Source organism: Bactrocera tryoni, unplaced genomic scaffold, assembly GCF_016617805.1.
Source record: "Bactrocera tryoni isolate S06 unplaced genomic scaffold, CSIRO_BtryS06_freeze2 scaffold_7, whole genome shotgun sequence".
In the NCBI taxonomy this organism is placed as follows: Eukaryota; Metazoa; Arthropoda; class Insecta; order Diptera; family Tephritidae; genus Bactrocera; species Bactrocera tryoni.
The window spans coordinates 8,516,697-8,588,785 of record NW_024396366.1 but is presented as its reverse complement, the minus strand read 5'-3'; the positions used below and the strand labels follow the sequence as shown (position 1 = coordinate 8,588,785).

Genomic DNA, 72,089 nt, shown 5'->3' with positions numbered 1-72,089 from the left:
AATTTGTCAAATTAATTGAATAATATTTGAACATTATAAAATGTTTTATATCATGCGAAATACTCACAATTTTTATTGTATATTAACATAACCATCATCTACTACCAATGTATTAGAATACTCTATTACCATGAATTATGAGATTTCTGAATTGAATTATAACTACATACCTATGTATACTTACCCCTTTTTTTGTATACATATATGTAGTACTTACCACTAGTCTAAACCGTTAGGTTAAGGTTTAGGCTAACTAATAAACCTACTGTAATAAAGAATTATATTGTATAAAGACTATAGCCGCGAACGGACGTTCTTCTTTTTTAATCGGAATTCTTAAATTCGACCAAGGCACAGGCAATTAGCTTTTAGTTGCGCATCTCAGTGAGTCAAAAGTTTTTAACTTCAATCTTAAAAAAAGCTTAAGATGTTTTCATGACGCCCGAGCAGGGACTCAGTGCGTGGCTATAAAAGTGTACTTAATTTTCGAAAAAAGTAATACTTAGCGTATTAATTTAATTTCTAACTGTGCATTTTCCATTTCTTCCGGTTTCGGTCGAGTGCAAGTGATTAAAGTGACAAATACTGAAAATAAATGTCTGGACAAAGCCATAAAAAATATATATATAAAAAATTCAAAAAAAAAAAAAACATTCGAATAGTGGCAGTGGCTTGTGAAAAATATAGCACTTTGTATATACATATATAAAATAATTGCGAAGTGCATACACGCATATGTACACTCAAGTGAATAAAAACGAAACGAAGTGGTAAAATCAAACATAAAGAAAATAAAATATAAACTAACCCAAACTAAAAATTTAAAAAATTGAAGGAAAGTTTTGTGAAGTGTGTGGTGAAAAAATAATACATGACATACGTACGGTAAAATTCACCAATCTAATAGTGCGCAAACAAAAAGAAATAGAGAAACCAAAACGGCATACAGTGAACTGTTAAAATAAAAGCAGTGTTGAAACAAAAGCATTTGTATTTTTTCTGATAAAGGTGGTTTCAATGTTAGTGCATGAGATTTATTGCGGTAAAGCAGATTTATTAAAAATTACCGCCAAAACATAAAGTGCCGTTGCAAAACAAAAATAAAAGTGTCGCGAGTGCCGCTAAAAAGTCCGGAAAAGAGGTACAAACCCGTTGAAAAAAAAGAGCCGTAAAGACAAAAACCGACAACTTCGGCCGTTAACACACCGTCAAACAGCTAGCGATAACGCGATTTTGGGGTAACACCACATCGGTACCGAACGGGCTTGCGTCAACACCATCGTCCCACTGCTGCTGCGTCAACGCCGACTTTCTCGCCGCTGCCAAGTCAACGTCAACACCGTCGCTGCTAACGTCGACGCCAGATCCTGTGCTCTCCCTCTTTTCACAATTTTTCACATATGTATATATTTATATTATTGCATATATTTATCATATCTTAATATTCACTTACGTATATATACATACAATTGCGGTAGCATTCTTAATTTGACATTGAGGTGCGTATTTTTATATATTACAGACAAAAAATGTTTAAGGAAATAAAATTTTACAATCCGGATCTTTGGAAAATTTTCTCGTTAAAAAAAAACATTTTCAAGAACATTCAACTGTGCTATTGCTCATTTTGCATACCTCATCGGTTTGGCTTTCGTATACTTGGGAATCGATATTATTTTTTCTCGTTTTCATAACCGATTCCAAACATATTTGTTGCCAACCTTTATTTCTATTGTTCATTTCTCATACGGTATTGGTTTAGCTTTCGTATATTTGGGAATCGATATATATATATTTTCGTTTTCGATTCTTAATATATCTGTTGCCAACCTTTATAGTCTTTTTTTCGGAAATTTAATTTAAACAAGCAAAACTGAGCAAGCCAAAGCCAACTATCGCCAACCTCTCTCCAAGTAAGCAGTTGATCGACTTAAAGTCATTAAAGCATCAAAGGATGGTGGCGAAAAGTAGCATTTGTGCATAAAAACGGGTCTTCTAGAAAAGACTATGTCATTAGATCCAATCGAATTTTTTTTAACTTCAACTGGAATGTCGTCTTGAGTTTAGTATAAACTCACATAGTGAGAAATTGATGAAATGTCAATCTAAAATTGAAAAGATTCATGAAGACGACATGGTCAGAGGGGAGTTAGAGGACATAATTGTATAAACAAAATCTATAATTAAAACAATTTTGACCAAAAATAGAACATCTATTGCTGAAACATCATTCGTAACGTCGCACAGCTCAAGGCTCCCAAAATGAATTTGCCGAAATTCAAGGGAGAATATTCGGAATTTAAAAATTTCATGAGTTTGTTTGAGAGTTCACAATGATCCAAATATCCCAGATATTGAAAAATTTAACAATTTGGTTAATTGTCTATCTGGAGAGGTTCTGGGCACGGTAAAGGCGTTTCAAATGTCGGATGAAAATTATCCGAAGGCGTTGGCAAGTCTCAGAAAGGCTTACGACAATAAATGTTTGATTTTCTTTAATACGATTTCAAAACTTTTTGAGCTGCCAACTCTCCCTAAGCCATCAGCCCCTTCATTGCGCGCGATGATTGATGAAGTGTCGGCTGGATATGACTCATTGCTATCGCTGGGCGATGAGAAACAAATCAAAATGCGATAATTATTCACATAGTCATGATAAAAGTTGACTCTGCCACCCGATCAAAGTGGGAAGAACAGCTGGATTACGGAAGGATACCTTAAATGAAGCTACCTTAAATAGACGGTACCAGCACCTATCAGCTGAAGGCGCATCATCTTCGAAGACGAGACCCATAGCAGCTGCCATCGCGAACCACGTGAAGCAGCCTCACATTAATGGACCGAAGTCCGCTTTAGTTGCAGGGAATACAAAGCAGCCGATATGCCAGCAGTGTAAATCGAAGGACCGCTATTTAACAGCTTGCCCCACTTTTAAAACTCTCTCTGTTCAACAGAGATTTGAGTTTGTCAACTCAGTGCCCCTTTGCATAAATTGTTTTCGTAAGGGGCATATGGTATCCAAATGCAGAATCGGTCCCACCACACATTACTGCATCAGTATCCTGTATCCTTCGCTGCTTAACCTCATCCGCAACCAACAACAACTACACACGCAATGCATACAACAAGTGCGCCTGACCGGGTAATGTTGGCAACAGCAGTTATTCTTGTGAAATCATGCTGTGGAGAGTACCTACCCGCAAGAGCCTTTCTGGACACAGGTAGTCAAGTCAACTTCATGATGGAGGATTTGGCCCAAAAACTGCGGATTCGACGACAAAACAAGACTTTAAATATTATAGGGATTCGAAATTCAAGTACAAAAGTCGGGGCCAAATTAAGCGCATTTTTTAAATCGCGCGTAAATAATTATGAATTTTCGGTGGAATTCTGGATTATGCGATGTTTTTCGGCTAATCATCCAGACCATACCATTAATATTAATGGTTGGAAAATTCCGCACAATATTAAATTGGTGGATCCAGAATTCCAAAAATCTCAAAAGATCGATATGTTATTAGGAGCAGAAACCTTTTTCGATTTGTTAGCGGTTGGTGGCCCTAAGCTACAGAAAATTCTTTTGGGATGGATTGTGTCTGGCAAATATGTCAGCAGTCTTAGTCCTCTTCCCGAAGTAACTAGTACATCATGCCAAAGTAAAGAAGATTTAACGTCAATAGATTAGATAGTAATCCAAAAATTCTGGGCTCTGGGGGAACTTTCTTCAAAAACAATTGGCAACAAATTCACACCTGAACAAAATGAGTGTGAACAATTTTTCGTCAATACAACTGAAGTATTACCTTCAGGAAGGATTCAAGTCAGAATGCCCTTTAAGGCTGACCGTAAGTTACTCGGTCACTCCTATGAAATCGCAGTTCGGCGGTTTCAGGCCCTGTAGAAGAAAACATTGAAAGATCCAGAACTTCGTAAATTGTATCTGGACTTCATGAATGAGTATAAAGCGCTGGGTCACATGAGCCCAACAAATAATAAGATCCCGAGTGAACCACACTATTTCATTCCGCGTTTTGAGGCCCGAAAGCACAACAACAAAATTACGAGTTGTCTTTGATGCGTCGAGTCGTACTTCTTCTCAAATTTCATTTAATGAATTTTTGATGGTAGGCCCAACCATCCAAGAAGAATTGTACTCAACTCTTCTTCGTTTTCGTTTACATAAGTACGCTTTAACGGCAGACATTACTAAAAATAGAAGAAGACAGAAACTGTCAGCTCATTGTGTGGAGAGAGCATACCTCAAAGCAAATTCAGATTTTTCGACTTAACACCGTCACTTACGGCACTGCGCCCGCACCATTTCTTGCAACTCGGTGTTTACAAATGCTCAGCGATGCTAATACAACTAAATACCCACTCGGTTCAGTGGCCATTAAAAGAGACTTTTATGTTGATGACTTATTAACAGAATCTGAAAATTTTGAGTCTCTAGATCTTATAAGAAGTGAAGTAATTAAAATATTAAACTCGGCCGGATTCACCTTAATGAAGTGGTTTTCGAACCACCCTAAATTTTTCGACAGTAATTGTACTGAAAAGTCATTAAGCTTAAATGACAAAAACTCAACTAAAACACTAGGAATCCATTGGTTGCCGAAAGAGGATTTGTTTCGATTTGTTTTGGATGCCAATTTTCATGAGCTGCGAGCTACTAAACGAAACATACTATCAGTCTCTGCTCGCCTTTTGGATCCTCTTGGATTATTAGCCCCACTAGTTACCAAAGCAAAATTCTTATTGCAAGAGCTTTGGATCCAAAAACTTGATTGGGATGAGTCGATTCCATTGCTCCTTGATACTAGCTGGCAGAATTTCAAAGCCAACCTACTGCAGCTGTCACCACTTAGCAGTCGAGTGCTATCTGTCAAATACATGGCTTCTCCAACGCTTCAATAAGAGCGTACGGATGCTGCATATACATACGAAGCTAATCTGCTAGTGGTGGCAAATGTACGCTGCTTATTACAAAGTCTAGTGTGGCTCCGCTGAAGATCAAGTCTCTTCCGCGTCTCGAGTTCTCGGCAGCACATCTTCTTGCCAAATTATGGTCACGAATTGCGCCAATGTTTAATCGGCAATTTGAAAAAATTACATTTTGGACAGACTCTGAAAACGTATTGCATTGGGTGAAAACGCATCCACCTTCATTACAAATCTTTGTTGCAAATATAGTGTCGGAAATCCAAGAATTGTTTGACAATATAAATTGGCGACATGTGCCAACATAACAAAATCCTGCGGATCAAGTGTCTCGGGGTTGCAACGTGGATGAATTGAATAATTTAATATGGTTTGGCGATCAACAGTTCCTTCTAGAAGACCCCGCTTTATGGCCAATTAACACTCACTTCCAGCTCTCCCCAGACGATGAAGCATTAGAGAAGAAGAAAAATACTTTCACACTAGCTATACATGTGAAAAAGAATAAATTATATAACCATCAAAAATTGCTTCGTGTGGTTGCCTATCTATTACGGTGGAAGGGACCTGACATCTGACGAATTACACTTGAGTTTTTTGAAAATTGTTCAGGTGCACCCCGCAAAATTGCAAAAACTCAATCCGTTCTTGCATGAGTACTCGGATATGTCGCTTTCATTCAAATTAACCCGAGTAGGATGTCGCCTTTTACATGCACCTCTCCCATACGATGCCAAATTCCCACTATTACTAAATAAAAATTCGCACTTTGTTAGCAATTATTTACGGTTCCTGTACTTTCGAAATCACCACGCAGGGGCAAAAGCGTTGGTTGCGCTTTTTCGAGAACACATATGGCTGATTAATGCAAGAGAAGCATGCAGTAGAACCGTAAGAAACTGTACACACTGCTTTCATTATAAGCCGAAGTAGCAAACCCAAATAATGCGAAACTTGCCAGTTGAAAGACTTCGAGCGCTACGACCCTTTCTTATATGTGGCGTAGATTTTTGTGGTCCAATTTATACTACATTAAAAATACGCGGTCGACCACCCGTAAAAACTTATATCGCAGTTTTCGTTTGTTTCAGGTCAAAAGCAGTACACTTAGAATTAGTTTCTGACTTATCAACTTATTCCTTTATTCTTGCCATAAAAAGGTTCATTGGTCGCCGAGAAAAGCCACAGTCGATATACAGCGCCAATGCAACCAACTTCGTCGGCGCCGATCGCAAGTTGCGCGAACTCAAAGAGGCGTTTCTGTCCCAGTCTCCGGAATTAATGGGATTCGCCTTTATACCACCGAGGGCGCCGCACTTCGGCGGATTATGGGAGGCGGAGTGAAGTCCGCCAAACACCTCACCCTGCGCGTAATGGGCAACGTGCTGCTCACCGCCGAAGAACTGGGAACACTGCTGGCCGAAATGGAGGCCATCCTCAATTCGCGGCCCCTCGCACGGTTGAGCCAGGATCCCAACGACGGCGAAGCATTGACTCCAGCACACTTACTAATAGGGTGCTCCCTCCGCGCTTTACCACCGGCACAAGTGTCAACGGACCCAATTCGCTATTACGAGAGATGGCAACTTGTTTGCTGTATCAAGCAACAGTAAAATACTCACAATTTTTATAGTATATTAACATAAACATAATCTACTACCAATGTATTAGAATACTCTATTACCATGAATTATGAGATTGCTGAATTGAATTATAACTACATATACTTACCCCTGTTTCTGTTTACATATAGTACTTACCACTAGTCTAAGCCGTTACGTTAAGGTTTAGGCTAATTAATGAACTACTGTAATAAAGAATTGTATAAAGACTATACCCGCGAACGGACGTTCTTCTTTTTTAATCGGAATTCTTAAATACGACCAAGGCACAGGCGATTAGCGTTTAGTTGCGCATCTCAGTGAGTCCAACGTTTTTAACTTCAATCTTAAAAAAGCTTAAGATTTTTCAATATTAATATTTCGATAAGCTTGAAAGTCGGTGTTTTTTCCCTTGCTTGGAGGGGCTCAGTTTTCTATTAGTGGATTTCACCACAAAGTATTATTAACGGATTTGACCAATATTTAACATGAGGGGGTCGAAAATAGCAGAATTGAGCATTTTCAGTATGAAATGAGAAAAGTAATGCTAATTTCAATGTTTAGAAATGTACGCTTACAGATTTGCATATTTACAATGCGCAAACGACTATTACATATGTATATAATTTCTAGATATTCTCAATATATTTTATATCAAAGCATATAAGTACATATACTACATATGTGTGCAATTTAACTTATATTTTGATGAATTCTCTAAAATCTATTGAAATACATATATAATAATGTCATTTATTATTGCCTAAATATTTAATTTATATACATAGGTTTGGTAAGTTATCTCTTTATATAATTATTTGCTTTGAGCGTTAGAAGTTTTGATAACATCTCAAAAGACAAGGTCGTCGCATAGATTCACATAAGTATGCATGTAATTATGTGTACATGTAAAAATATTAAAAAAAAACCATACGCATAGTGTTCACTTATTCACATATGTATGTAATTTTGTGTGCACGTAAACAAATTTGAAACAATCATTCGCATAATATTTGTAAATTTGTCTACACACAACTTTATGTGTAAATACATACACCCATTGTTTCATACAAAACTACGTTGTCATGAACACCCAATGGCCGAACTTCAAGTTTTGTCAAAAAGTCAATGTGTCGAAGGACTGACGCGACGACAAAGCGTCACAGCATTGTGTTGTTGGTAGAAAATTCGAGCTGTGCCGAAAAACATCAAACGATTGTCACCGCTTCCCTTGCCGCTGTACAGCTTCGCTGACAAACCAGCGTAAATATGTGTAAGAGCTCCGTACTCGCGTACACTCGTTATTGTTGACAGTCAAACAATTAAAATATAGAACTTTATGAAAATATATGAAAATATGACAGTTTATGGATTTTTTATAAAACGTTCTCTACACTGGGTACTCGCTATTTTACGTTGTTCACTCGCTGACGGTTGCTTTTTGACTGTGTCCTTTTGGTTGCTGCCACTTGCTTCATTTCATCTGACACTTGTTGGGCAACAGAGTTGCCATCGCTTACAGTCGGCTTTCCTGACCCAATGTGGCGCCCTCGCCCATGGTGCTCTCATCTTTGTCGTCTATGTCGTCTGGATCATCTGGTGGTAACATGCACCAAGTTTTAAGTTGATCTGATGCAAATACGGCTTTGTATTGACGTTGTGTTCGTTCGGCATGAGGTAAGTCTTCAATTACATAACGATCATTTGGCAGGACTTTGGTGATGATAAACAGTCCCCTGAATCGTGGTTCTAATTTACGTGATGTACCAGAGCTTATTGGTTCGTTTGTAGTCAATACGAGATCACCTTCGTTGTACGTCTTCGGTTGATTATGCTTTGCGTCCTATAGCTTTTTGGCTTGTGCTCTTACGTCGTTTATTGGTTGAGCGGTGTCGACTCGTAATAGTTGCAGGTCGGTGTCGTTTATCAGGTCCCCATCATCTTCTTGAAGTGCCTGGATAAGTTGATTCTGCAGGATGTCTCGTGACACGTACCCATAAAGTAGTCGGAATGGTGTACAACCTGTGGTTTTATTCGGGATGGTATTAATGCTCCATTGTATATATATGGATAAGATGACGCGGTTAGCGCGTGGCGTCTGCACTGCGTTGAGAATATGTTTGACGTTGTTTTCATTCCAAAACTTTTGGAACGCTTTTGAAGTGAAGGCCGTTCCTCGGTCGGATATGATACGTTCAGGCATTCCCAGATAGCTCGTGATCTCTAACAATACCGGGATTACATGGTTTATTGCAGTACTCTTGGCAGCTCGTAGGATTGTGAATTTGGCGAATGAATCTACAATTGCCAACACATGCTCGTTGCGTTTTGAACTTTTTGGGAACGGACCCAAACGATTAATGTGTATTGTCGTAAACGGTATTGGTTTAGCGTTGTCGTAGTGATATCGACCCTCATGTCGGCCGCCAGGGGTTTTATTTAAAGCACAACCCACACATGAGTTGATGTAGCTCTTTACATAATTGCGCATTCGAGGAAACCAGAAGAGATTAAGAATTCGTTTTATTGTTTTGTCAACACCCATATGACCTGCTTTATCGTGGCATTCGTGGAGTATTTTTAACCTTAACTGTCGGAACAACCCATAATAGTCTGTTGTCGTATTTTCGATATAAGCATTCCAGTTCAACAACGTAGTCGGGATATTCTGGTTTCACCTCATTCTGTATTTCGTTAACGATGTTTCTTATTTTCTCGTCTTTAGCTGAACACTAAACAACCAATCTGCCCTGTCGATAATTATCTTGGAGATTTTGAGATCAGCGGTATCTACTTCGTGTGCCTCTTCGTAAGGTGCACGGCTCAACGCATCGACATGGGCCATACGAGCTCCTGGTCGATGTTGAATTTCAATGTCGAGTTCTTGGATTCTCAACCACCATCGGGAAATGCGTGGTATGAGCTCTCGTTTCTCCATTGTTCTTCGTAAAGCTTTGCGATCAGTGATAACTTTGATCTTCTTTCCGTATACGTAGTATTTGAATCTTTCCAATGATTCCACAATCGCTAATGCTTCGAGTTCATAGCTATGGAGACGTTTTTCGTTGTCTGTAGTAGAGCGACTAAAGTATGAGATCGGACGCAGTTGTCCATTTTCGACTTGCTACAAAACGATTGAAAGGCCGATTGAGCTTGCGTCTGTATGTAGTGCGTGTTCGGCTTCGATGCGGTAGCTGACCATGGTTGGTTTCGATGATAATACGGTTTTGAGTTCGTTGAATGCTGACTCTTGCTGTTGTCCCCATGCGAATGCGGTGTCGTTGCGTAGCAATTTGCGTAACGGCTCAGAAACAATGGAATAACCAGCGACGAATTTTCGGAAGTAGCCACTGAGACCTAAGAATTTGCGTACTTCAGTGACATTTGTCGGCTGTGGAAAATTTACGATAGCGTTGGTTTATTGTTTGTGTGAACAACTCACATTTGTTAACGTTCAATGTGAATCCACAGGTGCGTAGTACTTGGAGTATACGATAAAGCTTTGTATACATTTCGTCGAAAGAATTGCTGCCAATTAGGATGTCATCCATATAATGCAGCATGTCGCCCGTCTCCACTCGTCTTTGGATTTCTGCCATAAGTCTATTAAACACAGCTGGTGCATTCTTTAGACCAAACGGCACGCGTTTGAACTCATACTCATAGGCCATCCGTTGTGATAAAAGCAGTGTATTTCCGACTATCGGGTGTCATTTCGATCTGATAGTAGTCACTATTCAAATCGAGTGACGAAAAGTATCGGAAACGTTTTGCTTCATGTAGCCGTTCTTCAATATTCGGGACTGGAAAATTTTATTTCTTTGTCATCTTATTAATTCGTCGGCAATCGATACATAACCGATCACTTCCATTCTGCTTCTTGACTAAGACCACGGGACTTGCGTATTCGGATGTCGTTTTCGTGATAATATCACGCTCAAGTAATTCTTCAATTATCTTGTTGACAATATCACGCTTCGGTGCTGGGGTACGATAAGGCGCTTGAAATATGGTGCGATTGCTCTCAAGTTCGATGCTAGCTTGAACTACGTCAGTTTTGCCAATATCTTTCAGACCACTGGAGAAAACATCGGCATAGCTTGCCAGAAGACCTTGCATCTTATTTCGTTCTCCTTCATTGCTGAAATTGGACATTAGATTGGAAAAATTGCTCTCAGTTATTACCGTCGTCTGCTCGTAATAGCCTCCGTGAACGTACGCAAACCTGGCTACTGGCCTACGAATGATGCTGCATTGCGTGTCGCATATTCCCGTTCGCAGAAATAATTCCGTTGCTTTGAATGCGTTGCAACGTTGTTGTTAGTTGCCACCGTGCTGTCGTCTATCGTTGAAATAGCGTCAGTGGCGTGACTTAGAACGGCTGCGCCGCCGTTGATTGCAACTGCGCTATCGTTGCTAGCTGCGTATTGTACCGTTTGTACCTCTTGCGTGCTGGCTGTACCAGTGCCGTTATTTTGTGCTTGTAGTAGCTGTACCATTATTTCGCGTAACTCCTGCTGCAGTTGTGCCACCGTTGATATCTCAGATGATCCGCCGTAACGTTGATTTCTTGGATGTCCACCTAGTCGGACTCCTCATATGCGCTAAGACGTTGCAACAACTGATCTCGCGTGCCAGTCGTCGCTAATTGCCTTTCCCGTAGCAACCTCTTTAGTTGTTCCACCTTCAAATCACTAATTTTCGCCATCGTATCGTATCGTTTATATATGTATATCTGCAGGTGCCTATAGCCCTTCACCAACGCACATGTACTTACATATATATGTAGACGTGTAGGAGTTTATCATCCCACTTCTGAACTATAAGAACACCGTAACCGCGTACACTCGTTTTAGCTGACAGACAAACAATTAAAATATAGAACTTTATTAAAATATATGAAAATATGACAGTTCATGGATTTTTTATGAAACGTTCTCTACACTGCGTACTCGCTATTTTACGTTGTTCACTCGCTGACGGTTGCTTTTTGACTGTGTCCTTTGGTTGCTGCCACTTGCTTCATTTCATCTGACACTTGTTGGGCAACAGAGTTGCCATCGCTTACATATGTATGTTTGTGTGTGAGCTTGCATACATAACTTACAAAATATTTTTTACATTCCTTGACAAATACAGTCAATCCCGGTTATGTGCCACAATCAAAGATACAGATGTTTGTGGTTTGTTAAAAATAAAAATATAATATGGTACATAAGCGAGTGTGGATACTTAAGCGAGTCGTACTTAAAACAATAATTTCTATGTATTTAAAAATACAAAGCCTGAGATGCAGCAAGACATAAGCAGTTAAGAGGGATGATTTTCATTTAAGCGGAGTACTAATTAACGGGATTGACTGTACACAAAAATCAGAGAATATTTAATATTTTCTTTGAAAAACTTCTTGACTTGAAATTCGATAAATAAACTATGTTGTCAATTTTATTCTAATATATTTAAATATACGTATGATTTTTAGCTTTTGAAATCGTCACGGAAAGACGCTTGTAGGCAAGGCATGCTCGGGGAGATGTAATGGCGTCTGCTTTTATGAATGAATCGAATATGCTTTTTGAAAGTACGTTTGCGTTCATGAATGAAAATTTTGTTGTTGTATAATTTACTATAAATTTTGACGTCGGCCATATTGATTTCTGATGCTATTTGAGACGATTGTTGTTTTTGTAAAACAATATTTGTAATTTTTGCGGGTGACATATCTACATGTGAACGCATATAAGTATGTATGTTGTGTATGCATTGTTTGTGTGGGAATGTCATACGCACATATTTACATGTGTGCGTATGTATATAACTATGTGTGATGATGTTTTAGACCAGGCCCGTCCAACATAATTTTGTGAAGGGCCAGGTTTAGCATTTTCATAACCGTAGCGGGCCAAAAAAAAAATAAAATGACCTTCAGTTTTGGTATATTTATTTATAATAAGCAACATCACATAAATCTTAATATATTATTATTAATGTAACTATGGCCTTAGCATATAAAGATATTCTTATTCTTAAAATCTAATTAATGAGATGTCTGACATTTTTTCTGTTTGCTCAGCGCATCTATGTGAGCTGGAGTTTTAGAAGTGGCTATGCGCAAAATGCCTTTAAGATAACTATCTAATAAAGATGATCTGGTTTTTGATTTGTTAAATTTCATGCGAGAAAACAGCTGCTCGCAAACATATGTACAACCAAATAAAGAAATATGTTGAATAGTTAGCTTAGTAAGGTTTGGGTATTGACTGGGTGTAATATACTTTTTGTAAAATTCAATTAAGTTTGGAGGACAATTATTATATGCTGTTTTTAGATGAGAGCTGCTTTGCAATTCTATTAACTCCAGCTGTAAACTCTGCGCAGCGCCTTCAATTTCAACATCAAAAGGATTTTGAAATATGTACTTTCATGCAGGGAGTTTGTGATTTGAAGTCTGCGAATCTGTCGTCAAACACGTTTCTTATTCTTTGTAACATCAACACGTACTTGTCAAAATCCAGGGTATCTTGCTTTTTTGTAGATAAGGTCTCCCAATGAATCAACTGCTTTTGTTTAGTTATATCAACCAGGAAAGCCAGATCAGCCAACCACTCCTCATCAGTAAGGAAAGTAATTTCTTGGTCTTTGTTTCCAAGAAAAATCTTTAAGTCGTCCAGCAGGGAATAGAATCGTTTTAGTGTGGCTGCTCTGCTGAGCCAGCGAACGCGACTGAAATATACAATGTCTTCGTGATCTGAACCGACATCAGCCAGAAAAGCCTGGAACTGTCTGTGGTTAAGCCCTCTTGCGCGTATAAAATTAACTCTCTGCACTACTTTATCCATCACGTGTTTCAGGCCTATACAACTGGGATGCCCAAAGGCTATAAGAGATGGCGGGCCGGATGAAGGGCCTATGCGGGCCGGATGGTGGCCCGGGGGCCGTATGTTGGACAGGCCTGTTTTAGACGATTGTTGTTTTTGTTAAACAATATTTACATTTGTATACAGACATGTATTTTTTTTTTTTTTGTGCCGGTGGGGGAATCTTACATAGATACTGCTACTTTTCTGTAGCAACATGCACGATTCGTACTGCCCGCTATAGGTGCACCTCATTCGGGACCACGCCCAGTTAGTATTACCTACTGTTCTGGACTTGCGAAACGGTACGCCTACGTACTAAACCCTAACTCCGTCTCCTGTAGCTTTACTGAGGCCCTGTGCGACCGCCGTTAGGCATTTCATCGCAGGGCAAGCTTATCCTGTGATTCACTTCTTCTGTGCTGTTCTGCTCTTCTCAAGTCATGGAGTACCATGGCTGCCATCTTCTCCCCTAAATTCCACACATTCCTCGAGTGCAACATATAGGTCACTATATTCTCTGGCGTTATTATTCGGTTGGATACTTGCTTTTCCAAAGATAGTCACTGATTTGTATATTTCCGACCAGCGTGTTTGCCATTCGTTTAAACGGGCTTGTCTTTCTACTCTACGCTCTGCAGTTAGTTTCCGGCAAGCGCTTTTACTTTTATCATATATTCGCTTAAGTTCGAGAGTCTGGAGGCATAATTCCTGCTAGAACTCCGACAGCTTCATTTGAAACCGTGCACTGATTATTCTGATAGCGCTCAACCGGAACACCAATTGTGCCACTTATATATTAATGCTGATCCCTATACAGGCGCCGCATATATTACAATTGACTGGCTGACCTTGGCCAGAAGAGCTCTCCTGCTCTGTTTCGGCCCTCCTATGTTTGCCATTATTCTTGATAAGGCCATGTTTACATGCGCCGCTTTTCCGCACGCTTTTTCAACATGCATTTTGTAGTTGAGCCTCGCATCAATCGTTGCACCACGGTCTTTCACAGCGGATTGTGTTGTAATGATGTGCCCGTCTATGTCAAGCGAAATGGTTTCCAGTTTTTTCCTGGTAGTTATGAGCACTGCTTCCGTTTTGTGGCCGGCAAGTTCGAGTTTTGCACTCGTTAGCCACTGCTTTATCTTCAGTACAGTATCACTACAAATACTTTTTATTTGATGGAGCTCCTTAGCTAATATTGTTACAGCAATATCATCTGCGTATCCAATTATTTGCACCTCTTTCGGTAGAGGGAGGCGCAATATTCCATCATATAGTGTATTTCAAAAGAGTGGGCCTAGCACAGATCCTTGTGGCACACCACCCGTTACCCTATACTTTTTTGGTCCTTCGTCAGTGTCGTGGAGCAGGATCCTATCGGCCAAATAACTTTGTATGACGTACAACAAATAGCTCGGTGTTTTTTTGAGTCCTAATGCACGCATTATATGGGGCCAATGGGCCGAGTTAAAGGCGTTTCTCATATCAAATGTGACTACCGCACAGCATTCTTTTTTCCCATACATCCACCTGTCTCCTACAGTAGCCTCTTCTGCTATACCTGTAACTTTCGTGATTGCATCAAGAGTTGAACGCTTTCTACGAAAACCATATTGGTTATCAGAGAGACCACCATTTCCTTCTAAATGATTTTCTAGACGGGTACAGATTATTCGCTCCAGGATTTTGCCCATCGTATCGATCATACAGAGCTCTTTGGCTTCTGTAGGAGTACCAGCCGTTGTACTTTCCAAATTTTTGGAAACACTCGTTCACGAAGGCAACGTGTGTACAAATCCGAAAATGGCTGTGAATGATAGCTGATCGGAATTTTAAGAGCCCTATTCGGAATACCATCTGTTTCTGATGCTTTGCTATTTTCAAAGCGGTCAGCAGCTTGAACAACTTCCTGTTCAGTGATTTCTGGCGCAGCTACGACTTCTTCGCGATACAAATTTCCTTCTTCTTGGTTTTGTTGTGGAAAAGGGTTTCCACAACATTTTTGAGTAATGAAGGGCATGTAGGCACTTGACATTTGCCACCTTTAAATCTTGACATTACAATTCTATACGCTGCTCCCCATGGATTTTCGTCCACTTTTTCGCATAATTCTTTGAAACATGTCATTTTGCTCTTTTTAATTGCTTTTTTAGGTGGTTGCGTTTCTTTTTGAATGCTTCTCGCAGGCTGTCATAATCTAAGCTGACAATGCTTCGTTGGAAACGACGCCTCGCTTTGTGACTATCACTTCTCAGAGATTCGATTTCTCGATTCCACCAATAAGCAGGCTTTCTCTGTGCGGCTGTCCTCTTTTTATTCATAGCGGCATCACAGGCTTTGCTAATGTGTTGTACCAACAATTTAGCCTGTTGGTCAATGTCATCACTTCCGTTTATGTTTTCATCCAGCATTAACTTAAAGAGCTCCTCATCTAGAGATTCTATTCTCCACCCCTTGGACTGCACCTTTTGGTGGCAAGCATTTCGCTGTTGCATACTCTTGCTGATACTTAACATTATAGCCAAATGGTCACTTTGGGTATATATGTCGCATATCCGCCAGTCTATATTTTGCCAGCTATATCGATAATGGAGCCACGCCCATTCTTCTCGAAGGTGTTTTGTCTCCCTGTATTTAGCAGTACTACGTCTAGAACAGCAAATGCTTTAAGTAATGCGCTACCTCTCAAATTTGTATTTTTGCTGCCCCTTTCTAGCGCCCAGGCATTAAAGTCACCTGCAATTACATTAGGTGTAGTTGTCATCGCATCCTTTACCAAGTCGTCAACTATTTTTTCATATTCAGCATGTGGTATACTTGGCGGTATATAGCAGCTGTGGAAATAAATTCCCCATATTTTGGCTCTTGTGTAGTATGCCTTGTCAATTAATGGTTTGTCTTGCATCATCTTATCTCCGCAAGCCCATATTGCAACCTTTTTTGTGGTGTCGGAAATCCACTTGTCAGAGTCTTTATTTTTATACTGTTCACAGATTAATGCAACGTCTATTTTATTTTCGTATATGTTTTGCGTCAAGAGATCCTGGGCCGCTTCGCAGTGGTTCAGGTTTATTTGTAGTATTTTCACCTTCTAGGTTTTTTTGAGTGCTGCTGTATATATGGGCCATTTCCGGCTTCCTGTCTGATGGTCTATGTTTGTACTTCCACTGTGTTTACATGCCTTGCAGGAAGGGTTGTTAACACAATCTTTGGCGAAATGACCCTCCTCTCCGCATTTAATACAGCATTTGCTCCTGTCTTCTGGATTGCTGCATGCTTTCGCCACATGTCCATACTCTAGACATCTGAAACTTTGTTTCAGTTGCGCTTTTTCCCGGATTCTGCAGATTGTCCAGCCGATTTTAATCTTTTGTGCTGCCAGTAGGTGCTTTGCTTCCTGCGCATGAAGGCTTATAATTGCTTTTTGAGTGCCTGCATATGCTGGTCTAATGCTTTTAATACACTCTTCACTAAATAGACGAAGCTCTTCAAATTCTCAACGAATTGCTTGTGCTATATCCTCTTTCGTCGTTATATCGTCCAAGTCACGCACTTCAACTGTAGTTTCTTATGAGATCTTATTTTCGCCTGATCTCCTAGTATCTTCACTATCTCCTCTCTATATTCTTTAGTACTTCCTGTCTGCGCTTTCTTTAGCTCTAACAGTATCTCTCCTTTAGCTGTTTTTTAATTCTTAGGACATTTTCGCCAAGCACTTGCATATTTTCATTCTGTTTAACTGCCCGAAGTATGTCTGCGTAAGACATGTCTCCGGTTTTTGCGATAACAATTGCTTCTGGTCGGAGGCGTGGTACGGTGTTTTCCTTCTTCTTGCTTTTATTTTTTTGAGCTTTGCTTGGTATCGTGATCCAGGTATCTTCCCTTTTCTCCTCCCCCGAGATTTCTGCTTTCTCCTGTTTTCACAATTAGTTCGTCATGGGTTGTTTTAGCCCTTTTTGGAGGGGTTCGTCGTTTTATCTGCTTGTCATCACGTGGTATTTTTGGTGTGACTTCAGCAGTCATCTGTTCCATAGCTACGCTTCTACTTATGTTAGCTTCCCGTTGTCTATTATGGTCATCTTGTGCACGAGTGTAGAGCTTCGATATTTCGCTAAGCAGTTGATAGAGCGCTGTGACGGACGCATCATATCCGTAAGCTTTTGTATCATATCTCCATGTTTATACATATAATCACGTTGTGACTGTGCTTCTTTCAATATCGGTGTGTTCTCCTGAAGCGTTGGAGGTGACGATTTCGACCTCACTGGTCTTTGTGCGAAGAGCACCTTCACTGGCAATCTAGCCAAACGTGAAGGTTTTTTAAAGGGGTCTACTCCTGAAATCGTAAATTGACTGGTGACACCGCTAAATTTGTTGCTGCTATTGTTGTTGTTGTGTGTTTTTTCATTAATTGTCTCCATTTATCAGTTTAACTATGCCCCTACCCCAGTTCCCTGAGGCCTGTCCTATGCTTTATCTGTTCCGGAAAACTCGGACGAACCGGCGCTCGCTCGGAGCAGTCTACTAATTTTGCGCCCAGTGTACACTTCCTGACCAGGGCCCGAAGGGGCTGGTTACTAATTCACATCGTGACTGACACTTCGGCAGAGTGATTCATATTACCCTCTCTACACGGCGGATTGGCTGGCTTTTATACCGCATCCTCTTATCCCTTATTCGTTGTAACTTATTTCGCAACTAACCTGCTACTACAGGCCGTCCGGCTATCCGCGACCTGCCGACCCCCCCGGTAGCTTAGAGCTCAACTGGGATGCCTGATCCCGTAAGATCCAAGACCTACCAACGGGCCAAGACCTTCCAACGGATACAGATATATGAAGGTTTGTATGTACATTATTTGTGTGGGAATGTCATACGCATGTATGTACATATAGAGCAGCGTGTGCATATTATATTACTGATAAATGATAATATCTTGATTTGATTGATTTGTACTTACATACATATCTGCAGGATAGATGCATATGAAAGTTTTAAACGATAAAAGGTGTGATTTATATACATATATTATTGTTGTAATATATTAAGTTTTTTAGAATATTATGATAATACTAGATATATGTATATAGCATATACTATATATCCATACATATGAAATTATATTACATTCTCAAAGATAAGAAATATTTAAAAAGTAGCTCATTTGCTCATTAACTACAAATATTGCTTAGAGAATTGCATAATTTAATAATAATGTTATCACTTTTGCATGAGTTCACAAAAATTCGCAAAATTGTATTGATATCAGTTGATATGATAGCATATAAACGTATAAACATATAAGCCAAAAGGCCAACATGCGTCTGTAAAAGCAATGTATATTTCTGAGCATAATTTTCATTGACTGCTCAGCTCTGTTCGCTCATTTCTGTTAAAATTTCTCCTGCCGAGCCAAAAGTGGTGAAATCCACTAATAGAAAATTCATGGCTCTTGACCGTTCACAAGCTTGTCTGTAGTTGGACCTTCTCTATAATACAAGTTCTCTGCTTACGCTTTCTTCCATTCAATCGAAAATTGCACGAAATGTAACAGTGTTGGTGAACAGCTGGAAATGTTTCAATGTGTTTGTGCTATCTGTTACCTACGTCTTGCAAGACTCCACCCTACATGTAGGGTAGTATATTATGAAAATGTGTTATATGCATATGGAATGAAGTACTATATACACAGAGGATATACACATATACATATATGTATGTATATATCAACCATAGGAAATAACTAAAAAAAATAGGCCTTATTTTCACGTTATTTGGACAAATATTGCATTGAAAAAGTATAATAAATTAAAATGTATTCCATTGCACCTGCATTCAAAAATATTCACAAAACGAATATAATATACATATATGAATGCATATGATTATATATAAACGTATAAAAATATAAGTAAAAAGCTAACATACATCTTTAATAATAATTTTTATTCAATGCTCAGCTCTGTTCAAGCGCCACTGTTAAAATTTCACCTTCTGAGTTGGCTGCGGCAAATCTCTACCATTTTATCCGAGTTGGCCAGAAATATTTTCACGTTCACTGCGTTAGGAACCTTCTCTATCATATACATTCTCTGATATAATTATTGTAACGAAATTTGGTATTATATGTCATAATTAGTTTGAACAATAAGTTTTAAGAGATAGTTATATGTAGAACCGATCTTTCTATTATACATACGCACATATGCAAATATGTATATGACTGTTGGAGCATTCCGATAGTGTACATAAATTGAACGTTGGAGATCCTACCCGTTCCAAATGGAGTGCTAACCGATTTATACGATGGCTGTCAATGTATTTCGGCATTTAACGATAAAAATGTGTTGAATATTTTTTTAACAATTGTTTACATAAAAAAATTACCATTTTTTATATAGTTCATGACTTAATTTTTCTATATAGTATATATACTTCTTAAATAAATTATTTTTTGTATTGGCAAAATCTTATTATAAAATACGGTAGTAATATTTTTTACTAAAAATAAGTTGAAATTATCTTACACAACCCTACTACGCCCTGGCAAAATACTTAAATATTCTTAAATTAGACTTAGAGGATCTTCAATGTGGATAATGGTGATGATTATTATGGGACCGAAATTTTCTTTTTACAAAACTACTCGATATTGATCACTTTTTATAAAATTCAATTTCGAGAACTATAAAACTTGTATTTGCATTTGCATTTTTTCAATCTCGTTTCTTACATGGTTCTTATATGCCCTTAAAATTCTTCTTTGGTGAATATTTAGTAACTTACCACAGTTTGAAAAGCGAAAATGTGAAAATTAATTATTACTTGTATCTGCGAAAAATTCCCGCTCCTCTCTGAATATATAATAATATCAAGAGTTTTTATTTTAAGCAAACTTCAAGGTTTAACACATAACCATAAATTTTTTTGGACAACTTGTCCATCTATTTTAAGAAAATAACAATATGCAACCATTTTCCGCGCAAAAAGCGGCCGTCTTAGAAATCAATAGAAACTCAACCTCTGACACTCCTTGATATTTTTCCAATTGCTCCTCTTAGCAGTGTCTCTGTTTAGATCGTACCAGCTAATAATTCCTCTATTGCCCCTTTTCGATTGTGAAAGACATCTTCAAGTTTAAGAGCACGCGATTTAAAATAATGCTAACCAGATTGTAAATGGGCCTTAATCCGATAATGAAATGCAATTAAGTTTAAAACAGTATAACACGCTTTCTTGAACGCAACATTAATGCGTTTATAAAATATTGTAAGATAATTTTACATTTCCTGTTTAATAACCAAAAACTTCCTTTTTGTATCGTGGGCTTTGCGTATATGGGTGAGTTACTCCTTAGAAAAATATGGTGGGAAGTTTTCAAAAAGACATTATGGTGTTTGAGCTGTAGTGTATATATCTGTGTAATATGGAATTATAATTCTGTGTAAAAATATCGTTAAATTTGAAGGGAGCGCTTAAAACTAATTTTGGTATATTTTCGTAGCATACGTCGATACGATATACGTGCTGTAAACTGAAAAAAGATACATCCTTTTGAAATCGGATTCTCAATTTTTAGGTTCAAAAATAATTCATCATGCCTCAAAATGAATATATGGAACGTCATCTTAAACTCTATGGTAGGCGATTAGATTATGAAGAACGGAAGAGAAAGAAAGAAGCTCGGCTACCTAAGGAAAGAGCACGAAAAGCACAGAAGTTGCGTGGAATAAAAGCTAAACTGTTCAATAAAGAACGTCGAAATGAGAAAATTCAAATTTCCAAGAATATAAAAGCGCATCAGGAAAAGAAGAGTAAAAAAGAAAATGAAAAGATTGAAGGAGGTGCCCTTCCACATTATTTATTGGACAGAGGCCAACAGGCCAATGCCAAAATACTGTCCAATATGATCAAGCAGAAGAGAAAAGAAAAAGCTGGTAAATGGGACGTACCGCTTCCGAAAGTTCGGGCCCAATCGGATGCGGAAGTTTTTAAAGAGTTGAAAACTGGCAAAACGAAAAGAAAATCGTGGAAACGTATGGTAACAAAAGTAACATTTGTTGGTGAAAATTTTACAAGGAAACCTCCAAAATTTGAAAGATTTATCAGGCCAATGGGTTTAAGAATGAATAAAGCTCATGTAACACATCCAGAACTCAAGACCACATTTTATCTTCCTATAATTGGCGTTAAGAAAAATCCTAGCTCACCTATGTTAACATCATTGGGAGTTATTACAAAAGGAACCGTGATCGAAGTAAATATTTCAGATTTAGGACTTGTTACTCAAACCGGAAAAGTTGTTTGGGGAAAATATGCACAAGTGACAAACAATCCAGAAAACGATGGTGTTATCAATGCCGTATTACTCGTATAAATTTAATTGTCGAAAATATCTATATTGTGTCAATAATTTAATAAACAAGAGGATAAATTGATTTCATTAAATTTAATGCACATTTTATTTTAGAAGTTAAATATTTTCTTTAGATCATTACTTTTATTTTATTTTTATTAGGTTTGTAAGATTGTTCAGCAATGCAAATATTCGTAAAAACCCTTACGGGTAAGACCATCACTCTTGAGGTTGAGCCTTCGGATACTATTGAACATGTTAAGGCCAAAATTCAAGATAAGGAAGGAATTCCGCCTGATCAACAGCGTCTAATTTTTGCCGGAAAGCAATTGGAAGATGGTCGCACATTGGCTGACTATAATATTCAGAAAGAGTCTACATTGCATTTAGTACTTCGTCTTAGAGGTGGCGCAAAGAAACGTAAGAAGAAGAACTACTCGACTCCGAAAAAAATTAAACACAAAAGAAAGAAGGTTAAGTTAGCAGTTTTAAAATATTACAAGGTATGAGTGAAATTCGTTGAAATATATTTTAAGAGCTAAACCCTATCTTAATAATTTAGGTCGATGAAAACGGAAAAATACATCGCCTACGTCGAGAATGCCCGGGTGAGAACTGTGGAGCTGGTGTTTTCATGGCAGCTCATGAAGATCGTCATTACTGCGGAAAATGCCAATTAACATTCGTATTTTCTAAACCAGAAGATAAATAAACATTTCTATCAAGTTTGTTCAAACAATATACAAGAAATTGGACTTTGTCAAATTTTTCTGTGGGTAATACAGGAATCTTGGTTTACAACTCTTGCATGTGTGAGTTCTTACATGAATAAGGGAAATCAAATTAAAAGTAAATCGTATCGCATTATTTGATATGCATGTGATGAAGACATCAAACTCATTTAACGCAAAACCAATGGAACGTGCTGTTTCGACATGGTCTTGCGATAGGGAAGAGGGTATTGATTGCAAAAATGTGTTTCAGAGACACGTTGGAGCGATTATTTGTACCCTGTTTGGGAAACGTAATGAGTTTAGCTGTCGTCGAAATCACTAAACGAGCTGTTTCGGCCGATGGTTAAGTGAGGCGGTTTCATTAGGTATGTAGGACATAGATTTTGTATGTCAAGATCTATTCTGAACAGATGAGAGTTTGACCTGGGGTCGAATCGTTACATCCGTGCACGGATCGGCAAACATACGAAAGAAAATTACGTGATACGTCAATCGTATGCAGTGATTGGCATTATCACATGCGATAGCAAACGGATCGTAATGTATTTTCAATTCACAATAGTTTTTAAATTCCACATTGTTTTGGATCAGTGGCGTAGCTACAACTTCGGGCGCCCGGGACAGGGATGTTCTGCCGCCCTCCTTTATCTACCTACCTACAAGTTTCATGAGGTGGTTCGAACGAAGTGAATTTTTACAAAATACCTTGGCACAATTCCGATTTCTTTGGCGCCGCGATTTGAAGGTACCGTTGGAAAGAGGAAGTCATCCTGATTAAAAAATATATGGGGTTATAGGTACCGCAAACGCCTAGTTTACGAGATATTCGACCTTAAAGTTCGAAAATTCCCAAAATTTGAACATTTCAACAAGCTATTTTACCACATTAAACACACTTTACTCACATTTTTCTCTTCAAATTAATTAAATTACACTATAATCTTTTAAATAAATCCACATTTTACACTTCTAGCAGGTTTTTTATATAAAAAATCTTTATTTTAAAAATTACATTTTACATTCTTTTGAACCTCATTTGTTTACCAAAAATTACGAAGAAATGGAGCGCTGCCATGTGATGACAAGGCAATTCGCTGAAATTCCTCTTTTTCGCAAAAATTCCTCCATTCATGCTTATGGATATTTTCTTTTTTAAATTTATTAAGCAAATAAGTAATATTATATACACGTATTAATAATATTATATACATTTATTTTATTATATCTGTCAGCGATTTCCATTTATTTTTTATGATACATTGGTTTGTATTTTAGGTGACGATATACATATTATTATATTTAAAATATGAGTTTCGGATATAAAGTGGTTATATTTTTTGGTTATTATATCTGTCAGCAAAAAGTTAATATGTTTTTTATTTTTAACGCAGAAAGATATACTACGCGAAAGTATTACAGTCACCCCGGGTATTCGCTCGGCCAGGGTTATTTTTTTAGAGCGCGGCCGAAGGCCGCCAACGCAGAAAGGAGTACTACGCGATAGTACTTCAGTCATCCCGGGTATTCGCTCGGCATGGGTTATTTTTTTAGAGCGCGGCCGAAGGCCTCCAACGCAGAAAGAAGTGCTACGCGATAGTACTTCAGTCACCCCGGGTATTCGCTCGGCCAGGGTTATTTTTTTAGAGCGCGGCCGAAGGCCGCCAACGCAGAAAGGAGTACTACGCGAAAGTAATTCAGTCACCCCGGGTATTCGCTTGGCCAGGGTTATTTTTTTAGAGCGCGGCCGAAGGCCGCCAACGCAGAAAAGAGTACCACGCGATAGTTCTTCAGTAACCCCAGGTATTCGCTCGGCCAGGGTTATTTTTTTAGAGCGCGGCCGAAGGCCGCCAACGCAGAAAGGAGTGCTACGCGATAGTACTTCAGTCACCCCGGGTATTCGCTCGGCCAGGGTTATTTTTTTAGAGCGCGGCCGAAGGCCGCCAACGCAGAAAGGAGTACTACGCGAAAGTACTTCAGTCACCCCGGGTATTCGCTCGGCCAGGGTTATTTTTTTAGACCGCGGCCGAAGGCCGCCAATGCATAAAGGAGTACTTCGCGAAAGTACTTCAGTCACATAAATTACGTATTACACATATACATAGGTAGAAAGTATTTTTTTTATGGTTAATATAGAAAAAAGAATCACGCGATAAAACAAACAAAGAAAAATTGTTAAAAATCCTACATATTTACTGTTTAAGATGTGGCAAGGCTCGTTTTCCTCATAATTGTAAACAATCTGACCTTTTCAACAATGAGTGTGCTAAGTGATTTTTAAATAACAAAATTTAGCTTCAAAATTGAAAAATAAATGTGAAATGTGAGCTTATTTCAAAGCTAAGAGTGTGTATTTAAATATACAAAGTAAAAAATGTGAAACAATTTAGTGAAACATAGAGAAATATTATGTTTTCTTAGTGCAAATTTTTGAACTTTTAATCGTGAATATTTTAAAAAATATTCGTAATTTTTAAATTATTTTTGGATATTCCTCCTCTGGAGGAGCTCCCCTATCCGTAGATACCCCATTTATACGGAAATTCGTTTTTTTTACCCCTCCGCCAAAGTAATCGGAATCGTGCCAAAATTACGACGAAATGGAGCGCTGCCATGTGATGATAAGGAAATTCGCTGAAAAGCCTTTTTTGCCAAAAATTCCTCTATCCATTCATGTGGATAAGTTCTTTATTTAATTTAATAAAGAAATAAGTAATATTATATAATAATAATATATATATTGTCACCTAATATACAAAAAAAAACGTATTATCAAAAATGAATGGAAACCGCTGACAGATATAATAACCAAAATTTAACCATTTTATAACGAAACCTCATATTTTGTTTCAATATCAGTGCAAGATAACCGAAAAAATACAACCACTTTATAACGAATCTCAATATGTTTTTTTATTTTAACGCAGAAAGGAGTACTACGCGAAAGTACTTCAGTCACCCTAGGTATTCGCTCGACCGGGTTATTTTTTTTAAGCGCGGCCGAAGGCCGCCAACGCAGAAAGGAGTACTACTCGAAAGTACTACAGTCACCCCGGGTATTCGCTCGACCAGGGTTATTTTTTTTGAAGCGCGGCCGAAGGCCGCCTACGCATAAAGGAGTACAACGCGAAAGTACTTCAGTCACATAAATCACATATACATATGTGGAATTATAGTTAATATAGAAAAAAGAATCACGCGAAAAAGCAAACAAAGAAAAAATGTTAAAAATCCTACATATTTGCTGTTTAAAATGTGGCAAGGCTTGTTTTCCTCATAATTGTAAACAATCTTACCTTTTCAACGATGAGTGTGCTAAGTGATTTTTAAATTAATAAATTTAGGTAAAATATACCAAAATAAAAGTGAAATGTGAACTTATTTCAATGTTTAGAGTGTATATTTAAATATACAGAGTGAAAAACGTGAAAAAATTTAGTGAAACATACAGAAATACCATGTGTATTAGAGTGCAAATTTTTGAACTTTTAATCTTGAATAATTTAAAAAATAAAAGTTATTTTTATATTATTTTTGGATATTTCTTCTCTGGAAAAGCTCCCCTATCCGCTCATATCCCATTTGTACCCTCCGCCAAAGTAATCGGAATCGTGCCAATACCTTCGATAATAAGTATATAAAATTTAGGAACTAGAAGCCACGCAAATTCTGAAGTTCCAAAATTCTAACAATACGGATTTTGAAGAAATTGATAGCAACTAGAAGCCACGCAAATTCTGAAGTTCAAAAATTCTCACAATACGGATTTTGAGGAAATTTATAGTAAATTTACAAGACATTTTATTAAAAGCCATAGAAAAAACTCATTTTTGTCCTATATCTTGTACGCTTTTGACACAATTTGCAGAAATTTTTGCCCAAATTGGAGTTTTTAAATACCATTTTGCCGCCCCAAGACGTTGCAGGCATACAAAATCATGAATATCATCAAATTTAACATCAATATAAGTGAATATTAATAAAAGATATCAATATAAGTGAATATTTTATAGTGGACATTTACCTACATATTCATTTAATTGAATTTTCATTGTATTATTTAAAAAAAGACAATCTTTGCTGTGTTTGTTTCAACCATATACATTTATGTAAATAAAAAGATTGAATATTTTGTAACCAAGTATCAATTTATTGTTTTATTTAATTTTCTTTTTTTACTAAACATATGTTCAATTATGTTTCTATTTAAGGAACGAATCCTAAAATACATTCTAGCTCTGAAAAATAATTCTTTTATTTTCGAGCTACAATTTACAAAATCACTTAAATCTATGTGTTTCTGGACATAATTTGTACATACACTAGGCGTCAAATGAAAGTATAAATGTAGTATATACTGGCAACCTCAGATCATTAATTTACTTCCTACATTTTTGCTTAAGAATAAATTCATAAAGCATTTTATGTAGAAGCACCGTTATGTAAATAAATAGATGGAGTAATATTTACACTTATTATTTAGACGAAAAAAATATTTACTGTATCGGGAGTGATTAGTCTTCGCTGGTGAGCCCATGAGTGCGCGTCAAATGAAAGTATAATTTTAGTTTTGGTCCATTTTTTTCAAGGTAAAACTGAATTTTACTATATATTTAATTCATTTGTATTTATTAAGGGAATTTATGTTATGGTGAAATTTTTTTGTTCTGTTCTTAGTAAAAAATATAAAAAAATTTAAGAGAATCGGATCTTAATTGTGGAAGATGGGAAGAGGGGTGAAGCGTATCAAAAAAATTTATGAAAAATATTCCATTTCGGTCAGAGAGGGAAGAAGAAAGATTTTTGAATAATCCAAGAGAAGAAAGAAGAAGCAAGACTCAATACGGTGGAGGTCCAAAGTCCAAAATTTCTATACACGCTGAGCGACTTGTACGAGAAAAGCTCCTGAAACCCCTGAAATTTTATCATGGGAGTTGATTAAAAGTTTTGGTTTGGATGTTTCCATTAGCACAATGAAAAGAAAACTACAAACATCTGGTTTTAAGAACTATGTATATGCAAATCATTACCATTGACGTCGTCAAATATTGCTTGCAAGGCTCTCAAATGCTCCATCAACATATCTGTTGGTTTTGAGAGTCCTCCTTCAGAAAGGTGATCCACCCAAGTATGGGACGAACAATTTTCGGAATTGGCACAAATTTCGGGGTTGTCTTTACCGAGTTTGTGGCAGATGTACCCTGCCAAATTCTCAAGTCCGTCGTTGTTGAGAATCTCCAAGTCATCATTTTTTTTCGATTGGGTCAGTGGAATTCAGATCAACTGACACACGTTGAAAAATATTACCTGCAAAAATATAATAAACATACATATGTACATGCGTATCAATAAATGGAATAAATTGTTAGTTATTATTATTAGTATAATTAGGATAAAAAACAGTGGTTAGTATGCAAAAACTTAGATTGTATGTAAGTACATATTTGCATTTGTTAACATCAATACAATTTTATATAATAATGTTTTCTGTAGTTTTAGGTTTATAATACTATGTACGTGTAATATTTTGATAATTACCGGTTAGAGATAAGTAATTTCCTTCCAAATCTGGTATGTTGTCGACTTCAACATTGCCTTCTTCTGTGATCGCTCCTTCGTTGTGACCAAGTATATAGGAACGCAGCCTATATTTGAACTTTTGCCTGTCAGGGTGATCGTGAAGACCACCTTTTGACCTGATTACGCCAAAAAAAAATTCCAAAACGTCCTGGTTCAATCGATAAGTCAAAACGTAATCAATTTTGTGCTGCTGTCTTAAGTCATCCAGCAGCAATTTCAAAGCATTATTGCTTTGGAGTATACCTGTAAATCATAAGTAAAATCAAAAACTGTAGAAAATCAACTTATCTAAATATATATGTAGCTTGAGTATTACCTTTTTGGAATGGAAGCAAACCATTTTTACCAATGACTCTCATTGATGAAACCAGCTCCGTCATCTGTTCCAGTACATTATTTGAATCCATTGTTTTAATGCGGCTTTATCCTTAGGGAAATGAAAAAATCTCCACTTCGTAGCAGTATTTTTACCATTGTTATTATTACAACCGAACACTGCACAACGCATTTTAAAAATATAGAATTTAACAAATAATATAACACTTGAAAACACAATTCGAATTCACTTTCAATAGCGCGGGCGAATACCAAGTCAACCGTAACGTCAGCAACAACAGCTGACTGAAAGCAAACATGCGCATTGCGTAATCTCTTTCTCTATCATTCTTGGGTGAAGAAGTTTAGGATATGGCAAGAGAGAAAGGTATCACCCCGAAAAAGTGGAAGATTTACTAACGTTTGTGAGACATTACATAAAATCTGCATAAAATTTACAATAAGTTACGACCCTCAAAATTGCGATTCTTATCACACACAAGAAATGGGCACCGGGGTAGCGAACCGCCTCACCGCAATCGACCAAACGATAAGAGACCAAATAATGTATACTTTAGTAAATTTAATTCAAATATGTATATGTCCTTTACCTTGTAAATAATTTTATTTTTAATGTCAACTAAAATACAAAAATTTTGTTCATATAAATAATTTTTTTTTTTTTAATTTTTAATGAGATATTCCATTCATTGGTTTCTTATTTGTGTTCTTTATTACTAAAAATGATAAAAAACATAAAATTTAAAAAAATTTGCTCACATTTCCATAAATTTGTCTATTACGATTGGTAATTTGCGTTCGAATGACGATTCGAACGAACGGATACGTTTATATACTCGTTCACGGATGTCATCATGCCAGATTACGATAGAAGCGTTACAATCACGTATATAAGCGCTACGATCATTTATTTCATAATACGAAATACACAGACTTTTACGTGACGAGTGATACATTCACGGATGTAACGATTCGACCCCTGCAATGCCCAGAACAAACATTTCAACTCCAAGTACCTACCCCAATCGAATAGAGTAGGTGTGGATTTGGCCAAGAATAATTTTAGGCTCCTTGCAGAAAAAAGTGCGAAAATTCTATGACCTTTGTCCAACGTCTTTGCCGTGCATTGTTATGAGACTTTCTAGATGTATACCTTCGGTAAATTTTAAAATAGCATCCCCCGATTTCGTGGTTAAAATGGGTATGTACGGATATAGGAGGTCCTCCAAATCAAAAATATAGGGGAAAATACCTTCCGACGTTTTTTGGAAAATTAAAAACTTCTAAAAAATTGAAAACTTTGATTCTGGTTGAGGATTATTATGATTTGTAAATGGCCGCCGCCACAGTTGATTGCCATTTAAGTCCTTTTTATGGCATTTTCCATCACTTTGGCCAGAACTTCCGGCGATAGGTCCTCACATTCTTGACGGATATTGTCTTTAAGAGCTGCAAGAGTCTGAGGCTTGTTGACATAAACCCGCGACTTCAAAAAGCCCCACAAAAAAAGTCTGGAAGTCTTGCTGGCCAGTGCAAATCACCAAAACGGGAAGTTAGGCGCCCGGGAAATGTAGCGCCCGGCAGTGTAGCATACCATTGTTTATTAACGTGTACTTCGCATGTGTTTACTACGGAAATGTCAAAAAAGAACAGAAATTAGAGGTCAATTGCAAAATTTATAGCATCTTCTGACTTTTGCGCCCCCCTGTATATATGTAGTTCCTGCTGAATTATGGTTATTGAGATTTTGCATTTAAAGTTCAAAAATTCAACTATTTAAAATGCGTGTTTCTCCCATTTATAATAAATTTTATACTTATATTTTTAACTTGTATCCACTAACACTTCACTAATTCGTTTGTAACCATTTAATTTATATTAAATAGTGCAAAAATAACTTTTTTCAATATTTAACTTTCGTTCAATTATTTTTGTTCACGCAATAACAAAAGGTTAGCATTCTAATTAATAATCAGTGCTAACTTACGTTCATATTCTACAGAAGAACTAAAAAAAATATACCAATGACAGGAAATAAATAACATATTAGTTTTCCGCATATAATTCCTTTCTGCATTTGCGTCCTTCGGCTGCTCTTCAAAAAAGAAACGCTAGTCGGATCAACACCTGGGCGTGTTTAGTTCTTTTGCGTTAGCGGCCTTTGGCCGCGCTTCATAAAAGTAACTCTGATCGGACCAACACCTGGAGAGTCTCCTCTATCAAACCATTTGACTTTAAACCCTGAACTCGTGGGATGGTATACTAAAGTTTCCCCTCTCAATTTTATAGATTGTGACTGTATCACAATACAGAATCGCTCACACAAATTAACACTCACCGATCCAAACGGGGTTAGATCGCCGAAAAGCAGCCCTTGTTCGGATAAAATCCGAGTCAATTCCGGTACGTAGAACCGGCTGTCGTGGGAATTGACAACCGGACCTTCATTAACTTTAATAAAGCAAACTGCTCGGCTTCACAGAATTTACTGAAGGCACCTTTAACGCTCTACCCATTCCTACGGACGTATGCGTTGGCGAACGTCGATTCTGCAAGGTGATCGCTGCAGCTACCGCTCGCTTCATCCCGGCTGGAAGAATAGCGGAAATCCGCCCCAATTTCCCAGCCGAAGCAGCCCTTTTAGCTAATGAGCGCGACATCTTACGCCATGCCTATTCCGGGGATCCCTGAATAAGGGATCTCAATTTGGAGATTCGGCGTATGGTAGATCAACATAAACGGACGAAATGGATAGACCACCTGAAGTCCTGCAACCTCTTCACCGGTGTGAGTAAGCTTTGGGCTTTGTCTAACCCGAAAAGACACGACGACCGAATTGAGGTTCAATTCAGTGGTCATGCCTTCTCGGATCCGAAGAATTGCGCGAGCTACTTTAACCGGCAGTTTACACTGCACCCTTCGGTAGACCAAGCCAAGAGATGTGTTAACCGACGGCTGCGCAAAATGCCAAACGGCTGCGCACCACTTACTTTCACCGATGAGGAGGTTCAGAGTGTCATCAACAAAGCAAAATCTTCCAAATCCATTGGCCCTGATGGAATCAACATGCTAATGCTAAAGCATCTAGGCTCGACGGGAGTAGGCTATCTCACCAAGGTCCTCAATCTATCGCTGACCACTCTTCAAATACCCGATGAGTGGAAAGTCGGAAGAGTGGTCCCACTAATGAAACCTGGGAAACTCACCAACAAAGAGGAATCTCATCGACCGATAACTCTCCTCTCTCCAGTAGTGAAGACACTTGAGGCCTTGCCACTCCCGACCTTCACTCACCACCTGAGCCTAGCCAGCCACCAGCATGGATTCCGAAAAGTGCACAGCACCACCACAGCACTTAGCGTCATAAACGCTCAGATAGTTCGTGGCCTTAATCAGAAGCCACACTGCGAGAGAACGATCCTACTGGACATTGAGGAAACCACGCTTCCTCCAGGGTTAAAGAGGTGGACTATGAACTACCTGAACGGTCGTCAATCATCCGTTCTATTTCGAGGTGAAACATCCAAACTGAGAAGAATTAAACAGGGGGTTCCGCAGGGTGGTGTCCACTAGGGTGGGTCGATTCCGGACTTTTTTCGATTCGGGATTTCTAATAGTGCGGAAAAGTTGCCTTAGTACTTCCTGATTCCAATGCAACTTTTTGTTTTGAGATCGGATTGCATCTTCAACCCCAACTCCGGCCTTGAAATTTCGGAAATTGGCTTAAAATCGTGAAATTGTCTACCTAGCGCCTGAAATACGCATTTCATGGCAAAATGTATTAAACAAAAGTTATTTGTCACGTCATTTGCTACCGAAATGGTATATGTTATCATGGCCGTAGGACAAACCGTTCCCGAGATACGAGCGAAAATGCGGCGCGAATATCTGGTGGGGTCTCCGTTTTTGTGGGTTGGAAGCATGAAAAGATTAGATGCTCCATCAAGTAGTTGATTGAGCTATTTGGATGAATGGCGTTTTCTAAAGTTTATGATGTTTTGGAAAGACTCTGTCACACCGCGTCGGTAGGTACTTTTCATAAATTTTATTGTTTTTAAATATAATCCAGATGCTAATACAGACTCAGTCTTGGAGTCATCAACAAGTGGAGACAGTTTTAATGAATTATCAGCGCCACCTCCAAGAAACCGAAACTGACAAGGCTTTTTTGACAACGGTTTTGTCTTTGATGAAAGACCTGCCAGTGTCGGTTAAAGCCGACTTTTAAGAAAAATGATAGTGAACATAAAAGGTCTACGCCAATGTTTTCTTCCATAAGTTTGGACCTGGCTGATCGCAAAAACAGAGGTATTGCTCATAAGCACTATAGAAGAGTGCGTGATTACTTCAGAACCACAGTTGAAGTATTTAGGGGTAATATTGGACTCCAAACTTAAATTCAAGCAGCACTTAGCAAACGTAGCAAATAAAGCAAATAAGATTTAGAATGCCTTATCAAGAACGATGGCAAATAGAGGTTGTGTGAGCTCCAGCCGCCGACTTCTAATCGCAAAAGCGATAAGCTCAGTTATACAATATGAAGTCCCAGTATGGATACATTCACTAAACATAAAAGCATATGTCAGACCAATAAATGCGGTGCATAGACTCTTAGCATTAAAAGTAACAAGTGCTTCCAGCGAAGCAGCTGAAGTACTAGCTAGTATGCCGCCCATAGCCATCCAGGGAGACGAGTTCACGAAATTTTATGTACTATTAGCACCAATTACAGAAATCCAAAAGAGAGAAGAGAGAAAAAAGAGCATAATTATACGGCAGCAACTGTGGCAACCCTCAACTAGAGGACGGTGGACCCACAGACTTATACCTGGCATCCATACGTGGATTAGTAGACAACATGGGGACCTGGATTTTCACCTGACCCAAATATTAAACGGGCATGGTTGCTTCAGAGGCTAGGTGTACAAATTTAAAAATTACGTCAGTCCGTATTGTTCGATGTGTATGGAGTCAATAGAAGACTCTGAACACGTGTTTTTCCATTGTCCTCGGTTTTTAAACATAAGGGAAAAGCTAGAAAAAGCACTAGGTAGTAGTTTAACGGTGGAAAGTTTGACTGCACTTAAGTGTCAGTCCTCTGAGAAGTGGGAAGCTGTTCGCGAAGCAGCAACTTCCATCACGACAGTATTAAGACAGCTACAGCAGAAAAGGCGTCAGTCCGTCCGTGCTATAGAGGAGACGTAAACGACGTGTCTTGTCACTCCCATGAAGTAATACCTTATCAGGTGGTTTCGTGGGAGAGTCTTGAGTTGGGAGTAGGTTAGGTTAAGCGGATTAAAGTCCCGTACTCCGGCTTTCGATGCTTCCTCCTCTATTGAACGCTCTAAAGTTTCTTTGCAAGGGTCGTCTTTTCTAAAGCCCTCCACCACATAAAGGCTCCATAGAACATAAAGGGCTTGACTATGGTGTCATAAAGCCAGAGAATATTCGGCTTCCATGAAAGCTTCCTATGCAGGATGAGCCTTAGATATTTCACGGTATCCGTGAGTAATCAAAAAGACTGTGTTTTATTTAAACATCGGCTCCACTTGCTTAACTGGCGCAGTTTATTAATAAATATAGCAAAAAGAACCTATCATTAATATCCACAAGGATATTCAACCTGCGGGTACGGGGGGACCCCTCCGGGTTCGAGGGGAAACCGAATATACCCGCGGTAAGGTATGCCTGTCGTAAGAGGCGACTAAGATCCTGGCCACCAGTCCAGGGCTGTATGGAAGCTCAACTGGTCGCAGCTTCGGCTACAAGGTCAATACCAAAGACTTTAACCTGGTACCACGGGGAGCAGTAGCCCCTGGAGTTCGCTCCAGTCTGCTCATTGGGTTTGGCTCTTTGTGGAGATTCGTGGTGGCTGTGGTTAAAACCCAAATCGCGGGAAGAACTGACTTTGTCAGTCGAATGTGGAGTTGCATTGCAACCGGGTGCCGGACCCAAAGTACGGCAAAGGTTTTAGATGGGCCTCGAGCCCTACCAAGGTGGTTAGTGTGTCCATGCCACACTGCCGATTGGTACTGAAAATCGTTACCAAATTTTCAGGGCGCTGATCGACGCATTGCATTGATCCGTTGTGCTTTTGAGCACCGTGGAGTTAAGCTGTCGCCAGCAGGATCTCACGTTAAACACTGTCACATTGTTCAATACCGCAAAAGATAAACTCTATTGCAAAAAAAATCATAAATTAAGATGGAAGCACACAAAATAGAGCAAGCATCCACACCAGCGGCGGCAATAAAGGCATCAACATCGGTCGAACTAAATCAAGCTTCATCTGCTGCAAGACGTCAATTACCATCTAACAATTCCACTTACGAATTACCACTGCCGGAAGCATTAAAAGAGGCAACACAAATACAGGGGTTCCGAGGAGATGGCACATACGACCTCACATCATTTATTAATGAGGTGGAACTTTTCATCGATTTGTTTTCTGGCACCAACATGGCGGAGTTCTTCCACAAACGGCACGTCCTGAAAAAAAGCAAGGAGAAGCAGCTAACACTATTAGATCCCTCGAAAATCCAAGTTGAAATGAAATAAAGCAAGAGCTATTGAGGAATTCTGGAGTTCGAGAATTCTATCATCAACTTTATCACAAGGCCAAAAGAGTTTTCTCCCGCAAAAATAGAGGCAATGATTTAAAAAACTTTTGGGAATGACATGCCAGTACATATAGCTAGCATAATACATAAAAAAAACATAGGGAACCTTAGAGAAGCATATTATTGTCTGGAGGAGTGTGGTCTGATACATAATAGAATTAGAACAAATAACAACTCATAACTAAACAATGGCAATAACTTTAACCCAGTTCGCAATTATGTAGATGACAATAAAGTAGCACATAATCAAGGTCTTCTTCTTAATTGGCGTAGACACCGCTTACGCGATTAGAGCCGAGTTAACAAAAGCGCGCCAGTCGTTTCTTCTTTTCGCTATGTGGCGCGAATTGGATATTCCAAGCGAAGCAAGGTCCTTCTCCACTTGGTCCTTCCAACGGAGTGGAGGTCTTCCTCTACCTCTGCTTCCCCCGGCGGGTACTGCGTCGAATACTTTCAGAGCTGGTGTGTTTCATCCATCCGGACAACATGACCTAGCCAGCGTAGCCGCTGTCTTTTAATTCGCTGAACTATGTCAATGTCGTCGTATATCTCGCACAGCTCATCGTTCCATCGAATGTGATATTCGCCGTGACCAATGCGCAAAGGACCATAAATCTTTCGCAGAAATTTTCTCTCGAAAACTCGCAACGTCGAATCATCAGTTGCTGTCATCGCCCAAGCCTCTGCACCATATGGCAGGACGGGAATTATGAGCGACTTATAGAGTTTAGCTTTTGTTCGTCGAGAGAGGACTTTACTTTTCAATTGCCTACTCAGTCCGATTTCCGGGCTGACATTGTTGGTGGTGTTAATGGTGGTTCCTAAGACTGTCAACAATGACGTGAGAGCCAAGTCGCGACGACTGTTTGTTTGATGACAGGAGATATTTCGTTTTACTCTCGTTCACTGCCAGACTCAATTTCTGTGCTTCCTTGTCAAGCCTGGAGAAAGCAGAACTAACGGCGCGTGTGTTGAGGCCGATGGTATCAATATCATCGGCATACGCCAGCAGCTATACACTCTTATAGAAGATAGTACCTTCTCTATTTAGTTCTGCAGCTCGAACTATTTTCTGCAGAAGTAGGTTGAAGAAATCGCGCGATAGTGAGTCGCCTTGTCTGAAACCTCGTTTGGTATCGAACGGCTCGGAGAGGTCCTTCCCGATCCTGACGGAGCTTTTGGTGTTACTCAACGTCAGTTTACACAGCCGTATTAGTTTTGCGGGGATACCAAATTCAGACATCGCGGCATAAAGGCAGCTCCTTTTCGTGCTGACGAAAGCAGCTTTGAAATCGACGAAGAGGTGGTGTGTGTCGATTCTCCTTTCACGGGTCTTTTCCAAGATTTGGCGCATGGTGAATATCTGGTCGGTTGTTGATTTGCCAGGTCTGAAGCCACACTGATAAGGTCCAATCAGTTTGTTGACGGTGGGCTTTATTCTTTCACACAATACGCTCGATAGAACCATATATGCGATGTTGAGGAGGCTAATCCCACGGTAGTTGACGCAGATTGTGGGATCACCTTTCTTATGGATTGGGCATAGCACACTTAAGTTCCAATCGTTGGGCATGCTTTTGTCCGGCCATATTTTACAAAGAAGCTGATGCATGCTCCTTATTAGTTCTTCCCCGCCGTGTTTGAATAGCTCGGCCGGCAATCCATTGGCCCCTGCCGCCTTGTTGTTCTTCAGGCGGGTAATTGCTATTCGAACTTCCTCATGGTCGGGCAATGGAACGTCTGCTCCATCGTCATCGATTGGGGAATCGGGTTCGCCTTCTCCTGGTGTTGTGCGTTCATTGCCATTCAGCAGGCTGGAGAAGTGTTCCCTCCATAATTTAAGTATGCTCTGTGCATCGGTCACTAGATCACCTTTGGGGGTTCTACAAGAGTATGCTCCGGTCTTGAAACCTTCTGTGAGCCGCCGCATTTTTTCGTCGAATTTTCGAGCATTATCCCTGTCGGCCAGCTTATCAAGTTCTTCGTACTCACGCATTTCAGCCTCTTTCTTTTTCTGTCTGCAAATGCGTCTCGCTTCCCTCTCACATAATCAAGGTAGGCACACAAATTACACAGATAATCCGCAAGCACAACACAACTTTTCAAGAAACTCAGACCACATAGAAATCAAATATACCCAAGTTTAAACCAAATTAATGTAACACCAAATGGCAGTCGACCGTCTTCAAGAAAATAATACTGATTCAGAAGAAAATGGTGAGGTAAATTTTCAATTAACCAAAGAGAGCATCATTTACCGGTAGAATTAACAATAGGAAAAATATAATTAAATGTTTAATAGATACCGGTTATAGGACAACTTTAATTGACGAACAATCATTAAAAACATACAAAAGGACTAAATAAAACCTAACATTTACAGTACGCTATCATGACAAACAATAGTTGATTTTGAAATTAAGAAGAAGTACCTCAGGAATTCAATGACCCCAATAGAATTATTTGGAAGGTAACTTCATTTAGAAATAAAAATTTTAACGGACTGATCGGTCAAAATATATTAAAAGCACTAAACTTAAAAATTCACCTTCAAGAAGGTTTCCTTGAAATTAATAACAACAAAATAAAATTTATAGATACGGAAATCCCTACACTAGAATCATCCACCTTAAATTTGGAAAACATACCAAAGATGCTATACAAGGTATGTCCCAAAGTAAACAGGACTTAAAAAAAAACAGAACAAAAAGTTTTTTCGGCAAAATCAATTTATTTTAATCAAAATAGTCTCTTTTTGCTTCAATACAACTTTTTGCACTGTCCAAAAGCATGTCGAACGAGTGTTTTAGCTCGTTGGAAGGTATGGCCGCCTGTATGCCGGTGCAGGCCTTTTGAATGGCCTCTACGTCTGCATAACGCTTTCCTTTCATGGGAAAATTTATTTTAACAAAAAGGAAGAAGTCGCACGGTGTCATATCAGGTGAATACGGGGAGTGGTTAATGGTTAAAATGTGATTTTTGGTCAAAGAATTGGTCACAAGCGTCGAATTGAATGTTGGATTCTGAGCAATTTTTGGTCGTCAGTCAATTTGTGCGGAACAAACCGTGCACACACAGCGATAAATCGATGTTTTGGAGATGTTCAATTCCATTTCCATGAATTTCAATAATGATTTCGGTTGATTTTTGATGAATTCACGCTCAGTTTCGATGGAATTTCCGGTGACCACGGATTTTGATTGGCCCACAAGTTGATCGTCGTTTGTGTCCTCACGACCACTTTGAAAACGTTGAAACCACTCGTGCACTCTTCATAAACTTTTTTCATAAATAGAAACATTACGGTAAAAGTTTTACCAATTTAAAAAAAAAATTTAATATTGGCTCTTTGTTCGAAGCTCATTTTCACACCGATAACACAAACATACTGACACTTAAAACGCAATAACTTCACTTCCAATGGATGAAATGTCATGAAATTCTCACTGGACCATCAATAAAGATATCAGATTCTAACCCACCAGTCGACATATAGATGGCGCCACCAGGGGGCACTAGCTTCAAGAAATCCTGTTTACTTTGGAACACACCTTGTAGTTGTAGATTATAGAAAGCTGAACGAAATCACAGTCGATGATAAATTTCGTATTGCTAATATAATAAATATATTAGGCAAATTAGGAAAAGATAACTAATTTGCAACAATTGACTTAGCAAAGGGATTTCACCAAGTTCTAATAGACGAAAACGATCAGAAGAAGACCGATTTGGTTTGAAGAATTTTCTTTCCACCTTCCAACGTTTGGTTGACTCAGTACTTAAGGTATATAGTATATTAAAAGATATGCATTGTATATCTCGATGATATACTTATTTTTAGCACTTCCATAGAAGAGCATATGAACAGTATAAAACAAATTTTTAACAAATTAAGGGAGTTTAACTTATAATCCAAACAGACAAATGCAATTTTTTTTTTGCAAAGAAACTCAACATATTGGCCACAGAAGGAATTAAACCTAATGCAACGAAAGTTGAAGCTATTCAAAATCCAAACCTTCCTCGTCCTCAAAAACAAATAAAATCATTTTTAGGTATGACATATATATATGTACATTACGGCGGGTCGATTTAAAAATCGCCCATTGCTCTACGAAAATCATATTCTAGGGATCAAAATAAGATACTTTGCCGAAGGAACCATACCTCTAAAACGAATTTTGATGTCCCCCAATTTTGGAAAATCCCACTTTGACCCATTTAGAGTGCTCCAATCGAGTCCAAATGTATGACCGACCTCCACTAACTTTGGACGGCCGATCCACCCATGCCAGTGGCACACCCCCTGGAACTCCCCTGGGGGGTTCCCTATACAATCATTTCAAAAAATAACCCATTTCTCTTTTTCTCTGCGAACATTCGATTTATCCATGATGAGAGGTTTCCCATGCTTATCTTTAATTTTAAAATCTTGCAAAAGAGCGGTTCCCAATGCTGATGCTACTCTGTCAGGCACACCAAATCTGTCACATACCAAGGCAAAGTTAAAACAATCGTATCTCTCTGTGTATTGTGAACTTGTGCTTCTATCCATATCTTCTTGAACCGGTGGCGGTGCGTATGATGAATCATCGGGATCTTGGTATGTTGGCATTGATGACATAGACGTTGCTCCTTGCTCTTCAGTTTCCGTCATAAATGCATTCATTGTTAGTCTTCTCTGATTATGTTGATAGTGCATGAACTCTTTGAGGCGTTCGGGAACCCAACCGCATGCACATGGAGCTGCTTCAAATCGCATTTACATGTTCCAATGTAAAAAATCGTTTCCAGATATTTTACATACTCTGTAAATTGTTGGGTGTTGTTTCTTCTCTTGATTTGCTCTTGATACTTGTCAAGCAATTTATTCAATTTATTACATACACTTTTTTTCAGCATTATTTCCATACCAAGTTTTTGCCAAATTCCAATCAACTTATCTTGTACTTGAATAGTGAATGATTTATAGGAAAACTTTTTTGTTCTGTTTTAGCACGTTCGCTTAAGTAAAAATAATATCTCAAGATATCCAGATGGGTTGGTAAATTAAGATCAGTCAAATCAGTAGACACACCAAAAACAGTAACATCATGCTTGGGTATATGACTCATTGGGTTTTCAATAGTTGTTGATGTAGTTGCTTCATCTTGCGGTTTAGAGGATGGTGGATTCATTGTAAACTTTTTGAGGTAATAAGAATGAAATGGTTATTGTAAAGTAAGACGCGTAGGGTTTCGGTTGTTAAATAGAACTCAGCTCTGGTTGCCCAGAGCTCCTTTATTTATAGCATTCCTTATCCTAATTTATGTGTGCACCACATGCTGAGTGCATACACACATTTTAACATTAATCTACTGTACATACCGACAGTATGTACACATATCTTAAGCATAAGTGTTTTCAAGGGCAAACACAATTGTCTATTGTTAATTTAAGATCATTTGCGATCTTCAGGGCAAACATAATTGTGTATTGTTAGTTTAGGATCATTTGCGATCTCAAGGGCAAACACAATTGTCTATTGTTAGTTTAAGATCATCACTTAAACTAATTTTTTTCATTTACATATGTACTGACTAAATAAATTTCTTAAGAGAAAAAATAGATATTATTATAAATAAATAAATAAAAATAAAGAAAAATCATAGCAATTTAGTTGATTTTTTCATGTAAATCACCAAAAATGGTGATTTTTTGAAATGATTGTTTGGGGAACCCCCCAGGGAAGTTCCAGGGGGTGTGCCACTGGCATGGGTGGATCGGCCGTCCAAAGTTAGTGGGGTTCGGTCATACATTTGGACTCGATTGGAGCACTCTAAATGGGTCAAAGTGGGATTTTTCAAAATTTACCCCTACCCAAAGGTTCGACCCAAATTGGGGGACATCAAAATTCGTTTTAGAGGTATGGTTCCTTCGGCAAAGTATCTTATTTTGATCCCTAGAATATGATTGCCATAGAGCAATGGGCGATTTTTTTGCCTCCCCACAAATCGACCCGGCCTAATATACATATATATCCTATAATGATTCATAAAGGATTATGGCAAAGTAGCCCACGTACTTAAAAAACACCTAAAGCAAAACACAACAATAAATATAAAATATATACATTACATAGATACGTTCGAAAAATTAAAAAAAATGCTCATTACCACCCCGATTTTGAAATACCCAGATTGGTAAAAAAATTTCAACAGATGCTAGTGATAAGGCAATAAGAGCGGTCCTTTCTCAGGAAAACCACTCCATTGCTTAGGCAAGCAGAACGTGGAACGACCATGAAAAACATTATGCTGCAATCGAAAAAGAATTGCTTGCTATCGTCTGGTCAGCCCACTATTTTCGACTATATTTATATGGCAAACCATTTGAACTCCTAACAGACCATCAACCACTTGTTTGGTGGCACACAAAGACAAAAGGAAAAGACATTAACTCAGGTGGCTCCTAAAACTTGGTGAATACAACAAACATATTAAGTACATCAAGGATAAGGAAAATAAAGTAGCCGATTTTATGAGCCTCATAAACAGTAACTTTGAACCAGAAACAATATCAATCAGAATTTTACACCACACAATACAGTTGTCAACAGATTTTCAAAATACAAATACATATACATATATAAATTCAAATGACATTGAGACAAACTATGTGGCCGACTTGTTTAGGCAGCATATAAAGTCCAAAACGGGTAGGAATACGTACCGAACTTCCCGATAATTTATACCAGCGGGTCCAACTGAAGTTAGTAGAGTTCTTTAGTACTGAAGTAAAGTTTTATAAGCAGAGAAAAAACACAAAAGAAGTTAACAGCGAAGGTGAATTGTTTAAACAAATTACTAAATATCTAATGAACAAAGCAAGGCACACAGGAATAACAGAAAACTACGAAGGTATCAAATCAAAACTTTGCTACAAAAATCTCAAATTTTCATACAAAAATATATAAATAATTGTAATATCTGCAGCAGATCAAAATACAGTAGGAACTCTATTAAAGCAATATTTAATATCACAGATATTCGACGTAAACGAAATTTTACATTTGGATGATTACACTATAAAGAAACACAGTTTTATCACATTCATTGATAAGTTTTTAAAACATACATTTGGAAGACAGAAATAGCAACACAATTATAGAAAAAATTATAATATATTTTACAATGAAAATTAAAGCAAAAAAACACCATTACCGATAATGAGTTCAATTCAATAAATGTCAAAGATTTCTTAAAGACAGAAAACCCGAACAGCCATACGGGAAATGCAGACGTAGAAAGGCTGCATAGCAAACTATCCAAAAAATTTAGAACACTTGAAACACAAAATTCTCAATGGTCAATGCAAGAATGGGTATACAAGTGCATCGAGTGGTACAACAAATCCATACATTCCACAATAAAGTCAACACCCTTAGACATAGTAGAAGGTAAAATAGAAAATACACTAATTAGAAACATAATCTTAGAAACAAAAAATTAAAGAAAAAAGAAACGAAAATAGGGAGGAAATCATACCAAAGATTCAGGAAGGCTATGTAAAAAATTACAAAGCACTAAGTCATAAATACGAGCTTCGTTACAAAAAATTTAAACTAGAAAACATATACCCAAGCAAGATTAAAAAATAAATAAATTTTCAGGGACAATGGACATCAACAGGTATATTAATCCAAACAACGCTAATCATTCAACCCAGCAATGAAAATAACAATGGGTACGTGAATACAAAATTAAGCGACGTTCAACTCACTTCGGTTTATACATACAGCCATACTCCATATTATAAATCTCACTGATATAGAAATGACGTTAAAAAAACTTCGAGAAATTTACAACAACTGAAAATAAAGAACATCTTCTGTCGGCCAGCTTATCAAGTTCTTCGTACTCACGCATTTCAGCCTCTTTCTTTTTCTGTCTGCAAATGCGTCTCGCTTCCCTCTCACATAATCAAGGTAGGCACACAAATTACACAGATAATCCGCAAGCACAACACAACTTTTCAAGAAACTCAGGACCACATAGAAATCAAATATACCCAAGTTTAAACCAAATTAATGTAACACCAATGGCAGTCGACCGTCTTCAAGAAAATAATACTGATTCAGAAGAAAATGGTGAGGTAAATTTTCAATTAACCAAAGAGAGCATCATTTACCGGTAGAATTAACAATAGGAAAAATATAATTAAATGTTTAATAGATACCGGTTATAGGACAACTTTAATTGACGAATAATCATTAAAAACATACAAAAGGACTAAATAAAACCTAACATTTACAGTACGCTATCATGACAAACAATAGTTGATTTTGAAATTAAGAAGAAGTACCCTCAGGAATTCAATGACCCCAATAGAATTATTTGGAAGGTAACTTCATTTAGAAATAAAAATTTTAACGGACTGATCGGTCAAAATATATTAAAAGCACTAAACTTAAAAATTCACCTTCAAGAAGGTTTCCTTGAAATTAATAACAACAAAATAAAATTTATAGATACGGAAATCCCTACACTAGAATCATCAACCTTAAATTTGGAAAACATACCAAAGATGCTATACAAGGTATGTCCCAAAGTAAACAGGACTTAAAAAAAAAACAGAACAAAAAGTTTTTTCGGCAAAATCAATTTATTTTAATCAAAATAGTCTCTTTTTGCTTCAATACAACTTTTTGCACTGTCCAAAAGCATGTCGAACGAGTGTTTTAGCTCGTTGGAAGGTATGGCCGCCTGTATGCCGGTGCAGGCCTTTTGAATGGCCTCTACGTCTGCATAACGCTTTCCTTTCATGGGAAAATTTATTTTAACAAAAAGGAAGAAGTCGCTCGGTGTCATATCAGGTGAATACGGGGAGTGGTTAATGGTTAAAATGTGATTTTTGGTCAAAGAATTGGTCACAAGCGTCGAATTGAATGTTGGATTCTGAGCAATTTTTGGTCGTCAGTCAATTTGTGCGGAACAAACCGTGCACACACAGCGATAAATCGATGTTTTGGAGATGTTCAATTCCATTTCCATGAATTTCAATAATGATTTCGGTTGATTTTTGATGAATTCACGCTCAGTTTCGATGGAATTTCCGGTGACCACGGATTTTGATTGGCCCACATGTTGATCGTCGTTTGTGTCCTCACGACCACTTTGAAAACGTTGAAACCACTCGTGCACTCTTCATAAACTTTTTTCATAAATAGAAACATTACGGTAAAAGTTTTACCAATTTAAAAAAAAAATTTAATATTGGCTCTTTGTTCGAAGCTCATTTTCACACCGATAACACAAACATACTGACACTTAAAACGCAATAACTTCACTTCCAATGGATGAAAAGTCATGAAATTCTCACTGGACCATCAATAAAGATATCAGATTCTAACCCACCAGTCGACATATAGATGGCGCCACCAGGGGGCACTAGCTTCAAGAAATCCTGTTTACTTTGGAACACACCTTGTAGTTGTAGATTATAGAAAGCTGAACGAAATCACAGTCGATGATAAATTTCCTATTGCTAATATAATAAATATATTAGGCAAATTAGGAAAAGATAACTAATTTGCAACAATTGACTTAGCAAAGGGATTTCACCAAGTTCTAATAGACGAAAACGATCAGAAGAAGACCGATTTGGTTTGAAGAATTTTCTTTCCACCTTCCAACGTTTGGTTGACTCAGTACTTAAGGTATATAGTATATTAAAAGATATGCATTGTATATCTCGATGATATACTTATTTTTAGCACTTCCATAGAAGAGCATATGAACAGTATAAAACAAATTTTTAACAAATTAAGGGAGTTTAACCTTATAATCCAAACAGACAAATGCAATTTTTTTTGCAAAGAAACTCAACATATTGGCCACAGAAGGAATTAAACCTAATGCAACGAAAGTTGAAGCTATTCAAAAACTAAACCTTCCTCGTCCTCAAAAACAAATAAAATCATTTTTAGGTATGACATATATATATGTACATTACGGCGGGTCGATTTAAAAATCGCCCATTGCTCTACGAAAATCATATTCTAGGGATCAAAATAAGATACTTTGCCGAAGGAACCATACCTCTAAAACGAATTTTGATGTCCCCCAATTTTGGAAAATGCCACTTTGACCCATTTAGAGTGCTCCAATCGAGTCCAAATGTATGACCGACCTCCACTAACTTTGGACGGCCGATCCACCCATGCCAGTGGCACACCCCCTGGAACTCCCCTGGGGGGTTCCCTATACAATCATTTAAAAAAAAAAACCCATTTCTCTTTTTCTCTGCGAACATTCGATTTATCCATGATGAGAGGTTTCCCATGCTTATCTTTAATTTTAAAATCTTGCAAAAACAGACAGAAAACCCGAACAACCATACGGGAAATGCAGACGTAGAAAGGCTGCATAGCAAACTATCCAAAAAATTTAGAACACTTGAAACACAAAATTCTCAATGGTCAATGCAAGAATGGGTATACAAGTGCATCGAGTGGTACAACAAATCCATACATTCCACAATAAAGTCAACACCCTTAGACATAGTAGAAGGTAAAATAGAAAATACACTAATTAGAAACATAATCTTAGAAACAAAAAATTAAAGAAAAAAGAAACGAAAATAAGGAGGAAATCATACCAAAGATTCAGGAAGGCTATGTAAAAAATTACAAAGCACTAAGTCATAAATACGAGCTTCGTTACAAAAAATTTAAACTAGAAAACATATACCCAAGCAAGATTAAAAAATAAATAAATTTTCAGGGACAATGGACATCAACAGGTATATTAATCCAAACAACGCTAATCATTCAACCCAGCAATGAAAATAACAATGGGTACGTGGATACAAAATTAAGCGACGTTCAACTCACTTCGGTTTATACAAACAGCCATACTCCATATTATAAATCTCACTGATATAGAAATGACGTTAAAAAAACTTCGAGAAATTTACAACAACTGAAAATAAAGAACATCTTCTATTAGAAAAAAATAAAGCTAAGACTAGACTACATACCCTCCAGAACAAACAAAAATAAATACAATAGCCAACATTGTAGGTTCAGGTTTCAAATGGATAGCTGGTATCATGGATGATGAAGACAGATCCGAAATAGAAAATCATTTAAACACAATAGACGAGAATAATCAACATAATACATAGAAGTTTTCAACAATACTGCACTTATTAAAAATAATTTCAACGAAACAATGAGAAAACTAACTAACACAATTGAAATGGACATGCAAAAGATTGCAGAAAAATTTAATATCATAGACCGTCTAACAAAGATATTCTTTCACATCTATTTTATATGGACATTATGTTGAAAATAAAAAATCTACAGTATAATATTGAACATATCCAAAACAATATAATTCCTGCAAATAGCAATATTGTGGTAAATAATATTCAAACAACAGAAGAAATACAAACACTACAAATTGACTTCTTCTTCTTCTTCTTAATTGGCGTAGACACCGCTTACGCGATTATAGCCGAGTTAACAACAGCGCGCCAGTCGTTTCTTCTTTTCGCTGCGTGGCGCCAATTGGATATTCCAAGCGAAGCCAGGTCCTTCTCCACTTGGTCCTTCCAACGGAGTGGAGGTCTTCCTCTTCTTCCCCCGGCGAGTACTGCGTCGAATACGAATGTGTGTTTCATCCATCCGGACAACATGACCTAGCCAGCGTAGCCGCTGTCTTTTAATTCGCTGAACTATGTCAATGTCGTCATATATCTCGTACAGCTCATCGTTCTATCGGATGCGCAAAGGGCCATAAATCTTTCGCAGAATTTTTCTCTCGAAAACTAGTAACATCGACTCATCGGTTGCTGTCATCGCCCAAGCCTCTGCACCATATAGCAGGACGGGAATTATGAGCGACTTATAGAGTTTAGCTTTTGTTCGTCGAGAGAGGACTTTACTTTTCAATTGCCTACTCAGTCCGAAGTAGCACCTGTTGGCAAGAGCAATCCTGCGTTGGATTTCCAGACTGACATTATTAGTGGTGTTAATGCTGGTTCCTAAATAGACGAAATTATCTACAACTTCAAAGTTATGACTGTCAACAATGACGTGAGAGCCAAGTCGCGAGTGCGACAACTGTTTGTTTGATGACAGGAGATATTTCGTTTTGCCCTCGTTCACTACCAGACCCATTTTCTGTGCTTCCTTGTCCAGCCTAGAGAAAGCAGAACTAACGGCGCGGGTGTTGAGGCCGATGATATCAATATCGTCGGCATACGCCAGCAGCTGTACACTCTTATAGAAGATGGTACCTTCTCTATTTAGTTCTGTAGCTCGAACTATTTTCTCCAGGAGCAGGTTGAAGAAGTCGCACGATAGGGAGTCGCCTTGTCTGAAACCTCGTTTGGTATCGAACGGCTCGGAGAGGTCCTTCCTGATCCTGACGGAGCTTTTCGTGTTGTTCAACGTCAGTTTACACAGCCGTATTAGTTTTGCGGGGATACCAAATTCAGACATCGCGGCATAAAGGCAGCTCCTTTTCGTGCTGTCGAAAGCAGCTTTGAACTCGACGAAGAGGTGGTGTGTGTCGATTCTTCTTTCACGGGTCTTTTCCAATATTTGGCGCATGGTGAATATCTGGTCGGTTGTTGATTTTCCAGGTCTGAAGCCACACTGATAAGGTCCAATCAGTTTGTTGACGGTGGGCTTTAATCTTTCACACAATACGCTCGATAGAAATTTTTTCATTGGTATTGTTTTTTACGTGGCGAGTCTCAAGCCCAGCGCACAACCCTATGTAGGGAATGTTTCGCCTTCTCACATTAGCTCGCCTTCGAACGGATGTTCTTAGGCTACCCAGAGGATACTTGGTCAAAGACCGGAAGTAGTGAGCTGCTTGAGCCATGTGTAAAAGAATCGTTTCTGGCCACTCCCAACTGAATGGCGATCAGAGAACTTTCCTCACTTGCGTGAAATTCTACACATGACTCCATCCTCCGAAATTGACTTCTATAAACTGCAAAACATTAAATTATGAATAGCAAAATATAAAAGTAATAAAATTTTGTTTTTCATAAAAGTACCCAAAACAATAGTAGACGTCAAAAGGTATTTTTAACACCACTTGCAGACTGTTTCTGTCCCGCACTCACGCGTGTTCGAATAGGGTTTTATTAATTTAAAATTCACCGCTGTTTATGGTAATTTTGGGGATGCTATATACCCCAATAAGGTTTTAATAAATAAGTTAAGATTCACAAAGTTACGCTGATACGATTTCGGGGACGTTATCTGCCCAATAGGGTTTGATGATGAAAAAAACCGGAAACTTTGCGAAAAAATGGAAGAGGCTATGTAACTGATGATCTCGGCGGCGTGGGAGATGCGCGAAAAGGTACCGAACGTTGCTGATGTCGATAATCAACTGAACTGCATCTCCTCGTCGGTTCCCTTTTTCGCTTTGGTAAGGGGGCGGTGTCATGGTTGTTGGTTGGCGTACTTGTGTGTGGGTGTCAATATGTGTTGCTCTCGTGAGTAATGTGGATGGTAAATGGTGATGTGATGAGTGTGGTGAAGGATGCGTGTCAGTGTTGATATGTGGAGTGGATGTGGTGTGCTAATGTGATGTGTGAGTGGATGCTCGGGGGAGGATGCTCATTTATACATCCTGGCCCCCCTAGGCGAGTATTTAGCCTAGTAGCCTCTGAAGTTGTTGCAGTGTTGCAACAACGTTGCTGAGGCCTGTTGTACGGCGGGCTTGCGGTCTAGGGTGGCGCCTCCGGATCGGGGTTGCATGACGATGACGCCAAAATCGGGAGTCCTCCAATGGTAATGCCGGCCTGCGCGGTTGCGGTCGCGGGGGCCGACGGCTGACAGTACGACTGCGAGGGGCATGATGACGCCCGACGTCGGGTTCGGCGGTGCGGTGAAGCATCGTGTGATGGTGCCGCATGCATACCTGGCACTGGTACCCGGTCGCTCATTCGCGTGTGAGATGGGTAGGCGCCAGGCAATTCAGGCAATGGCCGTGTGCCTGTGCGATCTGCTGGCGTTGCAAGGGTGTCATCCCCTTGAAGATGCCACAGTGTGGCAGTCGATGTCGTCGGCGGCACAGCACGCATTGACGCCGTGGCTGCTCCGGAGATATTGCTTGCGGATCACTGCGCGGAGCCGATGGAGCATCTCGGGGAGGTGCGGAAGCGATGGTTGTGCGCGGCGCTGCTACTGGGGTAGCTCTAGGGCGCGGAACCGTGACGGCGAAACGCACAGCGGGCGTAGGCACAATTGGCATCTCGGCGTCCATATTAAACTGTTAAGAAAATAGTATAGTTAATTATTATATATTTGTGTATATAATCATATGGGCGTTGGTACCACGTGATATGGCACGATTGAGTCGTCATGTGGATCGACCCGTTTTTTTTTTTTAGGTTTGGTTTTGGTGGGTATTTATTTATAGTGGGTGAGTTAATTATTATATTTTTTTGTTAATTTCTTGTTTATAAATTGCGGTTACGTTTCGATTTTATCTGCGGTTGGCAAAAAGCATAATTTAACGAGCGGTCTGGTCAGCGTTCCCGATTGTGTACGGAGATCAACTATACGAATGTGACCGTCGGAGCCATAGTAGAGCTCTCTATGCGGCCAAGCCGCCATTCGGTAGGGGGGAGACAATCGTCATTTATTAAGACACAATCTCCAAGCTTAGGCGCATTTTCTGTGATTTTCCATCGGTACCTTCTGTGGAGGTCCTTTAAATAATCATCTTTCCATCGGCGACTGAAGTCATGATGGAGAATTTTTATTCTTTCCCAACGATTTAATAAGGAAAGCGACTCCACGCCTAGCTCAGGTGTGGCCAGAATTGGCGCTCCTTTAAGAAAATGCCCTGGTGTGAGGGCAATAAAGTCTGAGGGATCTTGCGAGAGTGCAGCGAGAGGCCGTGAATTAAGAACGGCTTCAATTCTAATTAAGAGGGTCGTGAATTCTTCGTAATTAAATTTGAGGTTGCCAGCTATCTTTTTAAAATGAGATTTGAAACTTTTTACGGCAGATTCCCATAAGCCCCCCATATGTGGAGCGCTTGGGGGGATAAACTGCCAATTGATACCTTGGGGAGCATATTTTTGTACAATGTCTGGTGAGACTTGTTTCATAAAATCCACAAATTGTTTTTCTGTGGCTCTTTGGGCTCCGATAAATGTTTTACCATTATCGCTCATGACTTTTGATGGAAAGCCTCGTCGTCCGACAAAACGGGCAAAAGCCGCAAGAAAAGCCTCCGTCGTCAGATTCGTACATAGCTCAAGGTGTACTGCTTTTGTCGTGAAACAGACAAAAACAGCCACATAGCCTTTCATGAGGGTAGGAGACCTTAGCATGGATGCCTTTATCATAAAAGGCCCAGCAAAATCTACACCTGTAGTGGTGAAAGGCAGAGCAAAATTGCAGCGTTCAGGTGGAAGTGCTGCCATAATCTGCGATCGCATTTTCTGCTTATGCATAGTGCAGATTTTGCACATGAAAATGCACTTTTTTATTTGGGGCTTAAGTCGGGGTATATACAACTCTTGGCGAACCATATGTTGCATGAGCCGATTGTGGCCAAGAATCGGGAGATTCTGTTAACCATCTGGGGCCATTCCACCAGAGTGTGGAGGTGGCAAGATGCAAGATGCAGAGGTTTGCATCCTCTTGCACCTAAATCAGCAGGATTGTCAGCACTGGCTACGTAACGCCAAGTGGCTGATCCTACTAGGTCAAGTATTTCAGACGTTCGGTTAGAAATATAAGTTTTCTACGCATGTGGTGGTTTTTCTAACCAGGCTAGAACTATCTCGGAATCGGACCATAAATATAATCTGTATTTCGCCATATTTAAGTGGGTCTGCACCATTGAAGCTAGCTTTGCTAGTAACAGAGCGCCACAGAGTTCAAGTCGTGGAAGACTTAGCGTTTTTAGAGGCGCAACTTTTGCTTTTGCCGCTAATAAGTGGCTTGTAGTTGCGACATCGCTTTGTGTACGCACATAAATAGTGGCACAATATGCCTTTCAGAGGCGTCGTTTACCCACCGTGGAATTTGTATCTTCGAGATGTCGTTCAAATTATTAGCGAACTGTGACCATTTTTCTAAGCGAAGAGGTTTCACTTGTTCGTCCCAGTCAGTTCCGTCTAGCCATAATTCTTGGATCAGGATTTTCGCTTGTATCATAATTGGCGAAAGCCATCCTGCGGGGTCAAAAGTTTTGCCACCGAGGAGAGGATTTGGCGTTTTGTAACAGCGGATAATGCGGATATGGACTCAGTCGTGTATGAAAACTGGTCCGATATCGCATTATATTGGATGCCCAGTGTTTTTGTTGTACTTTCCTTTTCAAATATAAGGAAATTAGTGTCCAACAAATGGTCTTTAGGAATATTTTTTAAAATATTGGGATGATTGGCTGTAATCTTTTTTAAGGGAAACCCTGCGGTATTGAGGACATTTATTACCTGTGATAAGGTCTCGTATGCTTGTGGAAGACTGTGGCTTCCAGACAAGATATCGTCTACATACGTTTGCGTTTTTAAGACTTGTGTTGCCAGTGAAAATTCTGGCTTTGTGTCTTCTGCCAATTCGTGTAGTGTACGAATGGCTAAACATGGGGCACAGTTTACGCCAAAGGTAACTGTTTTCAATTTAAACTCGCGTAGTGGACTATTGGCAGATTTTCGGAAAATAATCCGCTGAAAATCTTGATCCTCTTTATGTACCAGTATTTGTCGATACATCTTTTCAACATCCCCATTGAATACGTATTTGTATATACGCCAGTTCAATATGAGGAGCATTAAATCTGGTTGGAGTGTGGGTCCCGTAAATAGAATATCATTTAGGGATTTACCCGAGCTCGTGGATCGTGATGCATTGAAGACAACTCGAACTTTTGTTGTTTTTTTCTCAGGCTTTACTACTGCATGATGCGGCAAGTAGAATGAGTAATATTTGCCTTTTATGATTTTTTCACATGGGCTTACTTCCTCCATGTGATCTAAATGGAGATATTCTTCTAAGACACCATCATAATCTTGTTTAAGCTCACCTTTTCTAAGTAGGTTTTTTTCCATACTTAGAAACTGCTGTATTGCAGAGGTGCGAGAGTGACCTAAGGCGAGTGTGTCTGGAAATTGTTGTTTTAGTGGTAGTCGTACGACATACCTACCATTTCCTGATCTAGTAGTTGTGGCTTTGTAAAAGTCTTCACAATACTGATCTTCTGCTGTAGTAATTGAAATTGGGGGGAGTTCTTCTAACTCCCAAAATTTTCTCAATTGTGAATTGAGGTACTCATTTGAGACTTCCTCAACTTGAGTTGTCATTGCTGTGACTGGTTCCGCAACTAGTCCACTTAGCACCCATCCGAAAATGGTATTTTGCGCCAGTAGTGTTTTCGAAATTTTTTCAACACCTTCTAATATGATTTGCGGTATTAGGTCGCTGCCTATTAGGATGTCTATTTGAGCTGGCGTGTTGCAGTTGGGATCAGCTAGAGACAGGTGTGAAATTTTGTCCCAATGCTTGCTATTTATTTGATAGCTTGGGAGCATGTTTGTTAGTTGCGGTAAAACAATAGCATTTGCTTGAATGCGCTTATCCGCTTGGGGGGAAATTAGGGTAATGGGGCAGATTTTATTTGAGTTTTGTACTACTCGTCCGCCCATTCCCGAAATTTCATAGTTGGCATGTTTTGTTGGCAGCTTTAGCCTATTTTGTGCCCTAGACGCTATGAATGATCGTTGCGATCCTTGGTCTATTAGGGCTCTTAGTTTGAACAGTTCTCCTCGATGTTCGATGGAGACAACTGCTGTGGGTAGTAGTACCCTACTATGATTTTCGCTGTGTAGCGTTTGAGTTTTTAATGCCTTTGAACAACATGGTGTCTCTTGGCAGTTTTCTTGGGTTTTTGTTTCGGGAGTTGCTGTTGCAGCTAAACCCGTGGCGTTTTTTGAAAAAGGCGCTGCTATGAGATGTGTTGCGATGGTTATTGAGATGTAACATAGAATGATGCCTTTTGTGGCAATATACGCAATTAAATTTGCTTTCGCAAGTATTAAGATTGTGTGAGTGGGACAAGCAGTTTGTACAGAGTCTTTTTGACCTGACAAAGTTGTTCCTTTCAGTGACATTCATTTTTTTAAATTTCTCGCAAGCTTTTAACTTATGCCCTCCAGAACATAGTTCGCATGACGTGAATTTATTTTGTTCAGATGTGAACGATTGTGTTTTGAAAAAGCTTCTGTTTAAATGCTTGTTGAAGCTTCGATTTAAGTCTTGTTGAACGTTTTTAGTTCTGACTACTTTTTTGTCTACCCTTTCCGCAATTTCGTATTGGGTAGTTAAGAAATCTTTCATCTGCTGCCACGTTGGGCATTTTCTCCTTGATGAAAGCGATTGCTCCCACAAAAGTAATGATTTTTCTGGTAATGCGGCGGTGCATATGTTTACCAGAATAGGATCCCAATTGTGAGTGGGAATATTTTGTGTCCATAGAACCGACAAACAATTTGAAACAGTGGATTCTAGTTTCATGAATTCTTCACTGGTTTCTCTTTGAATTTTAGGCAAGTTCATAAGTATCGTTACTTGCTTGTCAACTAAGATTCTTTCATTTTCGTATCTTTGTCTTAAAGCTTCCCAAGCTAAATTAAAATTATCGTCATTCAATGCGAACTGCTTGACTATTACGCCTGCTTGACCTTTAGTTTTGTATCGGAGGTGATACAATTTTTGCGCTTGTCATAATTTTGGATGGTTTCTGTACATGGCTGTAAACATGTCCCAGAATGACGGCCATTGTTCATAACCTCCATGAAATATTTCCGTATCACACGCTGGCACTTTGAGATGAATGCCTGAACTTGCCTCTTGGGCTTGCAATTGTGGTAACTCTACTCTACTGTGGGGAGTAGGTGCAATTGCCTTCATAAGTTTTAATTGATCTGAGATCATTGCTTTTGTGTCTTCATAGCGGTCTAAGCAATTTTCGTATTTGGCGTAAGCCGAAGATTTAAAATTTTCAGGTAGATCTGAATCATCAGTTTCTACTATTGCGTCGTATGCAGCTTGAAGGCGTGTCCAAAAGTTGTCAATAGATTTATTTTTTATTTCTAGTACCGATTCAGAGTTGTCCTGAATCGGTGAAGATGCAAATCGAGTGCAGTATTTAATCAAGCTGTCACTCTCAGAAATTAATTTAATATAAGAAATGTCTCTCCCCCTTTTTTGCTTTGTAGCACCTTGCTTAGAGCGTGTAGCTTCTGCAGGTGTACACGGACTTTTGTCATCAGTATTCATTTTTGGAATTCTTAAGAATTCTGCTTTAGATTCTTTTGAATCAGTGCTCATTCAGAAAATTTCTTTTAATAGAGATATTACCGAAAACTCTTATTAATCAATAAGAGTTGTTATTTCCGTAAAATTGGATGAGTACAATATATATGTTACCGAACGCTCTTTTCAAAAAATAAGAGCTTTTATTTCCGCAAAAGAATATAAAAATGCGTTTATCGCTTGTATTTATCTCGTTTGTATTACTTGGTTTTTCTTTGTTTTTTTTTTTTTGTTTACGATTTTATCCGTATGCCCTTGTATCAGCGCGCACTGAAAACTAGGTCAATACCCTTTGTACATACGTGGATGTTATGTGCATATAATATGCGTTAAATGAAATATGTGCACTTATGCTTGTTCTTGTTAGACAAGGAACAAGAAAATGCTCGGAAATCGCCAAAATTGGACTTTAAATATGTGTATGTATGTACGAGTATGTATGTACAAAGGTAAGGCACCGTTTATTTATTTTCTCAATATCTCTTGATTAATTGTGTCCTATGTTTATATAGTAGGTATACACGCAAGTGAGAATATAAGGCAATATATAGAAATAATTCGCGGTTGTGTACTCGCGTTTAGAAATATGCGCTAAAGCGCTAAGGTATAATAAATATATGTATTTATATTATATATATGTATATCAATTTTAGTTGTATATAATCCGCTTGAGGGTATGCATATATGTATGTTTGTTTTCGTTCTTTTTTTTGTCTTATTCTTCTTATTACCTTTTTGCTTACTTTTTTGGAAACAATTCTCTCTCAGCTTAATAAGCTGAAGCGGTATTGTCCGTTTAATGTGCAAGTGACTCCCTCTCTCGCTTAACCCTCCGATGTTCATATGGGTCTGGCCAGACCCATTCGATCTTTAAATGTATGTAGGTAGATCTTTTATTTTTAATATCTGAGGCTTCTTAGTCCATGACTTCCTAAAATGTAGTGTGCTAAACACAATGAAGTAGCAAAATTAAGATTTTTGCTATATTTGTTGTAAAAATAATAATTTTAAACTAATTTCGTTTATTAAGCTCACATGGGTCTGTGCAGACCCATATAAGCTTCTCATGTAAATTGGTTAACCGTTAGGTGTAAACAACTAAACTGTTAGCGGAGGCAGCGGCAGAGATAATTTTTTAGTTGACATTTGACAATTGAAGTGAACACGTGTTTTTCAATTAGTGGGAAGTGTTTTTTTTAAATAAAATGGAACAAGTAAATATGAATGAAGTTGATGTGTTGACGCGTTTGCTTCGTAAGCTAAACGCAGCAAATGTGAGTCCGGAAGAACGTCAGCGACTTCAGGCACAAATTGAAGAAATTATGGGACAGGAGTCCGATCCATTTGAAACAAGTGGCGACGTAGAAGATTATGAATATTTTCCAGATGAAGATGACTTCGGTGAAGCATCAGATATAGAACAGGAAATCGAGTTAGAGGCTGTTCTGGATGAAAACCATGATGATATGATTTGTATAGAGAAGCTATCGCCCTTGAGGCTTCAACTACAATGGAATCATGCAGCACATCTATTACCCAGGGCCTTATATACAGGTCGAAAGATGGTAGAATGTGGAATTCAAATCCTCCACCACCTGGAAGGCCTCGTTGTCACAATGTTACAACTTTTACTCGTAAAGGGCCACTACGAGGAGCGTCACCGAGTCAAAAAGCTCTTTTCAAGCTATTGCTGTCTCCTGAAATCGTAAGTATCATTGTGCGGGAAACCAACAGAAAAGCCGTTGAAGCGTTTCGTCTATGGAATGAAAAGCATTCCAGTAATAAACAGCGTTCTTGGGTAATGACTGACGAAGACGAAATGTATGCTTTTTTTGGGATGCTACTATTGGTCGTCATGAAATTGATGCAAAATTATATGGACAGCGGTAGGACTGTTCATGCTGACAATTTTTTTTCAACATACAACTTGGCAGAAATATTGATGAATCGTAGAGTGGCTTTTGTCGGTACCGTAAGAAAAAATAAGACCTTCATTCCGCATGAATTGCTTAACCCGAAGCGTGATGTTAGAAGCACTTTATTTTGTTATCACAATAATTATATCGGTCTGTGCTTGTATATGGCAAAGCCGAAAAAGCCAGTAATTATGTTATCCACTGCCCATTACCGTCAAAGCACCGATCCATTGAAATAATTCAAGCCAGATCAAATTTTGGACTACAATAAATTTAAAGCGGGGGTAGATACAATGGATCAAATGTTGACTGGCTATTCATGCAAACGCTCGACAAACCGTTGGCCACTGGCAATGTTTTATAATATGCTGGATATTGCCGGTTTGGCCTCATTCATCATCTATGACGAGCTGAATCCGGCAAAGCGGAGTGATAAGAGGCGCTCATTTATCATTGAATTGGCACGGCAGCTAGTTATTCCACATATGACGAAACGGGCGACTAACCCATTAGTATGGAGGTTTGCTCATATAAGACAAGCAATGAATCTTTTCAATATCAAGGTGAGTATGAATTATATACACACCTACATATATGTATCTCCGCGTATAAAGATATGTGTATGTATGTATTCATATTTACTAATTTAAAATAAATTATTTCGCTACTTTTAGGTACCGGAATCTTGTCCATCGACATCAGATGCAAGACAGCAACAATCATATGCTCAAGTTGCTTCAAAACGGTCATCGTGCTACCATTGTGCTGCTTCTTCTTCGAAAAAGCGACGTAAAACTCGTTATAACTGCAGCAAATGTAATCGTCCCATATGTCTTAATGAACATTCCATGCAACTATATAGTTGTATACCCAATTGCTCTTCATAATTAATACTAGTCCGTTCAAATAAATAAATAAAATTATTTTTAAAACCGTATTTCTTACATTATTTTTATGGGTCTGGGCAGATCCTTATGATGCACTTACCGCATCATAAGGCACCGAACATCGAAGGGTTAATATTCTGAAGGGGTATTGCTGTAATAATTTGCAATTATCCCTCTCACCGTTAACAAGCTGAAGCGGAATTGCTAGAATAATTGTGTGTATTTGTATACACGAAGTTAAGTTTAAAAAGGTAAGGAATAAGTATTTATTTAGTTAATTATATACATATATATATATGTATACTGTGGATACATATACATATATATATTATTTACCGAATTGGCTTCTAGAGCCTTTACTAACCGTTTTTATTAAACGGGTTTAATTATTATCGGTTCTATGATTTTGACCGTTGCGCACGTTATCTACATACATATATACATATAATAATAAAATCAAAAGTGGACTGGATACACTCACTCTGATTTCCCTCAGGGATTTTGGGGGTTAAATTAAGGTGTTGTGTGTGCTTCCTTGGTGGTGTTTCTCTTCTACGCCAGCGTTCCGATATGAATTTTGCTCGTTGTTGTGTTGATTTCTTGTTACTTTTTTCACGTTTTTGTTTGTTTGTATTTAATATTTAATTTGTAATTGGTAAACGCCGTTTTATATTAATTAAGCTTCGCGCCCGAGCGATAAAGAACGGCACAGTGGAAAAAAAAAGTGAAAGTGAAAGCAAAAGCCCAAAATTAAGTACAGTGACAAAAAATAAAAAAATAAGCATTTTTGTACAAAAGGGAATAATTATTTATATACATATACATATACATAAAGAACGACAAAACAAGTGAAGAATTAAAAGTGCATTACACTAAAGAAGTGAAGTGGATTCACAGTGAAAAAATAAATCAAATTCAGAGCAGTTAAGTGCATACAGTAAATACAAAAAAAAAAAAAAAGAAATCCGGCTCGAAGGACCATGTTTCTTTCCCGCACTCACCTTTTAGCTCACCACCAATTTCCCGTAACTCAAAAAATAAAACAATGGATTGTTTGGACGCGTGTTCGAATAGGGTTTTGTTAATTTAAAATTCACCGCTGTTTATGGTAATTTTGGGGACGGTATATACCCCAATAAGGTTTTAATAAATAAGTTAAGATTCACAAAGTTACGCTGATACGATTTCGGGAACGGTATCTGCCCAATAGGGTTTGATGATGAAAAAAACCGGAAACTTTGCGAAAAATGGAAGAGGCTATGTAACTGATGATCTCGGCGGCGTGGGAGATGCGCGAAAAGGTACCGAACGTTGCTGACAGAGATAAAGAGATCTTTAACTCCTCTCTCACTGGAAGTGAGAGAGCAATTGCTAAACGTCAAAACCTACTGAACTTTGACAGCTAATCGAGTTCAGTAGGTTTTGACGTTTAGCAATTGGAAACGAGCGATGGCCAGATTGAAATCTTACCAAAAAAATATGTAAACGGAGGGATTAGTTGCATCGTTCAAGACCACTTATAAAAATGAAAATTAAATGAATTTGTGAAATTTAAAGGTATTTGATGAAAGGTTTTGTAATTTGAAGCATCATAGTATATTTTCAATGGAAAATGATTAAAAACATTTAATGATTGAGAGCTAACAAGCTTAAATCCTATTATTGGGTATTGAAAGGACGAAAGTCAGTTGTTATAATATTCTTTAAAAAGATTCAAATAGTTTCTACATATAATAAACAACAACTATATAGTAGTTTTTATTCGTATTAAATGTTGGGTGTTTCAATTTAAATGCCCACAAATAATTATTTTTTTCAATCTGGCCATTATAAAAAACGCTAATTTTGGGGCGCTCTCACACTGGAATAAGTTTAACAACCCTTTATTCCTGGTTGCTGATGTCGATAATCAACTGAACTGCATCTCCTCGTCGGTTCCCTTTTTCGCTTTGGTAAGGGGGCGGTGTCATGGTTGTTGGTTGGCGTACTTGTGTGTGGGTGTCAATATGTGTTGCTCTCGTGAGTAATGTGGATGGTAAATGGTGATGTGATGAGTGTCAGTGTTGATATGTGGAGTGGATATGGTGTGCTAATGTGATGTGTGAGTGGATGCTCGGGGGAGGATGCTCATTTATACACAGACAATAATAAGTTTGAAATTAACTATCAAGAAAAAGAAATTGTATATTATGATAACTAAACATTTGAATATTTCCATAATTCTAAGGTAAATACGCTAAGAAAAACAAACCTCTGGATATTCAACAATAACGTATGTCCAAAAATTAAAAATGTAAAAGAGCAAATAAAAGAACTCGAACTTGGAGTTATTCTTACAAAAAACATATATAACATAAAACTAATAAATAATTGTAATGAACGAAATGTGACAGTAATTAAAAACAATTAAAGCTGATTATTAAGTAATTGTAACATTTAAAAATAGCTTCGATAAATTACACACATTTATTTATAATAATAATATGCCAACCTTATCATTTGAAAATTAAAATTATTGTTATTAAAAATATCAAAGAACTGAAAACCCATAGAAATGTTTACTCAACATCAATCATTATAACTTTTATTATCACATTATTAATAATAATTGCCACTATGATCATTATCTGAATACAAAAAATTTTCAAAAACCAGAATAAAAATTCGGGAGAATTTTTACACAAGGGAGGGTAGGTAGGTAGGAGTGCAGCCCTATCGGGCTCAATTAACACTTTATGTGCCATTTTGATGCACTGTTCGTAGAACCTCCTGTATCCGCTATTACTTTTCACCTTCTCTTTCAAACCATTTTGAGGTTTCGATGAAACTACTTATGTTCGCTATGCTTTTAGTGGAAATACATTCCAGGTTTGGTGCTAGATAGATTCCTAGTGTTTTGTGTCGGATCTGTGCTAGAGGTGGGCATTCACAGAGAAAGTGGAAGATTGTTTCCTTGTTCCTTGCTTCTCCGCAGCCACGGCAGGTGTCATTGTAGGGCATACCCATTTTGGATACGTGTTCCCCAAATGGCCAGTGCCCTGTTGTGGTAGCTGTTACTCTGTAAATACTTTTCCTTGACCTATTTAGTAAGTCGTTGGTTCTTTTCCTATCATATGTTGGCCATAATTGTTTAGTTATGACGCATTTTGTGATGTTTTTCCACCTGTTATTTGCAATTTGTTGAAATTGTCTATTGATCTCACTTTTGATTGATCCTAGCGGACTTGATATTATCTCCGCCTCGGATTCGTTGAGCAAAGCTCCTGCCTTTGCCAACTCGTCTGCTTTTTCGTTACCGAAAATGTTCCTGTGGCCGGGAACCCAGATTAAGTTTAGTTGGAGCTTGTCTTTTATTGCGCTTAGTGCTCTCTTGCAGTTGTGTACTGTGCTGGAGTTTGTCATGGGTGAAGACAAGGCCAGGAGCGCCTCCTGGCTATCCGTAAATATAGTTGCTTTATTTATATTCCCGTGGTTTTCCAATAGAGCTTCGCAGGCTTTTTCTATGCCTAGTACTTCTGCTTGGAAGATGCTAGCCGAGTTCGGTAGACGTATAGAGAGAGATATGCCAAGATCAGTGGAGAATACCCCCGTGCCTACTCTGCAGTCCATTTTGGACCCGTCGGTATAGACTGAGATGGTATTCTCCTCTTCTATTGAGCCTCTTCTCCATTCTCGTCTAGATGATATCCTTACTGGAAGTGTCTATTGAAGTCCAGCTTTGGGAGAATGTAGTCTGATTTATTAATGGCGAGCTTGTTTAGAATTACACTATGTCCATAGTTTTGCTGGTTCCAACCTCCCAATTCTTTTATTCTTGTCGCCGATGATGTTTTTTGAATAAAAATGTCCATTGGTAGTTGATGCAGGATCACGTTGAGCGCATCAGTCGGACATGACCTGATTGCCCCAGTAACACCCGCACATGCTGCTCTTTGTATACCATTTAATTTTTTAATGTTATATTGTTTGTTTAGCGCTGGCCACCATACCAGAGCTCCATATGTAAGTATAGGTCTTATGACCGCCGTATACATCCACATGACTATACTTGGTTTGAGGCCCCAATTCTTGTTGACGTTTCTCTTACAAGTATAGTAAGCCATGTATGCTTTGTTTATTCTTTTTTCTATATTTATTTTCCAGGACAATTTGGTGTCAATCTCCACCCCCAAGTATTTAGCTGTGGGGGATAGACTGAGGTATTTTTGTTCTGCTTGTGAATTACAAGGGAGGGAGGAGTTATGTCAGCGACAAAGGCGGCAACTCCAAAAATACCAAAGCCACAGCTTAGGCTTGATCTTCATAATTAAGAAGGTCAATGCACGAAAATAAAGTTGAAGCATAAACAATCAAAAACAAAATGTGCCGATTAAGCACAGACAAGAGTTTTGGTTTTTGTTGCTTGTTATTTTATAGCGCCACTTACTCAAATTGTTTATAATACGACACTTACGCAATTTGCTTGCATAAGGGTCGTTAGCTTTGATTATTTTTCGATCATTCACCAATAAGTTCTGAATTATCAAATAAATTATACAAACAAATAATACTATAAAAAACTTAGCAACCTTAATATTATAAATGGTAGTATTATTCATGTTTGAGCCTCAGTTCAGTAGAACCAAAGTGGAGTAATCAAAAATATTTTGTGTTTTATTTAAGCATCGGCTTCTCTTGTTTAACTCGCGCGGGTTACATCTCAGGTTATATCAACAGACGGCATGCAGTTGTGCACCATATCGCATGATCCCCCAGTACGTGACCAGAACAGCAGACTCGGCATATTTTGAGTTTATTGAAATGTGCAGTACACCCACACATTGGAGCAGACTTGAATTGCAGATATGATGACAGAGTCAGTCAGATTCTTGACCATTGTATAAACCTATAAGTAACAAATCCTATCATTTTCACCCATACATACACAGACGAAAGCTTATAGAATGACAGAAATTACATTAAAAATGCCATAGAATGAGGGAGACTCAGGGCAAAAGGCCAGGCACTTTATTAGGGTTTCCTAAATATTCTACTACTAAAACGGCCCAATGCCTTAGAAAAGGCAAGAGTGTGTTGCCGTGTTATGCTATCCAATTTATTACTATAAGAACGTTTTTGTTAAATTTTCAAATATATTTCGATTATTAAAATTCATAAAGATGTAATTTAACTATGTACATAGTTTTGATTACAATTTTATTTATTGTATCAAAATATTGGTAAATCTTTCCTATCTTATTAAAAATATTTGAAGAATATATTTATTTTTGTTTAAATTATTACAACTAGTTTTGTTTAGTATTGTATATATTATATGGGTCAAAATAGGCATTCTGGGGAACTGAACACCCAAAAAATATCGGTAACGCGCCTATATTGCAACCTCTTTACTATTTTTAAGTCCTTTTATTTAAATCTCTGTGCCGAGAAATCAACTATTTCGATCAGGTGATTTCAGCTGTTGACGACCATATGATTCTCTTGTTACTTGTATGATTCTACAATGTTCTTGACTCCAAAGCAATTACTTGTGCCTATTTGCCTCAGTGTTTAATTAAAGTCGGGTTATAAAATGTAAATCGCCTTTCAGTAAATATATATACATATGTACATATAAGTATGTGTTTGTGTTTATATGTACGAACGAAGCAAAGAATCGTATGGATCCGGATCAGAGTATAAACTGTAACTGGCGCAGTCGAAGGGAAAGAACAAAACAACTGTACAAGCAGCTATAGCAACAGCTACTGCTAACATCTCGGTTGAGTCCCCATTTGTAGTTTTCATTAATTATATTTATTAATTTAAAACTTTTACATAAAATAAACGTATTTTAATTCAATTTATTATGTTCAAACATTTATATAAAAAACGTATTTAAATTTAATTCAATTTGTTTAACTTGTCAAGTCTCTACAACTCTACTCTAATGTTCGAGTTATGTTCGAATTAGAATATAGTATGTAAGTGGTTCTTGCAAATTATCACAAGTGGAATTAAATTAAAGTGCACCAAATTTTTGTTTACGAAAAACATGAGGAAACTTGCAGTTGTGACAAATATTTTACAAATATTTATTAACACAAAAACAATGTTTTATGATAAATATTGGAAGAAAAATTAATTTTTTAAACAATGATTACAAGAAAAAACTCTGTTTACATAATGATTAAAGTTCAATATTTGTACAACTTAAAAAGCATATTGATTTGTTGTTTTGATATTGATAAAAAAAACTTAATAAAAAATATTTTAATTTTTCAAAATCAATATATAAATATAAAAAGTAAAAGATCATGCAAAAAATTACCGCCGTTTACTGAGGCAATTGATAGAGTACTAGCTGATTATGCAGGACAACAACAGGTAGAATTTAGAGTAGTTTATGATTTAAAAATTTTAGGATCGCAATAAATTTTTTAACATTGAATCCTCAAGAAAATTGTGATACATGCAAAATAATATTAAAAAAATTGCAATTACTCTGTTGCACAGAAGGCTGAGAATGAGGTGTTTGAGGTATGATTCTACCTCATGACTGTCAAGAGCAGTAAGGATTGCCTCCGACAGGACGTTGTTGAAAGTTTCCTCGATATAAAGGAAGGTCCCAAGCAAAATTCTTAACCCTAATGGCTTCCTCAAGCCATCACACGATAGTATGCAGGGCAGTATGCACTGACTTGCCTTTACGATAAGCATGTTGCACTTCTGACAGATATTCCCTCGGAATGCGCCTCCTTATGTACTAGTCCATCAGTCTCTCCAGAGTTTAAGTAATAAGTGTATTGAATAGTGCAAAACTAAATTATTTAATATTTGACTTTTGTTCAATTCTTTTTGTTTATACAATAACAAAAGGATTGCATTCTAAAAAATAATCAGTGTTTACCTCGTGTACATATTTTACAAAAGTCCTATAAGCTAGGAAATAAATAACACATTATTGGTTTTTTGCATAGAATTATTTTCGGCATTGGCGGCCTTCGGCCGCGTTTCAAAAAAATAACACAGGTCGGACCAACTTCGATATAAATGGAGTATATGCTGATAGGGGAGTTTCTCCAGAGGAGGAATATGGAAAAATAATATTGCTAACACATATATTTTCTAAAATATTCCCGACTAAAAATCAAAAAATATTGCTTAACAAAATTGTTTTCACACTTTTCACTTTGTTTATTGAAATATACACTTGAAACATTGAAATAAGTTCACATTTCACTTTTATTTTGTTATTTTTTAACTAAATTTATTAATTTAAAAATCACTTAGCACACTCATGGCTGAAAATGTTAGAATGTTTACAATTATTAGGAAAACCAGTTTTGCCACATCTTCAAAACCAAATATGAAGGAGTTTTCAACGACAGCGAGATCTTTCCTTGTACTTTCGCGTGATTCTTTTTTCTTTATTAACATGTTGACCCACCGGTGGGTCCCGTTGGCTTTGATTCTGAGCTATTTATTTTAAATGAAATAAAACTATTCGGTATCAAAATAAATTTTTAAATATATTTGAAAGCTCAGATGGTAATTTTGTTGCTATATTCTCAGCTTTATTTACCGTAAATCATAAAATCTCAGAGTGGAAAATATTATTATTATCTTTATTAAAAATAACTCTGGTCGAACCAATACCCCGAGTGACTGAAGTACTTTTACGTAGTACTCCTTTCTGCGTTGGCGGCTTTCGGCCGCGCACTAAAAAAAAACCCTGGTCGAGCCAATACCCATTCAAAGTGCAGTACTTTCGCGTAACTCCGTTATGCGCTGGCTGCTTTCGTTAGCGCCTTTAAAAATTACCCTGGTCGAGCAAATACTCGGTGTGACTGAAACACTTTCGCGTGGTACTCCTTTCTCTATACTTTAAAATTTATTACGTAATATTCTTATATAATATTACTTATTTGTTTATTATATTTAAATAAGAAAATATCCATATGCATGGAAAGATTGTTTATACTCATTTTAATTTGAAATATACTTGTGATTTATTGGCACTTGTTTTTATTAGAACTAAGATTGCTAAACAAAACAAGAGGAATTTCAGCTAAAAATAGGAATTTCAGCAAATTGTTCTCACTTGCTTTTTATCAAATGGCAGCGCCCCATTTCCTCATAATTGTTAGCACATAAATGAATTTTTATATTAAAATATAGATTTCTTAAGTAAAAACCTTGCAAAAAGTGTAAAATGTAAATTTGTTTAAATGTTTACTGATTAATTAAATAAATTTTAAGTGAAAAATGTGCATAAACTATTTAGTTTTTGCGGTACTATAACCCTGTATAAATTTTAATCAGGAGAACAAAGAAATCGGAATTTTGCGGGACCAACACGGCACTTCAAAAACATAACTCTGGCCGATCCAACATCTTGATTTATCAAGGTAAGTAAAATTCTGAAAGATTTAACTATTGTATTGACGGTATAATCTTTCTTTTTTTACTTATTTTATTCGATATAAAAAGGAGGTAACACTAATTTTATGCCTGCAAAAAATTTATTATTTTATGAATAATTGGGTTTCAACGAAATTTAAATATGGAATTAAAATTATTTTTGTACTATTTAATTCAAAACAAATTAGTAGAACCGAATTAGTGAAGTATTAGAGAATATAAAAGTTAAAAATATAAGTGTAATTCATTATAAATCGGAGAATCACGCTCTTAAAATAATTGAATTTTTGAACTTTAAATGTAAATATCTCAAAACCCACAATTCAGCGGCAACTATCTAAAATATATTAATATTATTGTGTAAAAAGGCTTTTTCGATGGTGCTGATATTGAGAGGAGTAAGAAAAAGAAGATGGTGCTCCAAAACCTCCGGTAGCTCTCGCATTTTTAAAGTACGTACAAGAACTGCATGCATATTTTTATTCATCAAATTGTGTGAATTAGGGAATATGAAATCGCATTTTATCACGTAGATTGAACTATGTATATAAAAAATGCAGACTTTTCAATTAAAATTTTATAAACGTAAGCAACGATCTCTAATCGGCGCTTTGCTAATGTCTGGTTAGCAGCCATCTGTCAGTTAAGTTCTGGTGCAAAAGAGTTTCTTTATACCATGTTCAGACCGAAAATTTAAAATATTAGATTGCATTTAAGCATTTCATAACCCAATAGTGTTCTTACTGCCGTTAGTGATTTATAAATCAGATGTTTTTGACATTCAGCCATAAACATCAAAGCATTTATTAAAGGAAAACATTGAAATGGCGTACCTTATTATAAAAATTGTGTTCTTTTTTCTAAATTATCTCCGCTCAATGGAGATAATTTGGGAATTGTTTGATTCTAACCGGTTAGCAAGGAAACGTTTGCTGTATGAACACTTAGCACTAAAAATGTGTAGTATATATGGAGCGAAGTCAACAAGGTCTATTTGGATAAAGGCAAGTACATATATAAATATTGGTATTATCACTTCGTTTATAATGTGTATATAGTTTAGACTCGTGGCCAAATGTTTTGGGAAGTCGACTGCCAGGTGAATTCGGATGCGTTTTTTAGAAACAACTTCCGAATGAAGTGGTATTCTTAAATTGTGCATTATGTTGAAAGGTTTGGAGAAGGAAAATACCAACTACCGCAAAGCAATTCCATTAGAGAAACGCATTGCTATTGCTTTATATGCTCTTGGCTCTTCTGCAGAATATCGAACAATTGGAAATATGTTCGGAATTGGTAAAAGCACTGTCTGCTCCATTCTAATTGATTTCTGTCATGAAGTCTGGCGTTGTTTGTGGCCTTTGTATTTGAAGAAATTCCCAATGAACGAAATTCAATTGCGCGAATATTTAAATGGTTTTGAGTCATTGGGTTTCCCTCAAGTGTTAGGAGCTATAGGTATAAGTTAAATTTTTTACATTTGAGTTTTTATATATTTTTAAGTTTTAGATGGTTGTCATATAGAAGTTCGTCCAGCTGCAGAAGATGCTGTTGACTACTACAATTACAAAGGCTGGCAGTTCTTTTGGTTTTAGTAGATGCAAGGTAATTTTTTTTCATGAAGCTCGTTTAAACACCTAATGTATTTCTTTAATGTTATAGATGTCGCTAAATATATGTACATCAACGTTGGTAGTCCAGGCCATTGAAATGACTCTTTAATATTTGAGAGATCATCTTTAAAAAGCGAGTTGGCGCAATCTACTATATTTAAAGACATGAGTAGACAAATATCGTCAGTTAATGTTCCAGTCGTTTTGTTGGGCGACTCTGCGTTCAAATTTGATGAACATTTGATGAAACCGTACCCATTTTGTGTAAACCAACCTTTGGATAAAAAAAAATTCAACTATGTACTCTCGAAATGCCGAAGAGTGGTGGAGAATGCTTTCGGTCATTTAAAGGGAAGGTTTAGACGGGTTGGAAAAGGCTTGGATAACCACATGGCCAACACGAAAATCGTCATAAAAGCGTGCTGCGTTTTGCACAACTTTTTAAATGAGGAAAATGATGAAATTAACGAAAAGTGGATTGCAGCACAACAAATCGAAAACGAATCTCGGCAGTTGCCAGAAGACGTCTCTAACATTTGTTGGAAATGTTAACCCAAGAGCAGAGGAAATAAGACAAGCATTCGTTTCGTATTTCGGTGCGTTATTACATTCAACTTTGAAATATTATTAAATCTCACCCGATCTATACTTACATTTCTCATAATGCAATTCCAGTACAAAAAAACAGATATTTATGTATTTTATATATGTTCCATATATATTTTCGTATTCATTCACATATTTATATTCATTTTCCATTTTCGTATTCATTTATTTTTATTTACATATATATTTTCATATTCATTCATATATTTAAATTCATTTACCATTTTCGTATTCATTCATATATGTACATATATCTTAAAACTAATACTTAAAAAATTTTTTTAAATCTATTTTTGGCGACGAAGGAAGTCAATGAAAGCATCCTTCACTTCTTTTGAATCGTTTATGTATGTTTGTAGGAGAGAAAGACGCTTTTCACCGGCTTCCTTCATCGCCTCAGTCGCCTTTATTAAGTCATCCTTCATTTCCTCCATTATTGTTATTGTTGATTTTTTCTTTCTTGCAGCATCGCTTGACGATGGCCGAGCGCAACCACGCGACGTAGAAGGTCCATCGCTTGGGCTTGGGAGCGGCGGCTCTCCTTCTGTATCGTCCTCAATGTAAATTGGTTCCATGTCAACTGAAAATAGAAGAAACAAATAAAAGTGTAAGGAAACATTCCATAACCGTTTTTCATTTTATTATGAATATTGGAATCTACTCCAATGCGCTTAAAACTTACCCACAATGCTATCCTCTACAAGTTCGGCGGAACAAAAACTTTTGAAAGCACCTACTGCTTGGTGGACCGCCTCATAATATTTCCACCGACTAGGGGAGCCACCCGATGGGCCAATTTTCTGCTTTTCTTGTCTAAAAATAAAAAAAATATTTAATTTATATATTGACCTCATAATATATTACTTACCTGTATTTGTTGGTAAAATTGTGCAATTTAATTTTAATTTCAGTGGACGTATATTCGTGTCCAGCCAAAAGCATCGTACAGGACATTTCCTCGTATATGTGGTTATTTTTCCGCGTTGATCGCAGCTCTGGCATTTTTGTTGCCACACCTCGATTAAGTCGGCCTCGGCAGCCTCCTCCACATAACTCGTTTCTTTTTTGAGATTTTTCCATATTTTTTTTACTTTGTAATTTGATTTGTAATTAACGGCAATTTTTAGTTTTATTTTTTTGTCTTCTTTGTCTTGTTTGTTTACATTCAGCATTCAGCATCAGCTGTGATAATGTAAAAATTTCCAGTGCTGACAAGTAGATTGCGCAAAATCAGAGTCGCACAGAGAGATTTAGCGTGGATCAGTTTCAAATCATTTCAATGAAGTGATTTGGAACTGTCATTTTTGTATGGCGAAATCTTGATAAATTTTTAAGATTAGTGGGATAATCCATTCAACAGCCGAAATCGTGTGATTAAGTGTCGGTCTGAACATGGTATTAGCGAAAGAAGGAATCTTGGTTAAGTTAACCTAAACTTAACTTGCAGATGGCTGCTAATCAGACTTAAAACGGACCTGAATTGTTTGATATGAATTTTTTTTATCGCTTAAGTATCAAGTTTATAATAATGATCACTAAATACATACATATACAAGTGCATTACCTTGTTTTTATTCCTCACAATATTTGATTTTAAAGATTATTATTTAAATATCATTACTAAAAACTAAATAAGTATATCGAGAAAATGGCCTCCACTATGTGAATACAAGTGCAGCATATGAACAATAATAGGCGTGTTTTATTTGACCAGCAAATTAAACTATTAGCTTATTTTGCATGGAAGACTTAGCCAACATAATTATGTTGGCTTATCATAAGCTATCATAGCTTGTATATTGAATTAGTGGCATTACCAGTTCATGTTGTTGTTTTTTTTTTCATTTACAATAGCTAGGTTTTTTTCAACAAAAAGTAGTTGGCAATAGCGAGAAACCTCATTTTGACAGGTGAAAGTGTAAACAAACCATAATTACAGATTTTTTGGATGAGTATTAAGTAAAAAATAAGACAAATATGAACATTTGTTTTGAGTTTTTTGTATTCTAGACCTCAAATGAATAATATGTATTATTGTTTAGTATATTAATATTCCATTCCGTTCAAATTTGAAATTTCAAACTAAATTGAATATCAGCTGATTGTTCTTGTCCGCATTGCCAACATAATTCATTTTCAAGCGAAAATATGAATAAAGCTAAGAGCGTTTTATTTGTCAACGATTTAGCTATTAGCTTGTGTTGGTCAAATAAAATATGGCTAAATGAATTGTTTTTATTATTTTAATATCAATACGTCCAATAAAGCGTATTCGTGTAGTTAAACTAATTGTTCAATCACACAAGTATCAGTTAATTAAAAAAACATTGTGCAATGTTTCGAAGTGACATCACTAAATAGATTTTACTCATTTATTTAATCATAGTTTTTATAATTTACTAATTAAGGTCCGTTTTAAGTAATTGCTTAAGAAAAAAAAATTCTTTATTTCTTGAGCTGTAGTCAAGTATTTCTGACAGGTGGTTACGAATTGTGAATGATCCATATTAGAAGCGCAATAGAAAATAAACAACAGAAAATAAACTTATGTGTGTAAGTATATATGTAAATATTTTCATTACGATTTAAGGAATATGGATGAAGATTGGTAAGTTTTATACAAAATTTAAAAAAAAACTATATTAATGATTTGTAATTGTAGGATGAATTTAATGATTACTTTGCATTTCCTTCAAGAAAGAATTGTTGATTTCATGTTTCTTCGCAAAACCAGCATTGCCATATTCGCATTTTATTGAAAAAAAATGTATTAAAAATTAATACCAGATTTCTTCAGAAATACCTACTAGACCCACAAGAAAATTTACCGCAGAAAATAGTACGACGCGAAAGAACTCTGAACACCCCACTGTTGGAAAGAAAAGGGTTAAAAAGCTAAAAGTAGTTCGACCTCGATGTTGGATCGACTATTAATGTCACGGAGGATGACAATTACTTTTCCTTAACTATTTTTTTCCTATAATTGCAATTTCATCTTTTCCATTTAATTTATTTTAATCCGCTTGCAGTACACGGGTATGGCAATAATTGTTATTTGTTTGCATGCAATCGTTTTGTATTTCTGTAAATAAGTCAAATTTAAGAAAACTTTAATTACGGTTTAGACTTACTTGTGCATTATTTATTAAAAAAAAATTTATAAAAACTATTTCGTGAAAAAGTGTAAAATGAATAATACATAGAGAAATTACATACTTTCATTTGAGATTTTTTGGACTTGAAATGCGAATATTTCGAAACTATAAGTCTCCTGCATGCATATATCACATTCTTAATCTGGAGGACATTCTCTATCTGCCCATACCCATTTATTCCCCAATTCTGGGGATGCTATCTAAAATTTTCCCAAATGACAATTACTAAATTTGGTGACATCAAGCATCACGACAACTGACATAGAACATCCGGTTATGCAAGTATGACTTTAGCACCAGGTAATAAGACATGGGAAGGTCTATATGCCAGACCTTATCACATGTTTGACGGGCATCAAGGAAAACTGTATGGCAGTATTTAAAATTCTCCATGGTATCAACTATACTCGAAATAATTAGCAGTAGGCTTTTCGGCAGCTGTGACACTGGACTTAGTCATTAAATTTCCTTGGCGGCTTAAAACTTACAACTGCATGACAGAGCTTTTTGTGTACGTCGACCCACTTAGCAGGAATAAGGGGATGTTAAACTTATTCCAGTGTGAGAGCGCCTCAAAATAAGCGTTTTTTATAACATTTTCCAATATGGCCAGATCAGAAAAAAAGCAATTTTTTGGGCATTTTAAATAAAACACCCAATTCGCATTTTCCACACCACCTATGAGGTATGCAAAATGGCGCGTTCCCGAAGTTATTTTTGGGTGCTCGGTTCCCCAGTAGGCCTATATTACCCATTAAAAATTTATTTACTTAAAAAAAATGAAAAAAAAACATAACGATAACAATTCATATACGAGTATAATAGTATAAAAAAAAAGTAACAAAAACAATATCACTTCATTTCACATAATAATACTATACGAGTATAATACTTAAAACTATAAAAATAAACGTACTATACATACAAACGCCAATATTTAAACCCCAAATTCTAATTTGTAATTAAAAACTTTCTATTCTTTATCGTTCTAACTTTAGAGCCTCTTAATGCGAATCTGCTTAAAAAGTATTATTTTAGTATAAAATATTTAGCTCATTGCAACCACTAGAAAAAAAAGATAAAAACTACAAATGAGAAACACACAAAATTTTATTCTTAAAATTGGGTAGAGATAAATCTTT

General features: G+C 37.4%; 6 protein-coding genes across 7 annotated transcripts; 4 read left to right on the top strand and 2 right to left on the bottom strand.

The window, feature by feature from the left end:
* Positions 1–8,058: 8,058 nt before the first annotated feature.
* Positions 8,059–10,141, bottom strand: LOC120781576. Its single transcript, XM_040113812.1, has 5 exons — positions 9,995–10,141; positions 9,742–9,933; positions 9,337–9,666; positions 8,413–9,015; positions 8,059–8,361 (listed from the first exon to the last, which is right to left on the bottom strand). Exons 1-5 carry the CDS (start codon positions 10,139–10,141, stop codon positions 8,059–8,061), a joined length of 1,575 nt encoding a protein of 524 aa, XP_039969746.1.
* A 10,514-nt stretch (positions 10,142–20,655) lies between these two features.
* On the top strand, positions 20,656–22,505 carry LOC120781550 (ubiquitin-40S ribosomal protein S27a). Its single transcript, XM_040113783.1, has 3 exons — positions 20,656–20,740; positions 21,918–22,258; positions 22,318–22,505. The coding sequence occupies exons 2-3, from the start codon at positions 21,938–21,940 to the stop codon at positions 22,465–22,467; spliced, it is 471 nt and encodes a 156-aa protein (XP_039969717.1). The 5' UTR covers positions 20,656–20,740; positions 21,918–21,937; the 3' UTR covers positions 22,468–22,505.
* LOC120781549 (ribosome biogenesis protein NSA2 homolog) lies at positions 20,712–21,847 on the top strand. Of its 2 annotated transcripts, none has more exons than XM_040113782.1 (2): positions 20,712–20,740; positions 20,904–21,847. In XM_040113782.1, exon 2 carries the CDS (start codon positions 20,997–20,999, stop codon positions 21,774–21,776), a length of 780 nt encoding a protein of 259 aa, XP_039969716.1. In that variant the 5' UTR covers positions 20,712–20,740; positions 20,904–20,996; the 3' UTR covers positions 21,777–21,847. The 2 variants fall into 2 exon arrangements, with proteins under 2 accessions (XP_039969716.1, XP_039969714.1); XM_040113780.1 differs by lacking the exon at positions 20,712–20,740 and adding an exon at positions 20,760–20,843.
* Positions 22,506–56,576: 34,071 nt separating the features above from the next.
* LOC120781574 (piggyBac transposable element-derived protein 4-like) lies at positions 56,577–57,170 on the top strand. Its single transcript, XM_040113811.1, has 2 exons — positions 56,577–56,846; positions 56,958–57,170. The coding sequence occupies exons 1-2, from the start codon at positions 56,577–56,579 to the stop codon at positions 57,168–57,170; spliced, it is 483 nt and encodes a 160-aa protein (XP_039969745.1).
* A 9,470-nt stretch (positions 57,171–66,640) lies between these two features.
* LOC120781573 lies at positions 66,641–67,168 on the top strand. Its single transcript, XM_040113810.1, has 2 exons — positions 66,641–67,031; positions 67,083–67,168. The coding sequence occupies exons 1-2, from the start codon at positions 66,737–66,739 to the stop codon at positions 67,166–67,168; spliced, it is 381 nt and encodes a 126-aa protein (XP_039969744.1). The 5' UTR covers positions 66,641–66,736.
* A 911-nt stretch (positions 67,169–68,079) lies between these two features.
* Positions 68,080–68,792, bottom strand: LOC120781572. Its single transcript, XM_040113809.1, has 3 exons — positions 68,661–68,792; positions 68,475–68,605; positions 68,080–68,372 (listed from the first exon to the last, which is right to left on the bottom strand). Exons 1-3 carry the CDS (start codon positions 68,744–68,746, stop codon positions 68,080–68,082), a joined length of 510 nt encoding a protein of 169 aa, XP_039969743.1. The 5' UTR covers positions 68,747–68,792.
* Positions 68,793–72,089: the final 3,297 nt, after the last annotated feature.

Bases quoted from the DNA above. Each gene is read 5' to 3' on its own strand.
- LOC120781576 (XM_040113812.1), bottom strand. From the start codon at position 10,141: ATGGCAGAAATCCAAAGACGAGTGGAGACGGGCGACATGCTGCATTAT. The intron at 9,667-9,741 runs GTCAGCTACCGC...ATCGTTTTGTAG, and splicing joins TATCATCGAAACCAACCATG to CAAGTCGAAAATGGACAACT. The intron at 8,362-8,412 runs GTAAGAGCACAA...AATCAACCGAAG, and splicing joins CCGCTCAACCAATAAACGAC to ACGTACAACGAAGGTGATCT.
- LOC120781574 (XM_040113811.1), top strand. From the start codon at position 56,577: ATGGATCAAATGTTGACTGGCTATTCATGCAAACGCTCGACAAACCGT. The intron at 56,847-56,957 runs GTGAGTATGAAT...CGCTACTTTTAG, and splicing joins TGAATCTTTTCAATATCAAG to GTACCGGAATCTTGTCCATC.
- LOC120781550 (XM_040113783.1), top strand. From the start codon at position 21,938: ATGCAAATATTCGTAAAAACCCTTACGGGTAAGACCATCACTCTTGAG. The intron at 22,259-22,317 runs GTATGAGTGAAA...TTAATAATTTAG, and splicing joins CAGTTTTAAAATATTACAAG to GTCGATGAAAACGGAAAAAT.
- LOC120781549 (XM_040113782.1), top strand. From the start codon at position 20,997: ATGCCTCAAAATGAATATATGGAACGTCATCTTAAACTCTATGGTAGG.
- LOC120781573 (XM_040113810.1), top strand. From the start codon at position 66,737: ATGTTGAAAGGTTTGGAGAAGGAAAATACCAACTACCGCAAAGCAATT. The intron at 67,032-67,082 runs GTATAAGTTAAA...TTTAAGTTTTAG, and splicing joins TCAAGTGTTAGGAGCTATAG to ATGGTTGTCATATAGAAGTT.
- LOC120781572 (XM_040113809.1), bottom strand. From the start codon at position 68,746: ATGTCCTGTACGATGCTTTTGGCTGGACACGAATATACGTCCACTGAA. The intron at 68,606-68,660 runs GTAAGTAATATA...TTTTATTTTTAG, and splicing joins AATTTTACCAACAAATACAG to ACAAGAAAAGCAGAAAATTG. The intron at 68,373-68,474 runs GTAAGTTTTAAG...TTCTATTTTCAG, and splicing joins TGTAGAGGATAGCATTGTGG to TTGACATGGAACCAATTTAC.